At 39.1% G+C, this 60,948-nt stretch overlaps 2 protein-coding genes across 2 annotated transcripts; both read right to left on the bottom strand.

The window, feature by feature from the left end:
* Positions 1–1,863: 1,863 nt before the first annotated feature.
* Positions 1,864–27,659, bottom strand: LOC118808391 (carbohydrate sulfotransferase 11-like). The gene is made up of 3 exons (XM_036571024.1): positions 26,942–27,659; positions 8,641–8,723; positions 1,864–3,077 (listed from the first exon to the last, which is right to left on the bottom strand). Exons 1-3 carry the CDS (start codon positions 27,033–27,035, stop codon positions 2,229–2,231), a joined length of 1,026 nt encoding a protein of 341 aa, XP_036426917.1. The 5' UTR covers positions 27,036–27,659; the 3' UTR covers positions 1,864–2,228.
* Positions 27,660–36,440: 8,781 nt separating this feature from the next.
* Positions 36,441–53,179, bottom strand: txnrd3 (thioredoxin reductase 3). The gene is made up of 16 exons (XM_036571023.1): positions 52,731–53,179; positions 51,350–51,410; positions 48,535–48,644; positions 47,716–47,823; positions 46,393–46,465; positions 46,157–46,276; positions 43,725–43,867; positions 42,184–42,299; positions 41,349–41,574; positions 41,102–41,194; positions 40,727–40,803; positions 39,789–39,945; positions 39,532–39,639; positions 39,342–39,437; positions 38,123–38,257; positions 36,441–37,988 (listed from the first exon to the last, which is right to left on the bottom strand). The coding sequence occupies exons 1-16, from the start codon at positions 52,845–52,847 to the stop codon at positions 37,926–37,928; spliced, it is 1,803 nt and encodes a 600-aa protein (XP_036426916.1). The 5' UTR covers positions 52,848–53,179; the 3' UTR covers positions 36,441–37,925.
* Positions 53,180–60,948: the final 7,769 nt, after the last annotated feature.

Here is a 60,948-nt window from a genome sequence, read left to right as displayed (position 1 = left end):
CCTGTTGTCATTTCAGTAATCCATTCTTTTATGGTTGTTTTCGGTCAGTGTCCCTTTAATTTAATCAGCACTTCCTATGAAAACAAAGCACTGCAATGTAAACACACACACATACACACAGACAGTTATTGCCCAAAAACGGACACACACACAAACCTGCTTTGCCTGGTTTATTTGAGTTGATGTGTAATAATGGAACTGTTGAATGCTAAGTCTACCCTATGAGAACAGCAGTGTTTCTCCAAACTTAAACTTCATAATAAATAACTGTAAGTGTTCCTTGCCCTGGAGTATCATGAATGGGCGTATGATTTTCTGACCCTGTTCTGTCTGACAGTAATAGTTCTGTTCAGTAATTGTTTCTGGTCCTTAAGGCACTGAGAAAAAGCAGATGAAGTGTAAAGAGCACTTGAAGGAATTCTTGAACTTTCCTCTACACAATGTGTGATGGTCAGGACAGTCAGTGTGAGCACTGTAGAATACTGAAGAACATTCTGTTTTTGCCTGAAGAAAGCACTTGATCCAGTTCAGGCAGTGCATTTTGTCCCGGTTCTGAACTCTAGATCTCCACTGTGGACAAAGCAGAGGCCCCGTATCCTTATCTTAGAAAGGAAAGCATTTAAATCTTCATCAAGCAATAAGGGGAAAGTGATGCTCCTAAATTTCCTGATAGAATATCCACATCAACTCATCAGCTGGGAGGTCCAAGTACAACATAACATGTGTTCTGTCAACTGAGACCAAGTGAAAATGAACTTGACTATGAACAACAATCGTATGCTACTCCTAAGTCTGTCTGAAGCAAAGGTACCTCTGGTCTCTTGGCAGTGTTTACTGATAAAGCACTTTTCCCTCATAAGTGTGCATAGTGTGCATAGATAAATAAGAATCCAGAGAACATGAGGATTAATTTCCATCACAAACCACTACTGAAATCCCATAATTGGCAATTACATTACGGAACAATATCATAACAAAGGTTTTCAACAGTTGTTAGAAAATAATCCCTTTATAACTCAAAGTCCAACAGAGAACAGAAAAGGGAGTTTACTGAGAAGCTAATACAGCAAAAGGCTCTCAAAAACAGACGAAAAACGAATAAACAACTTAAAACCTAGTAAGATGTTTCTACTGCTTTTTTCCATTCTGCCACTGACAGTTTTTGGTGAATAGTACTGTTGTTCCATAGCAGTGCAATTACGGTTAATAGTTTGCAGATCAATACTGGCCTACGCCAAATGATACTCATCTCAATGTGGACTATGCTACAGAGTGGACCTCATGTTTTCTCAGTTCTTATTTCTCATGTGGGTGAATTCTAACAATTTTTCAGAATTTCTGCATAATTACACCGTTACGAGGTAATCAGAGTGGTTTAATGTGAAATGTGCTGTTCTACAGAAAGAGTCATAATTGTTCACAGTAGTGATGATAGGAACCAGACGTCTGAAGTGATTAATGCCTTTAAAAGCTCAAAAACACATTCACAGCAGAGAGGTGCATGGAGTGCGTGCTGTCACCATGGATTTGATTCCCAGCTGGGCGTCTAGGGCCCTTTCTGTGTGGAGTTTGCATGTTCTCCCTGTGTCTGCGTGGGTTTCCTCCCACAGTCCAAAAGCATGTGGCAGGCCAATTAGACACGCTAAACTGCCCTTAAATGTGTGTCTTTATATGTCAGTGTGTCTGCCCTGCGATGGACTGATGATCTGTCCAGGGTGCTTCTTGCCTTCCGCAGGCATAGGCTTCAGTGATCCAGAATGATACGTGTGTGTGTGTGTGTGTGTGTGTGTGCACAAACACTCTTTTACCATGAACATTACACATAAAAGCTCAGAAGACATTGTTTGAATAGTAAATAAAAAGGCTATATTTGCACTGGAGACATTGTGACTCCTGGTTCCCATCGTTACCACTGTGAAGAAATTTGAGTGTGTAAGTTTTTCTAAAATTCACATCAGACCTCTCTGATGATCCTGTTAACATGACTGAATCATGCATTCCTGAAATTTTTGAAAAGCAAATGTTTTCTTGAGAAGCAAAATTAGCACAATGTCCACCAAAATAGTGTCTAATAACAGGTTTAAACAGTACAAAACAGCCCCTTATAACTTAAAACCCAGTGGAGGAGACAGTTTCTCCAGAAGCAAAATGAACTTGTGCCATCAAACCATTAAGTCTAAACTAGGTTTTCGTGCCTCGTGAAGCGAGTCAGTGAAAGGCGCCAGGCCTCAGGTGAGCTGCAGGTATGCAGGTGTGGAGTAGTTGAACAGTAGGAAGTCCATACTGTACAGATCGTACAGCTTCTTCTGGAACTCCGGGCTGATGCTCTTGAAGAAGTCTGCGGCCATGTCCCCCGTGGTGCGCGCGCTCCCGGCCGTGCTAGGGAACGTCACGTGATCGTCAACGCCCGCCAGCCGCAGCACATAGGCGGCGTCCTCGTGCAGCGTCTCGTACTTGCCCACCACGTCGTAGCCGATGAGGCACGGGTGACAGAGTGCGTGCGCGCGCTCCCAGTGTTCGTTGAAGGGCTCCTCGCGCCGCGTGCTTGGGTCCACGAGGTATCTCACGAACTCGGCGAAGGACACGTCATCGCCGCGCTCGAGCGCTTCGGGCCGCGGCTCGGGCCGGTGCTTCCGGATGATGCGCGTGCCGTACCGCCGGTGGAAGGCCGTGTTGTAGCTGCGCGTGAACTTGTTGCGGTAGGCCGACACCAGCCGCTCGAAGGGCTCGCGCACGAACAGGAACTTGAGGTAGGCGCGCAGGCGCCGGTTTATCTCCGGCGCAGAGTACTCCGAGAGCGCACGCAGGCGGCCAGGCGCGTGCGCCTCGTTGGCCGGGATTTGCAGAGGGTCGTGCAGGTCCCCCGACTCGCCCGTGAGAACCAGCAGTACGCGCTTCCAATTGGTGCACGCTACTTTGGGCACGTAGCAGTAGAGCAGACCGTGGTGGTCGTCCACGATCACGTGTTTGAGGTCGTCCGGGATCAGCACGCGACGCTTGCGCGTGTGCGAGCGGCAGGCGTCATGCAGGAGCTCGCGCCTGGCCTGGTGCATCAGGTGCAGGGGAGATGGGTCCATCTGAAAGAGAGTGAGAGAGAGTTACACCTCCATCGAGTACCTCTGGGATGAGTTGGAGTGGCATTTGTGATCCAGAACTAATCATCCATCATCAGAACCTGACCTCACCAATGCTCTTGTGGCTGCATTCAAGTCCTCACAGCAGTGTTCCTACATCTAGTGCAGTTGTGTCTCAACTCAACTACCAAAAGGGCCATATTAAAAAATCTCAACAAATCCGTGGGCCAGAGAACATCTATGTTTTATTTCATTTTTAATTAACGGTTTGCTATAAACCGAACTGACTATTGTTCATTCAAAATATGCAAAAACATCAACAGTAAAAAAATTGGTGCTTGTAGTAAACCTTGAAATAATATATGGATACTTGAAATATTCAAAATTTAACTGTCCCCAGGAGCTCAGTCTTTTAAACCTACCTATTGCTTGAACTAGACACCTGGCGTCCTTTCTTTGCTCTCTCTGCTTCATTGAATCTGAGCTGAGGTTAGGTGTTTATATTGGCTGAACTGCAGTTAGTTGTTTGGTGATATGACTGGTGTGGAGCTGTGTAAAACTGTAGAATTGAGGTGTAACCGCTGTCCCACAGATTGCTGTTGGGGTAGGAGCACACATTATGTTGCAGTGAATGCTGGGGACTGTAGTGCAGTGCATTGTGAAACAAGCTATTGTTAGTAGAAAATGAAAATACTTTCGCGGGCCGGATAGGGTTGTGTTTGACACATGGGATCTGGTGTAAAGGGGGAACAAATTCCCTATTAATAACCTGGATGTTGTAAAAAGGTTGGGTGTCTACAAACTTTCAGATATACAGTGTATAAAGATTCATTTCTAGCTTCTCTAGTGGTTGGGTAGTGCTGATGTCCCTGACCTGAATTTCACCTGTTGGTGAGAATAATAATAATAATAATAATAATAAAGAGACTAAAAATCCTTTTGCTCTGTGGTCATTGTTTTATTGTATATTTAAAAACCTATATTGACAATGTTTTCTTAAAACAGCACCAAACTGAGTTAAAGCCACACTGAGTTAAAGCCAATCTCCTGCACTAACAGTGAGCCAACACTGCCTGCATGTGCTTCATTCACGGCATCAGAAACTGGCTTCGCTCCTGCTCCCATTACTTTAGCAGAGCTTTTGAAATGCTGCATAAGTTCTGGCTCTGGCCTCCTGAGAACAGAGCCTCGTTCAGCGCATTTTAATTTCTCTTGCTATTTGTGACTTGTAGCACCTGCTAACTATGTCAAATGAACAACATCCTTAAACAGGAAGTAATTTGTCAAATTATGTGTACAAACTACTTCCTGGAACATCGTAATATGACTTGAAAATAAAAAGCAATTAACTGCCACCGGTATAAAATAAGTTGCAAGTTGTTTTCTTTAGATAAAGCTTACAATTACAATGCATCTATTCTGTATAACGTAGCCTGTTCATATTTCACTACATCCCACAAAATACTACAGCCTACAAAATACAAATAATGTGACAGTGTTACCATGTCTGCAGATCTCTAACTGGTCTAAAAGTGCAAAATCCTGAGATGTGTGAACAGTTGTGTTCACAGAAACACATCACATTTCAGAATTACGGAACATGCATGATGCTGTAAAAATGTTGTGCAAAGTAATCTGAATTCAAACAGACACAGGCTGAATAGTGAGTGTGAAGTGAGATTCAAATAGGCTACTATTTGTTTGCTAGGCTGTTATTATGCCTATGCCTTACAGTAACATTGTTTCACTGTCCTTGCATGAGTAATAAAACCAAAATATAATAGATTTTACAGATGCTTTTTTCCTGGTCAGAGTCCAGATTTAAACTCTATAGAGAATATTTGGTCTCACATTAAACAAAAACTAGCTTGGCAATGTTCAACAGGTTGAAGTCATCAGTGCTGAGTGGAACAATATTGACTCTTCTTTTTGTAAAATGTTGTCTGCATTTTTTACAAAGAGAAAATCTATCCCATACTGAGTTAACAATGTTTTGCCATGTTAGATGAAATGTTAGCTTGTAAATATCATGAAAGCATCATATTAATGCATCATGCCAAACTACAAACTTTGATAAATGTAAATAAATTTAAAGATCAAAACAAAAACCACAATGTCGATTTCTGTATGCACTTCTGGTATAAAACAAGTTTACTGAGATGGGTGACATCTTTTTTAAATGTTTTAGCACGTTATACAATGCAGCACATTCTGTTCTTATTCAAGGAAATCAGTTTTAACCCTCCTGTTAACCTCAAAATTACTAACATCTTTTATCCTTGGGGTCAATTTAAACCCAGCATTTAAACCTCAAGGAAATATGTTTTGCTCTCCCCCCATGTTGTGTGAGCTATCAGTGGTCTCGCAATAGTACAGGTATGGCTTTGTAAGGTCAGGGCTCTAAAGTGAGGGAAGCTTTCTGAAGATTATAAAAGTGCATGTTATAGTGACCTCAATATCATCCAAAACAAATAAAACAAATGTGTGTAAAATGTTGGTATTTTTTATGCTTATACAACTAAAACAGCCTGGGGTCAAACTGATCCCAAAGAAAACTGATATGTACAAAATGTGTACACGACATTGGAAAAAATATCATGTTAGTTTTATGTTTACCCAGTTGTCCCCCTTAAATTAGGAAAAGTCATTAAATGTGAAGCAAAAGCAGTGGAGTCAAGTATTTATTTAGAGACATTAAACACTGAATGGGGTAAAACTGACCCCAAAGATAATAGGAGGGCTAAGTTGATAGAATGTAGGTCACAAGTAAGCTAAAATGTGATGTCCTCAAATGAGGACTACTTCATTACTTTAGCACTGAAGTTAAATCATTCACTGGAGGTCTTTCCTAATGGACGGAATTCAGCTGGGCATCTTCAATAGCAAGACTTTAGTATTCAGGTTGATAATTATAGCGCATGGAACGCTTTTAAGGGCTGATTTATTTGTATCCATGAAATGAACAACGAGTTTAAAACACGTTTTCTGGCTCTGTAGCTGCAATCCCTCACCACAGCGGAGCACTTGGTGTTCATACGTTCTAATATAGTCCAGCGCTGAGTAGTTTTCCATTTACCCACTGAGTCAGACATGTTTTCCTCAATGCCAGTTATACACCGTGAGCTGTTATTTACCTGTCTGTCCTGAATAGAGACAGGAAAATGATACTGAGCCTTTGATCTCTGTCCGGCCATCTGTGTTGCAGTAAACTGAAAGCATTTGGTAAGCTAAACTGTGTCGTGTGGCGACAGCCTTGATTGCCGGTGGTGTTCCTATATTAGTAATAAGCCCATCTTACCCTGTTATACCTCTCAGTGGTGGGGCTGTCCACAAATTATATGGAATAACAGCAACAAAGTGAAAACCACTGCAGTCTGTCATTAGCCCTGAGACATGTTTTGTCTTATGGAGTTTGTGGTTTTCCCTTGAGCCGGAGGGTTTAAGTCAAAACAGGTTGGGCGTGTAGCTGACTCTTCTCTCTCACTGGGTACTTAGAACACACTGCTTACGCATGTTCTTTTTCTAGGATCCTTGTACACATCCACACTTTAACACAAAAACTGTTCTAAGTTTCTCAGCAGAGTGGACTCAAAGTTAAAAGAATGGTTCATTCTGTGTGTGAATACTGGTTAAAAATGTGGACGAGTGGAAAACACGTGTCCCACATGTGCTGTCTGGTCTGAAGGTGCAGATGATGACGCTGGTAAAAGATGTTTATTAGTTATTACCAAAAAAGCTGGGAGCCCAGCACAGCTTCTCTCACACAGGCCTACAGATACAGAAGCAGAGAGATGAGGAGGGGGGCCAGGCACTGAGCTCATGTTCTCCCAGTGTTAGGAATGAGGTAAATTCTCACAAAATCGAAAGTACTGCCAGAGCTTTTCCCTTACAAGTTTAAAATGATTGAGTTTTACAATCTTAGCCTTAATGAAATTACATTAAATTTACATTATATGTCGACTTGAGAGAGAAGAGCATTTGAACACTCTTAAAAAAAAAGCTGATTCTTCAAGAATTCTATAGTAAAGGCAATAGTTTTATTTAGAACCATGAGTTCTATATAGAACCAATGCTTCATGCTTAAATGGTTTTCTGCATGGTGAAATGGTTCTTCAGACTGATGGAGAATGTGTTGTATATGGTTCTATACAGCACCAAATAGCAGCAAAAACAGATCTTCTATTGTTACAAGCTTGACAATCTGAAGGACCACTTCACCATGCAAAGAACCCTTTAAGCATGAAATGATTCTATATAGAACTCATGGTTTTAAATAGAACCACTGTCTTTACTAAAGAACTCTTGAGGAACCATCTTTTTTAAATGTGTACAAAAGGAAGAAGTTCCATTGCTCTTGTTAGATCCAACTAGCTGAAGGTCTTTTTACTTATTATTAGGGCCTGACTGAAATGAAAATTTTGGTGTTGGATACCAGTATTAAGGAGCTAAAAATGCAGATCAATAATATCCAGCAATATCATTTTATGTCTATTTTTTATATTTTGATTGTATACTCCAATTCTTTTACTGAAATGTTGCTATACTGACGGACATTATTGTCAGTTCTCAATACAGTCACAAATAGTCACACTTCTTGAACTCAAATAAACAGCAGAAACTCTTATGGTGAGTTTAGCACTAATCAAGGATTTGTTAATATAGGTTTTATTTTAAACTGAGCTCTGTCGCACCACTTATTTGAAAATATGGATTAACAAAACTGTGATTAATTGTAATCACCCACCATGATGAATTTTTCAGTGTAAGTAATTACTTGTTAATAAACAATGTCAGAGACTCTCTAGACTAAGCATTATTGACAATTCTTTCCTCTCTTTTGAGTGAAAACTAGCACAGGACTACATTAAAGAAGGAAGTTAGACTCCTAACTTCTTGTTAGATCCACACTCGATAAGATTAATTTAATAAACATGAACAAGTCATGCATATCATTATATAGCAGTGTTCAATGCAGAAACGTGAGCACAGAGCTGTATGGTCTACAATCACTTTCCAAATGCAATGTAATACTGCTTCTGCAATATTCACGTCATCTGCATGTTGTATGATTTTCAGTAGTTCTTCTTTGTTTTTTGTCTTTGAAAAACTTGTGTGTGTGTGTGTGTGTGTGTTTGTGTGTGTATATATATAAAATTAAATCACTAATGAAATTATTATTATTATTATTATCATTATTATTTTAATTTAATCTAGGTTTTAGTCTTAAATAATACATTTTAGCCTCACATATTTATTTGTGGTTTTATTCTCTGTTAATTATCTTCTAGTTTTCATACTTTTCACTAGTTCTCTTAATAAAATCATTTTTACAACATATATATAAAACATTATTCTCATGCTAAAGAATATGTTACATGTCTTTGTTATTCAATTAATTTTCAGGTCATTGCGAGTTTTAACCCAGACAATGTGATGACCAAAAAGTCCAAAATTATCTGCAGTAGATTTAGGGGTTTTGTTTTATGACTGTTGGATTAATCTCAGCTCTGTGTAGCAGCTGATTCAGTGTTACATCAGGTGGGTGTGTTGAGTGACAGCTACTCACAGAGTCAGCAGCATAGAGGGTTTGGAGTGGGCTCCTGACAGACTTCCTGGAACCTCTAGCCTGCCCATTGCCCTGAGGAGATGCTGAATAGAGCACAGAAAAATACAAATGTTATAAATTAACAACACTTAGTGGCACAGCACAGACTTAATGACAAACTAGACCAGACAGTGGAAGCATGGAAAGCTACAGTAGAAATGAAAAGACTGAAACACACAAGCAAACTCATCCTCACTCGATAGCCAGCATCCATGAAGTTGAAATGGCTCACAAATATTGAAACACTGAATGTCTAGGTTTGCGTGCTGTATGTGAGCCTACCACAGGTTGACCACAAACTCTGTCTCTCACTGTCTACCTGTGTCTGCTGCTCAGTGGACTGTTTTGGTTTTAGATGGACAAGTACTTCATAACACCTTGACACTGAAGAGAGCGAAGTAGAAGTTTCGGTGCCCATTTGTTGTTTGGTAGTCACAAATACAGCTGTGTGCATTGAGACAAAACTTTTGTTTACAGCTGCAGTCAGTTTACAGCTGGACTTTAATTGGTACCAGGCAGTAAAGAATAGTAAACTAGAATTTTTTTAAACAAGATTGGTGACTCATCATCTCAGTGGCCAAGAAGCTTCCACTTCTTTTGCTGTCTCTTTCTGGCTGCTTGTCTTTGTAAGCCCTCAGTTTTGATTGTTCTGCCAGGGATCAGCCATTGGGTCGTGACAGTTGGGCTGCAGTGTTGAATGTCAGTTCAATACCGTACAACACTTTCTTTGTAGCTAACAGCTACAATTCCCAGAGCGTTCGTCTGTACCCTGTTCCAGATTTAACAATGTTCTCTTTTTCCAAATGAAGGTTTATGAAAAGCAGATGGGCTGAAGTTTCAGGATCAGGCTGCACCCTCTATCTTCAAATATCCTATAGGGGTTCAGCAGGACTTTCTACACAGGAGGAATAAATGCATGAGAGGCATTCATGTGTTTAAATAAGTGGTTAAAAGCTTCTCCCTTCCCAGCCTTAACAGTGCTTTTAGAGTAGAATTGTAATTCTATCATGTACATACAACAGTGTGGAGTCCTATTTCTCAAATTCAGGATCTTCTTTAAGAGCTCTTGACAAACCTTGTTTGGCTGTGAGACATTCAGACAGAATGCCCTCTCACTTAGGCTGAATGTATAGATGACCAAATTGTACAGTATCTACATGATTTGACATGTAGGCAGCTGGATTTGTATTGGTCAGCAGCAGGCTACAACAGATACCTGTGTGTACACTGCGTATGCCCATAGACTAAAAGATTGATTTGTATGCCCAGTGTTTAATAATAATTAATTAATTAATTAATTAATAATCACAGTAATCCTCCAAGGTGAGGAAAGCAGGAGTTACTATGTAAGACTTACTTATAGGCACCTGTTAATAGCCATCGTTCAGCATGTTCAAAACTACATACAAAATGTCTGTAATCAAAGTGATCATTCAGAGCTTTCATTGCCTTGTAAATATCTGCCTATAATCCTTCAGGTTTTTTCTACTGTCTTTAAGAGTCCATTAAGGCAGAATGAAAAAGTGTGGATAGATGGGTAAGGAACATAGGGTCCATATTCATACAGAGGTCCAGCTGAAGCCCAGTGATGACCTAGGATCAGGCTCCTCATAGGTTATACATATATTCAACAGTGTAAAATCCTAATCCTTAAACACCTCTATTCTGAGATGGTGTGTGAAAGCTTTAACTGATCCCTCACTCTGAATCTGCCATTCAGTTCCTTCTCTCTCTTTTACAAAACTAATAAAACGCTGCCTACATTCCTTCTATACCAGCCAGTCTTTGTCTGTTGGCCTGGTACTGCATGCTTACAAGTAGAGGTTTCCAGCAGAGAGAGGGCTGCTTGAATTTTGATGGAGTGTGTCCTGAGGAAATGTATTCTTGTGTTTGCTCTGCACTGGCCCTGTATCCACCACACTCAGGCCAGAACTCCTATGGACTCTACTCCAGCTGAATGTTTTAGACGCTAGGATGTCCTCCAGCACCTGCTGATTAAATCTAGCTGTGTTCCGTCAAGCTGTTTAAAACAACAGAAGAGTGCTGTTAAATGTAGCCTCTGAACTCTTAGAAGCAACAGTTATCACTGGTGACAACAAACTCATTGTAACTGGAAAAACAATTTTGAAAATCAAAATTGTATCACTAACCAGGCTAACTACTCTAGCTAATGTTAGCTAGGTCCAGAGACAATGAAAATACAACCCTGTTTCCAAAAAAGTTGGGATGCTGTATGTAAATAAAATGTTAATAAAAAGAAAAGTAAATAAAACCATCATGCAATGATGAGCAAAAAATTTAAACCCTATATTTAAATAAAAATAGTACCAAGACAACATACAAAATTTTGAAACTGCAAAATTTTGTATGTTTTGAAAATCATATGCTCATTTTGAATTTGATGCTAGCAACATGTTTCAAAAAAGTTGGGATGGGGGCAACATTAGGTTGGTAAAGTTGTGTAATGCTAAAAAAGAGACACCCGGTGGTTAATTAGTTAACATGATTGAATATAAAAACAGCAGCCCTGAGAGGCCTTCTCTGGGCCAAAGCTCATTTAAGATGGTGAAGTGGCAGAGGAAGAGGCAGCCAATGTTGCTCATCCAAAAGGAAAACCTACCAGTGTCCCTCTGCTGTTTTTAAATCATAAAACATGTTTCTCTGTGTTTCTACTGTATTTTTGGGCAACATCAGCGCTGTCACCTAAAAAGGTAACACCACAGCCCTTCGTTATTTTCCTCTAAATTCCATTTTTTGGTGTTGTTTTTCCCTTTCTGTGCTTAACTGAACATCTGTTCATAAACTAACACCAATGGCATCTTTCATGTCAAAGCTTATGGTTGCTCCTGTGGTTTGTTTGCTCGTTTAAATTCTCCGCACTCCACCACCCATACGGCACTGCTGCAGAGCTTCAGGACCTGGGAGTTAGTGATAAACTTATTCAGCAGAATGCGCTGTTGCCCAGTTTCTGTGTCTTTGAGTCCCATTGGCTGAAAGAAAAATGATAACTTAATTGACGTTACTGCTTAATAAATACATTTCTTCTTCCTAGTCTTCTTCCTGCAAGAGTAATTAAAAAGGCCCTTACAGCATTAACCTAAAATTTAGAATGAAAAACACTTTCTGATGGCGTTTTCCGCGTGCAGCAGTGTGCCAGTGTGGCACAACAACTCATTGCTGCATGTGCAAATGAAGTAAAACCAGGAGTAGAGTTTTATATCATGAATCATCGTGCTGAATGCTCATGTAAACAAATGGGAAAGAAAAAAAAGAAACTCAACGTATAGATGTCATGGCAGTTATCAATTATCAACAAAATGAAAAGTGGTCCCAGCCCTGAATGTAATTTTACATTTAAATACTTCTCTCTCCTACCTCAATGAAACAATTCAAAACTGCAGAATTCAAACATTCGATTGATGTCACATTTGCATCAGTAAGTAGAAGAGAAAATATTTTATTATGATTTGAATTTGTTTTTTTATTGTTGCCCATATGGTGCCTAATTCACCATTATCATCCTATTAAGGAGATATTCCTCCTTAAAAGTCTTTGATAAATGAGGCCCATAGTCTTGTTTGTCATTGTTTGACATCACAACAAACAGAAAAAAAATGTCAGAAGTGCAGACATGACCTGAATGTAAATGTGATAAATTAATTATGTAACTAAGTAAATGTCATTATATAGTTACATTTAAAAGCATAGCAAAGCAACAGTAATAGCTCTAAACCACTAAGGGATAAATGTTCAAAAAAAGCTCATCAAATGAAAGCAAACAGTAACACCACAAATGTCCCATACACATTTTCTATCTGTAGCTCTTGTCCTTGGCAGAATTTCTGAATTCTGTTTGGACAAGAAACTGAGACTGGAGAAGATTGCAGCACTGCTTCAGGGTCAAACACGGCATGTCTAAGATTTCTCAATTCTAGTAGCCTAGAAAGTGTAGAGTGACAGCAATATTTGTTTAAATAAAACAACATCGTCATTGACCTAACCCCTCAAATTTTAAAAGTTTTAAAAAATAATCCTATAATAGCTCCACCGGTTTGCATTGAAGTCTCTGTAGTTACTAAGTCTTAGTACGTAATACACCTGGGATTTTAAGCAGTTAAACTATGCAAATAAATAAATAAATACATATAAAATTAATTAAATAAATAAATAAATAAGACAGCAACTGTTAGTTCTACCTATCCCTAATAAACATGAACGGGGCTTCTTAATTTGTCTTATCTTAATCAATCTCAGTAAATCTCTCTAAGTGGCAATACTTATAACACCTTTAAAAAAAACCCTTTGCTATAATTACATACCTTTTCTTAAGCAGTTAAGCTTATCAGAGCTGCTCTTGTGCCAGGCACCCACTTAAGGTGTGAAAACAGACAGATGGTTAAAGAAGTGTACACCAGGACAACCACATTACTGTGCTGATATGTACTAACTGAGCTTAGAAACTAATAGTCCATGTACACTGCACTGTCCAAAAGTTTGTAGAAACCTGCTTGTCCAACTTTTTTCTGAAAACAAATGAATTATTATGGGGTTTGTCCCCCCCTGCTGCAGTAACAGCCTCTGTTCTTCTGGGAAGGCTTTACATTAGATGTTGAAACATTGGAGTCAGGATCTGACTGCAATTCAGACATAGAAATTATGTAAAAATTACTAACTCAAAAAATGCTGTTTGCATAAGTTTACTCAGATGAAAGATACTGCCAAAACGAGGACATAGCCATCTTACAACTGACCTTTTCTGGAAAAAAGACTCCTTAATTCAATTAATATTGGTCAGACTGTGAATCTGAAGGAAAGCTGTGAAAATGAGACCAAAAGAAATTAGAGATAAAGTTGTAGACATGCAACTTAAGAAAGATACGAAAAGTAATATCCAAGTGTTTGGATATCCCAGTGAGCACTGTTGGATCAACAGCGTGGAAGTGGAAGCTGTATCGCATGACCCAGGCACTGCCTAGACAAGGCTGTCCCTCAAAACCCAGCAACAGAACAAGAACGGGACTTCAGAGAGAAGCCACAGACTGTCCAGCAATTACTCTGAAGGAACTCAATGGCTGAGACTGGAGTGAAGACACACCAGTCAACAACATCAAGAGCTCTGCATACCATTGGCCTATATTGGAGGGCGGCTAGAAAGTAGCCATTACTGAAGAAAAAACACATCAAAGCAAGTCTGGACCCAGCTAAATTGTGGGATAAGGTTTTGTGGTCAGACGAGATGAAAATGGAGCTGTTTGGCCAAAATTCAAAATGCTCTGTGTGGCACAAACTTAACACCACTCATTCCTCAAAAAACACCATTCCAACAGTGAAATAAGGGGGTGGCAGAATCATCATGTGTGGGTGTACCTTGTTAAAATTCAAGGACACATGGATGATACGAAATACAGGGATATACTACATGACAACCTGGTTCAGTCTGCTGAAGAATTAAGCTTGGGAGAAACTTCAACTTTCAGGAGGACAGTGATCCCAAGCACAAGGCCAAAGTGGCTGAACAACAACAGGGTCAATGTTCTACAATGACCAAGTCCAGATCAGTTACTGCATCAAAATGTGGTTTTACCAAGTTCTAGTTTGAATTGATTTTAAAGGCATACTGGTTTGCAACAAAAATACTGGACTGGATCTGGGTCATTTGTAATCCAGATGAATTTGATGACTTTTAAAGGTTTTAAGGGACTTTTAAGGCAGAGTTTTGGAACTTTGTTATGGTAATTCATGTAAAACGTGACCTGCCAGACCCTATGTCAGCTGGTGTGACATGACTCATTTCATCTTGTTAACAAAACAAGTAGTAACTTGCCGCAATTTATGTGTGAGAGACAGAATGAAAGAGCCTGGGAGAATATCAGAGTGAGGTAAGTGGAGAGAAAGGGTGTTTTCTCTTTGACTGTGTGTGTGTGAGACTCCACGCTCCAGTGAGACTTGGCACGGAGCAGTACACTGCTGTCTGTGAACAGTGAACCTACTCACACTCTCCATACCAGTACTGGTCTGAGAGAGAGAGAGAGAGAGAGAGAGAGAGAGAGAGAGAGAGAGAGAGATACAAGTTCAACTTGTAAGATTTAATGCATCGGTTTCTCAAACCTTTTTCTACTCCTACTTTCTTTTTAGAAACAAAATTCATAGCCCGTGTTCAGAGCCCCATCGCCTCTGCTTAACGTCTAAATTCCATAGACCAAGTCAGTGCTCCACATCCTCAACCTACTCAGAAAGCATCCTCAACCTACACAGAAAAGCACTTGCACAAAAACAATCACACACAAAGGCTTAGTTCTTCTTTGACAATAGAACATGATGATAATACATCATTGACATGACATACTGAAATGGGTCTTGGTCAATAAGCGGTCTGACATAATATACTGCACCCTAAGGTTCACAAGACCAAACCTTAGATTGTTTTTTAAGCCAAACACAAACCAAGAGCAGAACACTTTCCACTCCACAAAAGCACACAACATAGCTGGTACAAGAGAAAGAGGAGATATTAAGCGTGCAGTGTAAAGGTGTAACAACTTCATTGCTGTATAAAAAAACTGAACTTGAAACGATGTATCTAAATGTAGTGCCGATTCAACTCAAGTTCTCTTCCAAGGAACACCCATTTTCCATCTTTCATAGAAACTAGTGTGAATCACTAAAATTATACATCTGGGTGCATCCTATCAGAGTCAAGTCGGTGGGGAGGGACTGAGCTTATTCTAATGACATACACACATAGACTTGAAAGACTGGGCTTTTTTTAATAGGAGTCTATAAATTCTATGGGTTTTTGGGGTTTATTTAATTTGTGGGCAGAGCAGGGGGCATTAAAAAGTTCTAGTGAAGAAATTTAATTTATCTGGACCAAAATAATCTAGGCTGGGTTTCCAAAAAATATTTTAGCATGAAGAGCTGTTAGAGCGAGCAACACGGTGAACACTCCCTCTGGCAGTTAAGATGATTTTAACTCTCAGATCCTTTAGAGGAAACAAGATATTTTTAATACATAAAATATTGAAAACAGAATCTTGACCTCAGAATCAAAAAAAATTTATCCAACCTGAAAATGTGTGTACTGTTACACCCCCAGCGTACACTGTATCATACATTATGCATTACTCCTGTGGATATTAGCCTACTGTGGGTCAGAATGTCAAAAGCAGAATAATCCACCTTCATGAGTTTTACATTCAACAACAAATGGGCCGCTACTACAAGACGAATCTGAGTCACAGAATGAAAAGAACAAGAGAGAGATGTGACCAATCACAATGCAGTACAGACGCTGCCTACAACATAACATAATGTGAAGGAGTCAAATGTAACTGAGTATAATGTAGATTGCTTTTTCTCACAAATATACTTGAGTAGAAGTAAAAGTCTTTTGAAGATACTCATGAAAGTACAAATTAATGTTTTCTTGATTACATGTAACTAAGTAAATTGAACAAGTTACCAGTAATAAATGTAGCCCATCTCTCTTGTAGGGCCACTATGTGTATTCACAATAGGGATGCAACAGTACATGGTATTTCATCAAACTGTTTGGTATGCCCCCTACGGTTCAATACACACATGAACCGCAGTATTGCCATATGCCTGTTATTTTCCAATAATTTCCATAATTTGCTTACTGCTCTGCAGGCTACACACATGTTGTACATTCAGATCCACAGAACATCTGTGGAGCCTGTCAGAATTTCCCTGGAGCCTATCAGCCCTCTTTATGCAAATACCAGCTGGAGAAGAGAGGAGGAGCTAAAAACAAATAATCCCTCAGTTCCAATGTGACAGAGGTGAGTGCTAGCGAGACAAAAGGAAGTTAAGGCCACCACACACACCAGACCAAAAGCGTCTAAAAATTCAAAACTTTTGATTTTACAGGGCCCTGTGATGGACTGGTGACCTCTCCAGGGTGTATCCTGCCTTCCACATAATGACTGCTGGGATAGTCTCCAGCTCCCCCCGTGACCCAGAAGGATAAGCGGCTTAGGAGATATGTGCAATTTTACTGGAGGTCTACACACTGCCGCCAGCACTCCTAGTCAATGTGCAGCGGTGCTCGACAACTCCGGCAGCCAGTCTTCTATGTAAAAAAAACAAGCCTTTTTAGCTCATATCTTTGAGCTTGAAAACAGGTAAATGGGTAGTATACAGATGCCAAGTGCTTTGTTTCACTCATTTTATATGAGTAGAGTATAAAAATTAACTTGAGCCTGGCTTGTATCGGCTTTCCCTGCTTCCTGCCGGTGTGTGGTGGCCTTTACAATGTCCCCTCCCACACACACTTCACCAGCAAAGTAATTCCCAAACTCTATAAAACATCATGGAGAGAAACTGAAAACGAACTGATGCAGACACCCTATGTAGCTCTCTTTAGTTATTAAAAATAAAGATCACCTTGATTTCATACAGTAGAAACAGAAACCAGGCCTAGTCAGTCATGCTGCCATTCTTCTGAATGGAATGTTGTATTACTTTATAGGCATAAAGAGCTCATTGGTTAAAGTGTGATGATTTTTTTTCTTAAATATAAAGATACCGAAACCACTGTTACCATGGCCCAAAAACATAGCAGTGTGGGCCCACTGTACCATTGCATCCCTAATTCACAACATCTAATGGATCCTATTGGGAGGTCAGTATCTCAGCATGGCTAAAGTATTTCTTTAGCATTTGTGTGCAGCTCCATTTCAACTTTGGAAAGAGCTGGAGAAATACCCATGTCTCTTTCCCGCTCTCTCTGTCTCTCTCTTCAACACCAGACCCAGGTAGTGTCCGTGCTATCTATAAATTCCCTGACTAAGCAGTTATCCAGCACTGCTGCAAAGGAACAAACATACAGGACAAACCCGAGCCTGTGAGGCTGAATAGCAGCACTGTGTATGCGCACGCGTGTGAGCTAACTGCTGCATTATTTCCCAGGTGGGGAAATTTTCCTTGAGCGTTTGGCCTTGACTGAAATATCCCTCCTCCTCTGCATCTGGAAATGTTGTTTTTTTTTACTACAGGATGTTTTTTAGTTTTTTTTATTTGTTTTTTAATCTCATGTCCACCAGACCCCCTGCTTATTCACTGAACCCTGTATTCAGAGATGGCATTCTGGATTCAGTTTCTCTAGAATTAAAGCTATAACATACCCCCTCTCTTTCCTCTTTCTATCCACACTTCTCTCTCTCTGGAGTTCAGAGAGGATAATGCGGGTCCCTGTAGCTGCTATGAAGGGCGCTCTGTATAGAGACCCTTAGGGAGGGAAGGGCACAGCTAGCTGAGGGCTGCTCTTTACACCATAGGCCTCTAGTCCTCCTTTCAGCTTTCTAACTGAAAAGAAGTTTGGCTTCTTCAGGAAGTTGCTTTAGTCTTAGTGGTTACCTCCAGCAAAGCAGAAGAGGAGCCAAAAAACGTTTTTTATTTCCTACTAATTTTGAATGCTTGAGGCATTTAGGGCTGGTTTCCCAGACTCTGATTACAGCTAAGCCTAGACTGAAAAGACTTTTCAGTGCTGAATCATCACTGGCAATGCAGTTTAGTTCAGTACTGAGCTTTAGTCATGTCCATGAAAATCAGCCTATAAAGTTTTAGGGCATTCAGAAGTAAATCTGTTACCACAGATTAAAATTGGGTCTCTACAGATGTTCAAATTGTTAACAAACCATCTAGTAATTTAGTTGAACCAGTTTTAGTGTTAGCGCCAGGGTGACCGTTAAAGGTATCTAAAAAGCATCTGAAGTGTATTGTAAAAATACAGCGTTACTGAAAATTGTAATTAAGAAAGATAATTTTTGTAAAGTAAAATAACCTTTTAGCAACCATCTATTCTGTTCAGTGTGTTAATCACCACATTGCATGCAATCAATGCATGGAATCATAGCCATTATACTGTATCAAAGCATCATTTCTTTTTTGAGACAATAACATATATTCCTTTGGTTTTTATCTCTGTGAGGCCTCTCTGTGATATGCATAAGCTGTTTTTTGTTTTCATAGCACCATGATGTCTGGAAGACAGCTATTCTAATGACATTGTGCGTAGTAGGCCTCTCTCAGTAATGAAATTTTATTTGACGATTAATTGCCATATAAATGATTGTGATGAACAATCTTTTTTGTTCTGTTAAAATACAAACACAGTAGCCAAATTAGCTAATTTTTTAATTAGCAATCTTGTTTCTTTGCTGTTAAGATTTAGTAGCTCCCAACTGACAACAGAAACATCTTAGCCCAGATAAACAAACATTACTCTAAAGGTATTCTAGTCAGAAGTTAGAATTTGTTGATGTATCTCAATAAATGTGTTTTTAAATAAATGCTTTCTTTTATTTACATGTATTTGCTTTCACCAAACGATGAAAACAATCCGATTTCAGCCGACTGCCTGGTCACAAATTTTACTGTTGTTCAATTCAAAATTAAATAGCATGTTTAACCTCTGTTCCTTAGGACATGTAGGCTTTGGCTCTGAATCAAATATCAGTTACAGCTCAGGTTTGCAGCAGCAGTTCAGACTGTTTGACGTAAACAGCCTGGCCACAATCAGGTACTCCAGTAAAATCGGCACGTTCCAGGGAGGTCAGCATGACCCATCTTAACATTCAAAAACAGACCCATGAAAGTCTGGATTCTTTTGCTGTGTGCAGCATGTTGGTCTGAGCTCCTGGCTAACATGTGTTCCATTACCACAGGTACAAACGCATTTGGCTAAATGTTCAGTCAATCAATGTTTGGTCAATTGAGAGCAGCTGTAAGGAACAGAGGCACAGAAGAGCCACATGTGTGTGACGTTACTGGTGAACTTCCAGATAATTCAGTCCATAAGAAATGTCACCATGATTTACCCACACTGAATGAGATTTGCCAACACAGCTGAAGCGCTACAATGCACAAAAAAAAAGAAAAAGAAAAAGAAAAAAAAAGATCACATATCATTATCGTGACGTTAGGCTTTGCAGTACTGATACTGCAGAAATCTGTCATTTCAAATCAAAATAATAGAGGCCAATGTTTTTTTCATAGCATTAAAGGTCATCTATGTCCTTTAAAACTGTATGGGGCAAAAGGCCTCCCTTCATCAAAACTGGCATTATGTTTTCATTTATCAGTGCCAGGAAAAAAAAGAAAACATATTTCATTCCAAAATGCATTACTAGAATGCATTATAATGAGTTTTCTTTTTTAATGATATATGTTGTTGGAAGTGGGCTTTACACACGCAAGAAATATCAATGCAGAATTATGATTAATAGTTCCTTCATTGGAGAAATAAAAATTTGTTGTAAATTATACATCAGCTGTTATTCTTTTCAAAAGCATACTATATCCAAAATTGTCCCAAACTGATGAACAACATTTTGGAATGAAAATATCTGAATGAATATTTTTTTTTCCAGTATTTAGTGTGTACATCTCTTGCTGTTTTTTCAGCTTCATTGCTTTTCAGTTTTTCAAAGAAATCTGCAGGGATATTTTTCCACACCTCCAAAGTTCAGTCTTAGACTGGTTCCATTTTCTGCTTCTTATAATCCAAGTAACCCCAAACACATTCAATGATGTTGAGGTCTGAACTCTACACATCCTTTCAGACCCAGAGAAATGGGTTTTGACATTGGAAGGATAGACAGAAACATCTGTGGATATTTTCAAATCTGAAGCAAAAGTTTAGCTTGATCTTTTCAGTTTTGGTGCTCTGCCAGGTTTTTAAAATCTAGTTTTGGAAATGCCTGTTTTTCCCTCTTTTGCAAGTGGAAGAAGGGTGGTCTATAATTTTTGTTCAGAATATTGAACTGCCGTCTTAATTCTCCATCTAAATGCACCCTTTTCTTTGTCCGAGTGCTTTTTAGTTTAGTTTAGTTTAGTTCAGTTCAGATTAGATTAGATTAGATTAGTTTAGGCTAGGCTAGGCTAGTCTAGTCTAGTCTAGTCTAGGCAAGGCAAGGCAAGTTTATTTATATGGCACCTTTCAAACACTGCTGTCATTCAAAGTGCTTTACAAATGAGAAAAAAAAAACATTTATCTAGATAAAACATTTATCTAAATAAACCTCTCTCCTTTTAATTTTTTAATATTTGTTGCAAAGACCTATATTGCCATGTGACTTTCTCCCAGTGTCATTTTGCCTTGTATTAGACTCTACATAATAGCACTCTCTGCCATAGTGAGCCCCAATTTGGAGACAGATAGAGACTAGAAAGGCAAGTCATGCTGCAACAGGGTTCAGCTGGGAAGCTTCATGGTACAATTATGTAAAGCTCTCTCTAAGCCTGGCCTCTGTGCTTGTACTATAAATAATAAACAGCAGGTGGAGAAATCATTATATGTATGTTTAGTAAACCTTATCAAAGAGGACAGACTCATCCAACTGTCTTAGTTCAACTTAACCAAAAGCCCCTCTGAAAAAAATGGGACAATAACACAATTATTGCCAAAAGATGTAAACTAAAAGACAATGACTGTGCTCATGCTATGTATTCTGTTCATGTGCAACCAACGTACACATGTGAATCAAGTAAACTCAAAGAAAAATGCTGTATGAAAATGTTCCTCTTCTCCCTCATGCGTGTTGTAATTTCAGATCACGTACAGGCAGAAGTATAAATAAACTAAATGGCATGCGTTCGGGAAGAGCCTTGGACAGATTGATGTACTTCACTTTACTGTACTATGGAGAAACTGCTGCAGATCAAGATTAAGTGATAGCCTGTGACTGCTGTCAGGTCAGCTTTGACATCTCCCCAATAAATCTCTGCTCTTATCTTTCCCAACCAAATCCCCTGTAGAGGAAACAGACGTCCTTAAAGACCTCAGGCTCTTCAGGCAGGTTCGAACAGAGGGTGTCGGAGAGTGCAGCACCTGTGCTGGACTCCAGTTCATTATGCCCATCACTCCACTCCCTTTCATAAATCAGTCCCTCCTTTCCAGCCCTGCTGCATTCCAGCCTCAGCTAGTCACAGTGCCATGAAGATGTGCTCAATCAGTAGGCCAAGTTGACCACAACAGTAAGCTAAGCGCAATTTCTAGAGAAGAGCTCAGAGTTAGAAGACACTCACAAACACTGTTCTAGGATACGGAGGTTAATGATACATTACCATTCAAAAGTTTGGAATCACTTATTAATCATATATTAACAGTATATTAGATCTAAATGTTATAAACTAGACATAAGAAGGGAAAGAAATGCTTTATTTAACAACAAGTAATGCAAGAGGAATCCAACCAATGTGTCAAAATACCTGCATAATTCAACCGTTGAGACTAAAACAAAGTCATTCAGAAATTCAAACTTACTGATTCAGATTTCTTTCTAGTGGTGGTGACAGGAACCAGAGGTCAAGATGATTAATCACTTTCTGTGAGGGGGCTTTTAGAAGCATTAAACTCTTTGGACGTCAATCCTGACTCTGTGAATTTCTCTAAAAGAGAGCATTTTACATCAAACCACTATGTATGACTTTGCTTACATCTTAATAATTTAATTGGTGGGATTCCCCTTTAAATTATAAATAATATACTGTAATTATTGTTACTTAATTTTTTGTGCAGATTTCTACCTTTAGATCTGATCAGCCCTTATGAAATACAAGACATTCTGAATATTCTTTTAATTATATCACAACTTCTTTTTCTTTTTTAGCAGTTTCCTAGCTTCCTATTAGTTATTTGAAACATGAAGTTGCACAGGACTTTCAAATTAGAATCCTTTTACATATTTATCTGCAACCAAACTGGTTTATATTATTGAAAACACTGATTCAAAACTTTGGAATGACACACACACACACACACACACACACACATACACATACACATACACATACACATATATATATATATATATATATATATATATATATATATATATATATATATATCTCATAATTACAGGGTACCCATGACAGTCCAAAAAACAAGCCAGTGCCACGTAGGCAAGCTTATGCACATTTTGCTTCTACAATGGATAGCTATTTACTTTCCTTTCCAAAAATATGGCACTGGCTGTCTCAGAGACCACAGACTGCATCCTGGGATGTGTACTGGTCCCGTGTGGTCCATCACCACAACAATGTTCTTCATATTCCTTGTCCTCCTGGGACAAGGCAGCTAAAACAAGCCTACCCAAGTGCAGGGACGGCCCAAGCTCCGTTCCCCGGTTCATGTAGCATGAAGTTTAGGGAGCGCAGTGGCATTATCTTGATCTTGATCCCTGGCTGTGGTAATGACACAGCACATGGATGGATTAGTCTCATTGTCGAGGGTTAGAGTGAGGACAGAGGAAATTCACTGACTGTTTCTGCTGTGCCAAAGCCACTCTTCTGTCACAGTATGAGCTTTGCAAAAACAGCAGGATAGATTCATGAAAGCAAGTGACTGGCACTTGTGGTTTTGCTACCATGACTGGTTCATTGCCAGATGCATCAGAAGTTTAGCACATGCTAAGGAACTGTGCTATAAGGTACTTTATTAAAGGGGAATTCTACTGATTTTGTAATTTCTGAATAAATGAATGGTTAAGATGTAAAGAAAGTCATTCAGATTGTTTTGGTGTGAAATGGTTAATTGTAGAAAAACTGCTGACTCTTTACAGGGGTGCTGATGGGAACTAGGGGTGGCAAAGTTTACCAATATAGCCATTTTGTTTACTGTCTGTAATGACCATTGAACCTAAATGTATTGAGTTTTTATATGTAAATGTTAATGGTGAAATAGTGGTTTTCTTGGGGACTATTTTGCCTTACAATGCCCTGCATGTATCTTTCTGTCATTAATATATATAAAAATACATTTGTCAAAAGTTTTACCTCAAAACCACTGTAAAATAATGTCTCAGTTTCATGTTATAACTTCACGTGAAGGAGATTTTAGGGGAGTTAAACTCTCCAGATGTCTGGTTCCTATCACCAACAATGTGAACAATTATGACTTGGTAAGTTTCTCTAGAACGGAGCATTTCACATCAAACCACTCGGAATGACTTTGTTTACATCTTAGCGATTTAATTATAATTTTTGAAAAATTAGCAGGATCCCCTTTTAACACTTGATTTGACAACATACTAATTAAACTGATCTGCTATAAGGGTGGGAAAAATAATTCTTCAGGGTATCAGGATTCTCTCTTCATAGATTTTGAATCGATTTACAAACTGGCATAAATGAGTTTTTATGCAGGCTTTGCGTTTCTCCTACTGTAAAATAAACCCATGCACACCAGAGACATAAAGTAGGACACAGTGGCACTGTATGGCTTAGAGAGGGGAAAATGCAGGATCTTACACTTGTTTGCAGTCACAAACCGGTCATAATCATCATTAACCCCTTAACAATCCAGGTTTATTTCATACAAAAGCTTATGATTCAGTAACTACAGGGACTTCAAAGCAAACTAGTGGAGCTATTTTAGGTTATAGAAGTGTGTAATGGCTTTTTTAGGGGTTAATTGAGTTGCATCGATAAATGTTTTATAATCGCATCATGTTATATTGTATTCAAATCAAATCATGAGGTGCCTAGAGGTGAGCTGCGTATTCAGCGTAGGTAATTGCGTACCTATTTGCTTATCTCTCTATCCATCTGTCTGGCAGTCCCTACAATGAATTGCATAAAAGCAAAGAAAAGCAAAGAGAACCCCTGTCCTGATCTATATATTAAAAAAGCACATTTTCATTAATCTAAGTATTTATCACAAATTTCATTCATAGTGTATCAAGTCTTTTTATCTAGTATTATCTGCTGTTTTTGTTTCCTAATGTTAAAGTTAAAGGTTTGCACTGGCTTCTATGCTTACTTCTTACTGTGCAAAATCTCACTCAGAGCAGACAAGATAATGTTTAAGTATTAGGGCAATCAATCTCACCCAAGGCAGGTTTCCTGAATAGGATCTGACAGTGAGTCATCACTTAGAGACATGCTCATTAGTTATGCCTTCTGACTGTTTCTATGTGCAAAAACATAGCATACCTGCACTCTTGGCAAGTGCAAATCAGATTTTTTTTTACCCTCATGTTTGAAAGCTCTCATTGTATGAGATGGATCTGACAGCAGGAGGGAGGGAGGGAGTGCGGGAGAGAGAGCAAAGCCAGCACTCAGACAAACCAGTCCGCGTTCAGAAACAGAAGAACTACATGCCAGAGAGTAATGGGTGTAATGGGTAAATTGTTAGTTAGCTCAAAGCCCTCAGTCTCGCAGAGCTTAGCACATATGCCAGAGCAAAAGTAGCTCCAGGCTAATTAAAAAGAGCTCCACCCTCAGCAGTTTCTACATGAGAACTGCTCCTCTGAGTTGTCCTAGTTTTGTTCAAACTGCTGAAAATGGGGAAAACAGGAGCCTAAACAACACATCCAACTTATCCCAATGATGCATCACTCAAGCAAGATAATTTGCCATGAATGATCCCACAGTAGCCTGCTCTTTTGTTGTCCCACTCTCTTATTTGTATTACTTTGCTATACAGTTGCTAACCCTAAGAATGGCAATGCATGGAAGTGAAAGGCAGAGAATCTGGCCAACACAACACAGGTTTAAAGTCCATGAGATAAGTATGTCTTTTTCTTACAAAATGTAGACTATAGCCATTACAGATATACATTTTAAAGGCTGTAGAGATAGCAGCAGGCAATATGTTACTGTTATTACAAAAAAGGCTTTTCTGTGGGCATCTTTGAGTACTTTTGATCAAGTGCATGCATCATCAAAAAGACAGATTTAGACCAATTATAGACACCCTGTAAACAAAAACAACAACCAATGTATGTCACGCTGTCAGAAAAAAATTACCTTTCAGGGTACACTGTGTCACTGTGATGGTACTCTCAAGGTAAGTCTTCAATAGCTTTAGGGAAAATATCTACCATATTCTGTAGCAGTTATTACTCCCCACACCCCATCTTGACTCCCAGCGTTTTATTTTGTTCTTCTACTTGAAGCAAAGTTATAAAGTTATAAAAAGGCTCAGGTTTGCCCCATTCCTCTGGGAAACTCAATACTGTGTACCTTTAAAACTCATTTATGGTTTACAGTTGGACCTTAAAAGACCAAAGTGTACATTTGAGGATGCATTTACATTGTACCCTGGGGGACTAAAATTTACCCTGACACTACCCTTTTTCTAACAGCGCAAGTCCATAAGCTACAAATAGGATGTCATTTTTGGTGCATTTTGTCAGTTCCAACTTGTTCACAAACCTAAACAAAACTAAATATACCATGATACATGTATTGTATTGTGAAAATGTCTTCTTCAGCCACAAATCATAGTGTTACACTTTTGCTACATTTCCCAATATTATGTCATGACACTGAATAACACCAAATAACTGTCTCCATCATAATCTTAATCAAATTGTTCAAGTAAATTTTAGTGCCCCAAAGTACAATGTAAATGTAACCTAAGAAAGCTTCAACATGGTCCGTAGGGTCCAACTGAGTACCTTAAATGAGTTTTAAAGGTACGCTCCATTCACTTCCCCAGAGGTAAGGGTCAAATTTGTACTTTCTTAGCTTATTTAAGTAGAGGGAATTAAATAAAAAGCCTGGAGTAAAACCAGGTTGTTTGAAGTCAATGTAACTTAAAAATATAACTACAGTGGAATGTGGTACATATACGTTATACGTAAGGTACCGCTGCAGTGACAGCATTTGTACCCTGAAAGATACAGGTTTTTTTCTCAGTGTGTGGCATCATCAAAACCATTCAGGATCTCAAGGAACAGGAGGAGGCCGCTGGGCTCTTTTCTCCATGTTTAAACCTATACATTTACAAAAGATGGTTATTTGAGGGCTCCTTAGTAAAGAAAATGGTTCCATGTATTGATTAAAAAGCGTTCTTGAATCATGAAAGAGTTTTGCAGATTGATGGAGAATGTGCTGTAGATGGTTCTATATAGAAACCTTTTGAGAAAAGGGTTCTATATAGAATCAAAAAGGGTTCTTTTACTGTTACAAGCTTGACATTGATACAAAAAAAGAACCTTTTTGGTGCTATATAGGACCCATTTCAAATAGGTTCTATAAAGGACCATCCATCTACAGCATATTCCCCATCTATCTGAAGAACCACTTCACTATGCAAAGAACCATAAGCATAAATGTTTCTATATCGAACTCATTGTTCTAAATAGAGCCATTTCCTTTACTAAAGAAGCCTTGAGGAACCATTTTTAAAGTGTAAGTGACCCTCATAAGCCTACATGAGACAGGATAGAATAGAATAGAATAGAATAGAATAGAATAGAACAGAACACTTGTAGAAACACTGAAAACTCACCTGTTTTCAAATTACTTTGGAAATAGAATATGACCATGACAAAGGAACCCAAACACATGGCAAGAACCATCCGACTGATTTTGGCTTTTCTCATCTTGCCCTCTTTCCCTGGCGGACACTCACTGAAGACATGGGACAGAGCTGCTCTTGGGCCTCGGCCACCTGCAGAGCTTATTTGGTTATTTCACCGGGGACATCTCCGGGAAACGTGCACTAGTCCGGGACACACACTGGATCGTCTCCACTCGAAGTCCAGTCTCTTTGACCACCGTACTCTCCGTCATTGTGTCCAGAGCCGGCTGGAGCTGACGGCGAGAACAAGCCACTCACATCGAATGGACGAGCCGGTCCGGCACAGCTTTGAGCTCATTCCTGTGAAACGGTACGTGTAGCTCACAGCTTCTAACTCTCGAGCCGGGCTGTAGGTTGATGGTCTCAAACAGCCTCGTGTCTGTGTAGCTCTTTCTTCAGCTGTTTGCTCAGAGGTTTAACCCCTCGGTGGCCAAAGAGGAGGAGAAAAGGCAGTTGTTTCATGCTAGGCTACACTGTAGCACCTCCTTCTGTTCCACAGCTCAGCACCGTGACTGAAGGAAAACCCCCACAACCTCACTCTTCACTACACGGTATTACATTTATTAAGAGGTAACCAGCTCTTTAGTGCTCACCTGAAAATGTGCACCCTCAGAAAAGTATATGAACCAACATGTAGGCCGTGTGCAGTTTCTGTACGCTTAGTTAAGCACAACACCAGCGCGAGCAGCTAGTTGGCTTTACTCAGTTACATTTAGCTACTTAAAGGGGAACTCTACCGAATTTTTAAAAATCCTACATAATTGAATGGTTGAGATGTAAACAAAGCCATTCAGAGTGGTTTGGTGTGAAACACTCTGTTCTAGAGAAACTTACATAGTCAGAATCGTTCTGAGTGGTGGTGAGAGGAACCAGACGTCCACCTCTAAAAGCTCCCTCACAGAAAGTCGTTACATGAAGTAGTTAGATATATGCTGCTCGATGTCTGAGACATTATTTTATGATAGTTGTATGATAAAGTTTTACCTTTGAAAGTATTGGAATCCATTTATTTTAATCCATTCATTGCAGAGGGGTACATGCAAGATGTTGTTATGAGGCACAATAGTCCGCAAAGAAAGCCTTTTTTTTCAGATTTATGACTATTGTACCATCATAAACATTACATATAAAACGTAGAAGACACGTGTAGGATCACTGGTGGTTTTGGATAGTAAATAAAATGACTATATTTGTGGTGTAGACATTGTGACCTCTGGTTCCATTCACCACCACTGTAATCAGTCTGTAAGTTTCTCTATAACAAACCATTTCACATCAAACCAGTCTGTTTACATCTCAAAGACAGAATTTTGAAAAATTTGGTGGAATTCCTCATTTAAGGAAACATGTTGATGGACTTTCCTGAGAATTTCAAGTATATTTGTGAGGAAAATTAATGTACTTTTTCCTCATTCACATTTTAGTAATTAACATATATTCTACTGTTTGAAGGTTTGGAATCATGTTATATCAGTAATTTTTTTTTATGTCCAATAATAACTTATAATGAAATATAATGAACAATAAAGATTTAAAGAGTTTATTTTATGATGCTTACTTGGATTTTATGAAGCAGAAAATGGAAGCAACTTTTGAGGTATGGAAAAACATCCCTGTGCACTGTTAGAAATAAAGGTTCTGTGATGTACATTTTTTGTTCATCAAGGTACAAACAATGTAAATGTCCCCTTAAAGGTACAACAGTGGCTTTAAGGTCCAGTTGTGTACCTTAAATATGTTTTTCCAGCTGAAGTACAAGTACATATTTTTACCTTATAATAACCTAATGCTTTAAAACAGAACGATAAAAAAAGCCTGGAGACAAGACGGGGTGTGTGGAGTCAATACAACTTAGAAAATAGAAAATAGAAAAAAATAGAAAATAGAAAAATTTCAACAGATAATGGTGCAATTATGTTCCCTGACTAAAGGTACTGAGATGTACCCTTGAGGGTACCACCCCAGTGACAACAGGGGTACTGTCCCAATTTCATACGTTTTTTTCTGAGAGTGCAGATTTCTTTGAATAACTGAAAAACAAGGAAGCTGTAATTAGAGCAAAAGGTGGACACACTAAATACAGAAAATTTTGATATTCTCATTCCAAAGTGCTGTATATCCATTTGTAACAATTTCAGACATATGAAGTTTTGAAAAGAATTACAGCTGATGTGTAATGGAAAACTTATTTTTATTTCTCTAAAAAAAGTGATATTAATCATAATGTAGCACTGATGTTTCTAGTATGTGTAAAGCCCACTCCCAACAAAGTATATCATGAAACAACAAATATTACTGAAGAAGGTCTGTAATGTGTTCTGGATCAAGACCCTTCATTTTTAGATGTTTTATTCAGTGTTTCAAGTTGGGAAGAACAAGAGGTCATTAAATGATATACTGTCAGTACTTATTTACAGTAGGGGTGGGCAATAGGGTAAAAATATGATACCACAATACTTTAAGACTTTTTCAACATACATCGCACATGTACAATGATATTTATTCATTTTCTGAGTTTAATAAGTTGCACCACACTTAATCCAGTTATACAGACCTGATTATGCTCTTTTTGTAATAATACATGCAGTTGGTCACTGTTCTTTAAGTACTGACAGTCTCCATGATATGCTCAGAAAAGCACATTCGGTTGTAATTTAACACGATAACGGCAAAATACAGTCATATTGCCATAATTTATAATATCAACCTTTGATTACCATTTAAAATACAACACATTTTGCTTGTTCATTTATTAATTAACAACTCTGTTCGTTTTTTTTCCGTCCTACTGATTATTCGAAACCTGTAAAGCTAGCTAGCTAGGTAGCATATTTATCTACAACAAAAGTGGTTTTATATTATTAATAACATTGATTCCAGACATTTCAACAGTAGTGCAGTTAATCATTGCTTTTTGTGTTTTATTCATTATGTTTTTCTGGACATTGACTTATTTTACACTGAGTACATCAAACAGAGTCATCAAATATTAGTTCCTATGCTGATATACGCTGAATATACTAAGAAGCTCCACTGCAGTTCTGTAAGTTATTCAGTACCTAAGTAGTTCTTTGACCAGATACTTTTTTACTTCTACTTAAGGTTTTTCTTTTTTTGAGACCATAAATTGATATAAAGCAGCAATCGCACAATGCTTTACTATCACATGCTTTGTGGTGCTTAAGGTTCTGTTGTGAGACATTTTGCAGTGAGAGAGGAAAAGACGAAAATGGCATGAGAAACTGTGACTGAACTGAGTACTGTATAAAAAGAAGGGGATAAGAAGGACAAAGAAAAGAACAATTCTTTTCAGTACGGAGTGAGTTTTGTGAGCTCAGGCTTTATGGTAAGCTCTATGTCTTTGTGTGTGTGTGTGTGTGTGTGTGTGTGTGTGTGTGTGTGTGTGGTCATAACATTTGGCCGGTTCAGACTCCAGAGAAGATTAGATCACTTAGGGACCCCAGCCCAGCTGCCTCCTCCCTTCCTGTTCATTTCTTCAAACACAGCCTTTCTCTCCCCCTCCCTTTTCTCTCAGACTCTCCTCTCCGGACAATACATCTCATTCCTGATCTCTTTTCTGTCCAGTTCTGGTTAATCACTGTATTTCTTGCTCCTGTAGTCTAACTGTAGACCTTCACACGAGTATGTTTTCTGAGTGTTTTTTTTATAGTTTGCTGCCATCTAGTGACAACACAGAGACATGATGAGAACTCAGGGCAGATCAAATGAACCGAGTTTTGTGGTGTAACAGAGCCATAACTATGAAACCGTGACATACTTTTAGAAGTGCTGAGTTCTTGTGTTAGGAGGGGCTGATTTAGATATAGTGACATTTGCATCTGCCATGCAAATTCCTCATTTCTACTGGAGATGGAATCACACGCTTGTGTCCAGAGTGCTTGTAATTGTTGGCAGTAACTCTCCCAGATGTCCTAAAAATGTGAGTGTTGGGACACAAGACAATTTGATTTTCATTCAGATCTCAAGTTTTATTCATTTTATTCAAACGGAAGCCAATTAAACTGCTGTGCTATGCTAGTGTATTTGAATCCAGAAAAATAAATTGGCCTGGTTGGTTTAAATACTGGAGATATTTCTGCCTGCCAGAAATCAGTCACATTAATAAGGGCTATTTCTGAACTTCTGGGGGCCCTAAGCTAAATCCTTCTTTAGGATCCCCACTCAGCCCAATCATATTAGTTAATATTTTACTAAAAAATACAAACACAATAAAATAATAACTGTGTGTGAGTCACACAGTTTCTTGAAAAAACTACTACAAAAATAAAATAAAAGCATTTAAATGAACGCTAAATAACGTGAAAAGCATTCAAATGAACACAAATCGTGTGCTTATTAAATGTCTTGTAATCTCTTAAGTTTCTATTGTGTATCTTTGTATCTAGGTAAAAGCACTTACTCTTATTTCTGGCAGTATCTTAGCTCAGAATCAGAACCTTTATTCACAAAGTATCAGATGAATAAGGAATTTCTCTTGGTAAAAGAAATCTAGTTTGTGACTGCTAGGTCTGCCCCTGTCAACTGTAAGTGCTATGATTATGAAATGGAAGTGTCTAGGAGCAACAACAGCTCAACCAGGAAGCTTGGAACACTTTGGGTCTGTTAATATCAACCAATCATCTCTTGAATGACACAGCTTTTTTAAGTATTGATGCTGACCATTTGCATCCCTTCATGACCACAGTTTACCTTCTTCTAATGGCTACTTCCAACATGATAATGCACCACATCACAAAGCAAAAGTCATCTCAAACTGGTTTCGTGACCATGACAGTGAGTTCAGTGTTTTCAGCCACTGGTTCTAAATCCAGTAGAACACCTTTGGATTGTGGGAGTGTTGGAATAGGTAGGGTGATGACTGTACTAGCAAGAAGTGGCACTGACATGAATGTCTTTGTATTTCAGACCTAACTGTAAATTATGTCTTTCTTAAGAAAGAACAGGAAATTCTAGATCACACTTAATCAAACCACACTCTCTACTTGCGATGACTCACTCAGCTTAAGTATACAGAATGCATCTGTAGAATGTAGTAGGTATTGTTATAGAATATATGGTGTGCATTTATGTTATGCATTTTTATGTGGAATGTATTTATTTGTGCCCTGGCCTGGATTTAGATGAATTACACATGTATTAGTACTATGAATCTTAAATTAACACAGAGTATACACACACTTCATCATGTTAATAGAAGTTGAATTGACTTTGACTTGTGTGTCTCTAAAAGAGAACACACCTAAAGGAACCACATTTGATGCTTGCACAGGTTCAGCTGTGTTCATTTATACTTAGAAGAAACTTGTAGACATGTTTACGCACAGTATTTTATATACATACACACACACACACACACACACACACACACTTATATATATATATATATTTATGTATACACACACCGATCAGGCATAACATTATGACCCCCTCCTTGTTTCTACGCTCATTGTCCCTTTCATCAACTCCACTTACTATATAGGTGCACTTTGTAGTTCTACCATTACAATTGTTAGCCCCCTTTTACCCTGTTCAGGACCCCCATGGACCCTCACAGAGCAGGTACTATTTGGGTGGTGGATTATTTTCAGCACTGCAGTAACACTGATGTGGTGGTGGTGTGTTAGTGTGTGTTGTGCTGGTACGAGTGGAACAGACACAGCAGTGCTGCTGGAGTTTTTAAACATTGTGTCCACTCACTGTCCACTCTATTAGACACTCCTACCTTGTCAGTCCACCTTGTGTAAAGTCAGAGACGATAGCTCATCTGCTGCTGCACAGTTTGTGTTGGTCATCCTCTAGTCCTTCATCAGTGGTCACAGGACGCTGCCCACAGGACGCTGTTGGCTGGATCTTAGGTTGGTGGACTATTCTCAGTCCAGCAGTGACACTGAGGTGTTTAAAAACTCCAGCAGCAGTGCTGTGTCTGATCCACTCAGACCAGCGCAACACACACTAACACACCACCACCACATCAGTGTTACTGCAGTGCTGAAAATAATCCACCACCCAAATAGTACCTGCTCTGTGAGGGTCCATGGGGGTCCTGACCACTGAAGAACAGGGTAAAAGGGGGCTAACAAAGTAGGCAGAGAAACAGATGGACTACAGTCTGTAATTGTAGAATTACAAAGTGCATGTAAGTGGAGCAAAAGTCGTCCTTTTGGAGATGCGAAGTTTTCTTCTGTCAATAGTGATATATATGCTGATGAGCCCATGCTGTTGAATTGATTGTTGGCTATTCAGACAATCACTGTTGTTTTTTTATACTGTTCATCTTCAAAAGGCACTCCTGTATGCTGCATTCTCTTTTACAGTTTGTCACTCAGCTCCCAGGTCTATAAGCAGTGTTAAACACGCTACTCTTGAGTGTTTCAAATAGGCTTCTTTCTTTCTCAGCTCCACTGAAAAGAAGGGCTTGTCCTTACTGCATTCTGAGACATCAACTTTTCAAATGGCTGTTCTTAAAATACAAAATACATAAAAAAGCACAGACTCCAGGACACTGTTTATTTTATGTAATGTCATGGTTAATTCTTATTTCAAAAGACACTACTAATAAATATCAGCAGGTGGCAATAGAGGAACAGCCATATTAGCCTGGAGCAGGACGAGTGCACAAGAGTGGAATTTAGTGAGCTAACTTATTCTCAGTGAAAAAGGAAGCTGTATACTATTGTATTCCAGGGAAATCTTGGGAAATGCGTCATCATTACCAGTGATCAGTCTTTCACCACACCCTGGTTTTGTACCCTAGTAAAAATTTAAACTGCACTGTCATCCTTCAGTTTCTCACGCTTTCAGTTTATGGACTTAGTCTATCAGGCCTAGATGACTAGTCTATTGTGATGCTCATGGCTTACTCAACTGGCCCAACAGTTGCCTGATGGACATTAAATATCTGTCTCATAATCTCTCGTATGATGATGACTGTATATGTTAGTTAAAAAAATAAGTCTGACATCGTCTTTGCATTGTATTGCAATGTCATTATGATAGATTCATGCACGTAGATAGATTATAAGGCTTATTGTAAATCCTCAATTTTAGAGTGATGACTAGAAACCTGACTGGCCAAAGTGTATTACTCACAATGACCATGCATAAAGTATTCTGTATAGTACGAGGGTGGAGTGGGCAAGGACAAAGAACGCAAAAGGAATGACAAATTGAAAGGTGACTGAATATTATCTCTTTTCCTTTTAGAATTACTAGCACACAAACCTTTGAGCTGATTGCTTGGAAAAAGGCTGTGCATGTTCAGGTCTGGGGTGGAGAGGGAGAGAGAGAGATAAGACGTACAGAATAGGAAATAAGTGACGTTATATGTCACACGAGGCCTATCAGGAGCACTCCTTTAAGCCTCTTGTTCCAGAGATTTGTAAAGTTCAAGTGTAAGTCACCAAATGCCTATCTTTTGAATCACTAGGAATTATTGGGAAGATTAACATACAAAACACAGTCAGCTTCTTGCAGATGTACATTGGTAAATAAAGGTGCCAAAAAGGGTTCTTTTACAGCGATGCCTTAGTACAGGGCCCACCAGTTTTATCCGCAAAGGGCCGGAGCGGCTGCAGGTTTCCACTCAAACCACCTCATATAACTATTCAATTGTTTGTGATCTGAGACCAGGTGAAATCAGGCGTCCTAATGCTTGACTGGAATGAAAAACTGCAGACACACTGACCCGCTCTGGATAAGATTGGCGACTCTTGCCCTTCCTGAAAGAACCGTTTTTGTAAATGAGATGTGCAAGTGTGAACAACCTTTTTTCATGACATATATGGGTTCTGTACCAATTAAAGGTTTCTTCTAGTACTATATATCCAAGTCAGGAGTCTCACATGTACAGATGTGCAAACATGCATTAATACTTATGGTATCCTTGTGTCTAATGTCAGTTTGCAAATCCTAATTTCAGTAACCCAAAAGAAAAAATCAGATTTAGCTCTTCTTTTAAAGGGGGTGAAACCTGTAAAAATACCCCCATAACATCAAGGTTCTGCCATTTACTTGTGCATTTGGGGATACTTAATCCCCACGAAGACAGAAAAACAAGACATTAGACCCACACCCACACAGGAACCAACACAAAAGCTTCACACCAGTAAGGCCTCGTCTGATCTTCAGGCCTGTGATGAGCACCATCACAATTAACCCATTGAATGAAGGCTGATTAAAAGGAGGCGTTATATTATTAGACTGCCAGGTCTCCTCTGATGTATATAAATGAACACAGCTCTACTTCACAGGGACAGGTGTGGGCTGCTTTGTTACTGTCCTGGAATTGAATAAAATGTTTTAAATCTGGTAGTATAATTGGATGTACATCAATATTCATTAATGATCAAGAAAGGCTCTGTTTAGAATGGACACACTTCTCTGAACAAATACTGTAGGCTCTGTTCTCAGGCCTGTCAAAACGAGTCTGTGGTCAAAAAGCATGATTACAGGATTACGCAAGAAATAGTTAATGCATCGTGACTAATACTTATCAGTCACAGATAGTCTGCAGTTTCAGGAACAGTCAGAATCAGATTTAACCATTGTCGACTTCTGCTTCCTCTCTGGGGCAAAAGCAGAAATATTTCATCACTAAACAGACTGCTTCTGCTGTGGGCTAAAACCCAAATTTCATCATAATCATGCCTTTGACTTTTTCCCCTCCTCTTGCTAAGCAAACCTGAGCAATTTCTTCAGCTTTGAACTTTTATGACTGTAGTCCAAAAGTTGAAGTCCAAAGTTGGAATACCCCTGGTCAAATTACGTTTTGTTGATTTTCTAAGTGAAGATAAGTTTACACGTCCTTTACAGGGAACAAACAAACAAACAAGGCATTTTCTGCAAATTTTTAGTGCACTTTTTTAATTTGCTGAAATTAACAGAAGGAAAAATAAGTAAATAAATAAAATGTGCCATACTTTGCACAGGCCACATTTTTGTGTGTTAAATTCAGCAAACACAGTAAATGTGCGTTAAACTGTGCACAAGTGTTCTCTGTAGAGCGCATGTGTCAGGCTCCAGTCCTCATGGACCAAAACACTGCAGACTTCAGCACACTGCCTCATTAAACACACCTGATTCAGCTCTTCAGCTAATTAGCAAGGCCGTCATGAACTGAATTCAGAGCGGCAGATGAAGGTGAACACTTGTCTCCGCAGCCCTTTGGCCTGGAAGGTCTCCAGTTTGACATGCCTGCTGTAGAGGATGTTAACTTATTTTCACTTAATCAACAAAACATAATTTGACCAGGGGTGCCCAAACTTTTGCATACAACTGTATACAATCTCTAAGACACCGCATTTTACCAGTTAGTTATTGAACCATGTCATTTTTAGACTGTGCATGCGGCATGCACAGCAAACAGATGTCAACTGTAAAGTATGTCATACAATCACACTGCAAAAGATAAGGTTGTGTATACAGCTTTATTAAAGTTTGTTTAATTACTCAGAAATCAATGATACCATAGAAACCCTGGTTTGTACATTTGCCAGGCATCAAACAGATACAAGTATTTATTTATGACTCATTTTTAAATAGTAACATTCATGTTATGACAAATTTGGAAATAAGTGCACTGAAAGGCTTCACAAACCGGGCAGCTTAAAATACATGAATACTTGTCATTTATATTGTTGATTATCTTTTGGGGACATCATTTGATATTTTTACAAGCTCATATCTACATGCAACTTTTGGTTTGAACTTTGGTAGAAAGAGGAGTCATGAATGTTATTGTACATAGACTGGCTGTTCAGTTAAATGGCTTCCAACTAGATATTCAACTGACAAACAGGAGAAAAACAAACCAACTCATTCTGAAAACAATTCAAGGCTGGAATGTTGGTAATGAGAAACGAGCTAAAAAAGTAAAGGTAATGCAAACCCAGAGAAAAATATACTATCATTACATTCTAAAGTAATATATATAAAAGTCTGGCCCGATCTCCCAAAAATATTGTAGCTCAGAGATTGTAATGTAGCATACATGGCGTTTAATTTTAAAAAGTGAAAGGGTGGTTTATCTGTACACAGAGGATGCCAGTCCTGGACTAATAAGTATATTTGATAGAAAACCACCATCACTTGACTCAAACTACAATATTCCTGGGAAAACGCTGGGCTCTGATAAGGCCCTGGTTGTGAGCCTGCAGTTGAGTATGCTGGACTAGAGTTTGTGTGGACGATGGACAGTGTTTACCTCTTAAGTCTAAGCAGAGAACATCAGTCTTAGCCCACCTCAGCATTTAGGTTAAGGGCTAAAACATCACATAGCACTAGGAGTAAGAATGCTTGTGTAAGTGTGTGTGCGCGAGAGAAACATCCACTCTTAGTGCATTTCTGACTCAGACTCAGAGGATTTGGAGCAGCAGAGTAACCCCGCTGTTTAACAGACTGTTCCTCGAGTATTCAGCGTCTCCTACTCTCCTCTACAGCAGGGCCAAGCCTGGTCCTAGAGAGTCTCATTCTGATGTGTCTCCTACACTCAGCCATTAAAACCACTTGCTCCAAAACAGGAAGTGTCAAGTGGTATTTAGCAGTTTAATATAGGAAAGTTACAGAAATGAGCTGACCCAGGCTACTTTATAGCAAATGGATTTGTGACTATGCAGTAATTCTAATTGTTCGAATTTCAGCTCTTATCAGTTTCAGTCAGTTTGCTTTGTGGTTAATTTAGTTTCACTGAAGACGCAGCTGAAGTGAACTGGAGGGTCTACTGGCTAGAGAGCTAGAGAAAGTTTTTTTAGTGTGTCCAATACAGAAGAAGAGAGTGCGAGTGCACGCTGAAGGACTGGTCAAAAGATGGTTGAGACCAGTATGGCCAATATAAACTAGTGTTAACCAGTGTATATGGTCTTAGGACAGTCTGTTAAACGTGCAGGGTTTAACCTCAGCAGCCAGCCTGAGTAATGTCACCACCTGACCGCTTGGTGACCTCCATCGTCGTGAAGATCTGAGAAAAGAGATAAGAGAGACTGAAGTTGCTATTTGCATCAAATTTATTCTCAGACACATCACATCTGTCAGCCAGTAAAATATGCCAAGATTACAGTTTTGATCTTTATTATCAACCGCACACAAACTCACCTCAGCGCAGGTGGGATGTATGCCAATGGTATTATCCAGCTGCTCCTTGGTTACCCCACACTTCATGGCAGCACCAAAGCCCTGAGTGACCTCTCCAGCATTCGGGCCCAGGTAATGGAACCCAATCACACGGTCCTACACACAAACATATAACCATTACTACTGCTGGTGCCTCACGGGTTACAGTGCTACATTTGCCTTGATCAAAACAGCCTTGATCAACTGTCAAAAAGCAATAACAGTGACAAAACATGTAATATCAGAAGACCATTGAGCTAATCTGGTGGTATTTAAGAGCTTGCAACAACTGACATTTTGAAGTATAACCTCAGTTTTTATTGTTTTGTTTTTATTAGAGACACTACACATGCGAATAAACTAGTGTCGTGCAAAGATTATTGACCACTATAACATATGTTTGGAATCCCATTCCCAGCTGATAAAGGACGGACTTTATAAATAAATAAATAACTTAATTAATTAATAAAATAAAAGCCTGATTTTTTTCCCCTCCTCCTCCACTTCTGGCAGCACTATAATCCAAACTCACTTTGCTGAGATAATGACTTATTATCTTGTAATAATGACTTGTCAAGATGATGACTTTTTTTGCCTCCTGAAAATATCAACTTACTCTCTCAATACAAGGAATTATCCCAAAATAATTAGTTAACTTCTTAAATTTTAAAACACTATTTTAAAGCAGTATCCCAACAAAAATGTATTTTCTTGAGATACCAAGTCAACATTTTGAACAGAGAAGAAAGGGGCAACCCACCCACACCACACATGACTCTTTACCCCCTCTACCTGGTGGGAATAGGCTTCCATAGATTTGTGCATGGTTTTAGGAGGTAAAACGCATGACCACTAGAATGATTTATTTATTTATTTTTTTTTAAACACATCTTTCTGTCTGAGTATTTGAAGAGAAATACAAATAGTAATGGTGATGTACACAGTTTTAAAAACGTATCTAAGCCCTACCAAGCCACCCAGAGAAGGAAACAAATTTGTCTTTTAAAACTGAACACAGATGTGGTTTTCAGAGTATTTACCTGTCAGCAGGGCCCATTTTTAGCACTGCGCCCTGGGGCAACCACAGACATATTGCTTACTTTGATGCTGGGTATGTCTCGACTGGTTAGTTTTTCCACTAATTACTTGCAAAGAACTACAATTAGAAACAGATAGATAAAAAGTAAATGGGATGACTTACGTTGTCTAACTTGTTGCAAATAATCTTGGCATAGCATCTGTTGTTGTCCCTATTGGGCACGGTGTATTCCAGAGGCCAAAACAGACTGTGATAAACCTAAACACATACATCACAGAATATATCCTTACGTTAAAGAAAACAATCAACATGAAATACCTTAAGGACAGAGAGGGAAATTTAACATACACACCTCCAGGTTTTCCTGTCCATAGAGCTCTACAGCCCTTTCCTCAGGGAGACCACAGCTGCCATACTCCAGTGGTGTGAACACAGTAGTCGGAACATTTACATAGTCACACTGAAAATGTAAAATTCAAAACACACAAACATGTTAAATAATCCCAAGAGTAGCCTTCTAGGGCTCATGTAAAAAGCACTGGGGAAACATTAACCATTAGTTGCATGTTTAAATAGATGTTGAAGATTTATGCTATAATGTATAACCACCTTCACAGTGGAGCCGGCAAACAGCCTGCGAGCCAGCAACTTCCCAGCCTGAATGGCCACAGGTGTCAGCTCCCACTTGCCCTCCAGGATGTCCCCAATGGCGTAGATGTGCGGAATGTTGGTCTGCTCCTCATCATTTACAGGGATCTTCCCATTCCTCAAAAAACCATAGAAGAAAATTAAGCAATATGAACTGACACACATATGGCCACACAAATCAAACAAAACAATCTCAACTCCTAACAGAACATGTGGGTTTGGGTTGTTGCCATTTCTCTCTCAGTTGTGACTAAGCTGACATTACTCACTGATCACAAACATTACTACACTGCCAAAGTAGGATTAAAGAAAACTACTTAAACGAAGCCTCTAGAACAGGTGAGTGGTTGTAAGTACTATACCACGCACGGGTGTACGAGGTGGTGGCCAGCCTGAGGAGTCATATGGAGTCATATGACTGCCTGAGTGGGGCCTTAAGCCTCATGTGCTAGGCAAATCTCCACGCTATGAAGCCACAGAGGGCTGCCTGCAGATGTCTGAGTCATACACCTAAATACTCCTGGGCAACTGTACACGCACACACAAACTTTACAACCCAAGAACCCAACTGAACTCACTGACTTGCACAAGTGTGTTTTTGGTGGTATTTTTCAGGAAAACAGTCATTTCCTGCCATCTATCTCTACTCAACTTAATTCAGTCAAAAACCTTCCACCCCCTCTTTTACTGATGCAACTCCCCTAACAATACTGCTGAATCATGGTGACTATGTTGTGCCAAGTGCCCCACTTTGAGTTTTTCCACATCCCCTTTGCAAATAACCACAGCAACAAAATCCTTTTGAATGAACAGAGGGAATGAGGGGCTATAAAAACTGTGGCCAGTAAGGAGGCAGAACAAGATCAAGAAAACATGATGAAGAAAACAAAGGGACATACTTTGAGTTGACCTTCACTCCAGCCTTATCCAGACCGATATTTCCCGTGCAGGCATCACGACCCACAGCTATCAGCACCTAACGGAGAGGGGCTTGTAAATATTCTGGACACATACATATGCTTGTTGTGCATATTGTCAGTATTTAAAAACACTAACAAACTGTGTAAGTGTATTTAGTGCAGCATGGTGTGTGAAACATTAAATAAAAAATATTTCATGCATAGCTTTAGTATTTTAAATCTGGCACCACTGGTTCTTTTTTGTCTGTTCCAATTTATCAAAAATCAGAAAAAGCAAATAACATGACATATTGGGTATCGTGAAAACAAGTAAGAGACAATGGTTAAATCTCTGGTGCACCTGCTCATACTCACAGTGTTGTATTCTCCTTCAAAGACCTCATCAGTTTCTGTAGATTTCGCAGTCACTTTCAATCTGCCTGGAGTACCCGCCTCAAGCTCCTCCACCTGTAACAAATAACCCTTATTTAATTAAAAAATAAATAAATAAAAAATCAGCACTGAACTTTTTATGACATAACTGCAGTGGCGATAATTGCAGACTTCATAAAGTAAAGACTTCCAAAGTTAATCTCTCTTGTGAACTCACACACACACACACCTTAACAGGAACAAACTTCTTGAGGAATTTGACCCCGTGCGCCTCCATATAGTCCCCTGCACGGTTGGCCATGTCTTGGTCAAAGCCTCTCAGCAGAATGGAGCGTACCATTACGGTCACATCCAGCCCCAGACCAGCAAGGAACCCCCCACATTCGAGAGCAACGTAGGATGCCCCGACCACTAGGGTCTTACCAGGACAGTAGGATAAATAGAACAAGTCATCACTGCAGCAAGAGAAAGAGGGACATAGATTAGCACACAAAAAGCAAGCAATGGAATGTGCACACAAGCTAAGTACACATGCATTCAATCATTTTTGTTCCTTTTCTTTACTGAAGAAACAAAATTATTTCTAGTATTTCCAAAGAAGCCCGACTGCGGCTGGACTTCCTGGTTTGAGAGATTATATTAGGTGAACTTGAAACTTGTGCTACATGATAGCACACATTCATTTTTCAGGTGACTTGCTGGTCAATGTCACCGCAAGGGAAAATTTTGTCTCAGCCACAAAACTCCATCCATTTCATCATTGCAAGTAGGTTCTGAAAGTGCATTTTGAAATTGTGTTAAACCATTTACCTTGTATTTACCTGAACTGCTCTGAACATTATGTATATAAAACCAGCACTAAGAGTGTATGAGCTAAGCCCATCCACAAATCACCTGTAGGGCCTGGGGCTCTCATAGCCATTGTCCCCAGGGTTAGTGCAGTTTAACTAAGCTCTGGGCCATGATGTTGTGTGTTAAGCTAGGTTCTCCCGAGACAGCAGTTTATCTCTGCATGTGTTATCAGAGCCCTCCTCAGTCTCTGCTCTTTATAGAGAATCACTCACCTGGTGATGCAGTACTCTTTATCTCCAGGGATGCCAAGATACCGTGGCCGCTCTCCCGTTGCCAGCACAAACTTGGCTGCTGTGTAGAATGTCTCCTTGCCGCGTTTGTTTGTGGCCTATTTTTTGGGTGGGGGGGTAGAAGTTAATAAACAAAGAAATTACAAACATTCACAAAATCATTAGCACCTTTGCATTTTCAAATTATATTAATAAGGCAGCAAATAGTAAAAGTGGAAGTCCTAGCATGAACTAGGCAATATCAAAATAATAATTGGCATGGTATTTTCTAATTAAAAAAGAAAAAAAAATACCGAGATATATATATATATATATATATATATATATATATATATATATATATATATATATATATATATATATATATATAGCCTGTTTTAATGAAAATCTTCAATAAAACCGACAATTTTAAATAATATGATACACAGGAACCCTTATTTTTTACATTATTTGAGAACTATTACACCTGTTATAATAAATGTCACTGCAAATATGCGAGTTCATAAGCTTTAGGCTTGGGCAGTATCTTTTTTTAATACCTTAATACTTTCCTTACATTTCACAGGGGTATACAATATATGACTGTATTTGTGTTAAATAAATAAATAAATAAATAAATAAATAAAAGCCCTAGTGGTGATGAGTTTCTTTTGCGTCTCGTCTAGTGTTATTTCAAAGTCAGTAGATCACTGCACGGTTTCAAATAAGTGAACAAATAAGCACAATTTCAAGCAATCATTCAATAAAACATCTAACCGTCTGCAGAACAACTGATTAATATTAAACAGTGCTGCTAGAGAGGAGCATATTTGCAATAATCATTAAATTTACTGAGCTTTGGTCAGGCTCAATAAAGTTTGTTTTTACAAAGCTGAAGTTGGCTTCCTATTTGCCAGCTTCTTGTTCACATTTTCCCATTCCATCTTAAATGGTGTAGCAGTTATTCCGAAGCCTGAGACACTGGAGGGTAACTGCTACACCACTTAAGGTGGAACAGGAAAACTCTAAGAAGTTGATTCCAGCTCCTCTCATTTTCTGTGTGAGTGAAAGTGAAATGTGTTCTGTGGTGTGTGCAGAGAATGTGTGGGACTGACAGGTTTGGGCAATATGGCCAAAAATTTTATCATGATAAAATACTTCATCAGTGTATATCGATAAATGTCAAATCATTAATTCATTTACGTTTAAAGGCTGCTTTTCACTCTTGAGTGGGTTAACTGTGGTTTTAAACTATCCTTTACGGTCAGAACATGACAAACATTTGCGACACATTTCAAATCTGTCATGGGATAATGGAAGAAAGTTTCCCAGGTTAGCTGTTATTATTGCCTTTTACTCACTGCCATCAAGTTACTTGTCCATCATCAACGATCTCATTACACTGATCTACTGCTCATGCCTAAAATGAACCATATTTGTTCCAGTGTACAAGTTTGAGTTTTCATGCTTGACGAATTTTAATGGCTGTTTGAAAAGTACTGGTCTTTGTGTGTTCAGTAAAGGTAGAAGACTAAGATACTTACCTTGATTTTGTGAGGCTCCACAAACTCTGCGTAGGCGTTGACGTAGTTGACATTCTTGTCTCGCAGAGACACTCTGTAGCCCCAGTTCAAAGAACCAATATAGTTATTCACTGCTGTCTTCATTGTCTCCCAGTTATGAGTTACTAAAAGGGTGAAATGGGCAGGTTTATTAATAAGTAAAGGGTTTAAAACCCTGATGAACTACAAAGCAACAACACACTGAACAATGTTCGAAGTGACGCTACATAAATAAATAAATAAATAAATAAATTCATGGTTCTCAGACATTTTAATGATATCCATGATGATATTTAATACTGCCACAATGCACAAGCAGTACCACATTTAAAAACCTCCATCAAATATTCTGGGCACAATTATTTTTAAACATTAAACATTCAGATTTAAGAACTTTCCTGGAGCTCCTAAACTGAGTATAAGATGCGTGTTCAAGAGACTGTTTGGAATCTATTAGAGGCTATTACAACAAAAGCCACACAAATACTGTTCATCATAAGGCACCAAACTGAAAACTATAGTTGAACATTTGACTTTAAATGATCTTCAATTGGCAAGTAATTCTTAAGCAGCTTAAAACAGACATTTCAGTCTTTAAACTAAGAGCAGAATACAATATACATGTACCTCTACAATTCTGTTCTTTAAAACAAAAAGTACTTTATGAAACAATATCTAAATTTGTTTGCACACCACCAGTGATAAAAGCATTCAAGCAGCTAGAAGTCATTTAATTTCAATAAGAGGCATTGACTCTAAAAGCGCCGAGCAGCCTAGCAACCACTGGCAGCACCTTGCAAGACATCTGAACAATGCAATGACATTGAGCTCAACGCAGGGACCCTGGGCGGCAATATCCACTCAGAAATGGTGTTCTCACATCAACCTGCTGCACTGACCTTGGTTCCTATAAAAGATTTGTTCTGTTGCATTTGAAAGAAAATGAAAAGAAACCCAATTACAGCCATAACAGTGTTGTCTAGGTTTACCGTGTTAAATTAAGTATTTGTGTATATACAGAGATCTTAATAAACAGGTGTGATACAGGAAAGTAATTTCTAATTTTGTAATGATGACCATAGCAAATAAATAGGAAGTGATATCAAGGCTGTCCAAGCGATTTTATCACCAGTGGTGTGCCCTAGTTTTCTTGTTCCCAAAGCTTCACCTCATCTTTGTTTTTGGTCACACAGCTACCTGATATGCAAAATACAATCACTGTTAAGCCACAGTCACACTAGATTTTCATCTCACAATTTTCTTTTTTGATTGACGGCCCTGGCGTGACATGATTTTGCAGGGAAGGCACCTGGCTAGGTGCTCATGTTGACTACAGACCAGTTTTTCCTTTTTAGAAAGCAGAGCACACAGCCCTTTTCTATTGGCTCATGCTTTGAAGGTCCACAAATTTTCAGTTCACGTTCACCTAGATGTACTAGCTGGGAAACAAAATTAACTGCGACCAGAATTCCTGCATAATTTCCCCTTCAGAAAAATTGGCTTTATTGGCCAGAAAAATTTAATTTGTGTTTGGTCTAAGTGCAGCTTTGAGCACAGAGTGACTAAGAAGATGACAAAGAAGAGTGCAGTCATATAATGCTCAGAATTATAACTAAGGCTATGTTCACACAGCAAATGAAAGTGGCCCAAAACCCATCTTTTTCTTTCTATGTGAGACTGCCACAACACATCTGCATTAACAATAAAAGAGTGAATGATTAATTTTGATATTTTCAAATCCGATATGGGACACACCTCATATGTGGTACCGAAATCCGATACATATCAGACATGCGGCAACGTAACTCAGTCTGAACAGCCAGATTAGAATTCATGCGACTTTTACATCAATCCAATTCAACATTCATCATAATTTCACGCTGATGAGACCCCAAACATTTGGGGTGAAGTTTCTCTACAAACAAAATTAGAAGACACTGTGTTTGAAGAGATTTATAAAGAAATGACCTAACACTGCTGTAAGAGAACGAGGCTGCAGTGTCAAAGAAAAGTTAAAAGTCTAAGAGTCTACAAAGTTTACAGAAACCAAGGATGTGAACCAAAGTGGCGGCCGTGGCCGAATAACGTGCCCTTTATCACAGTAAGCTTTAAGGCATTCTGGGTGGTAAGCCCAAGTGTCAGCCATCTGAACTTATTAGCTCCCGTGATGCTGGCAAAGATAAAACTGAAACCTCTGGGAGCAGCTGTTACTGTTGAGTCCATTTTGATTGTTCACCTTTGGATGACCGTGCCACGTGAAGCACTGTTCTTTTGCACACACAAGTAATCAGTTCAAACTAATGTTGCACATAGGTCACATTTAAGATTTTGTGAACAGCCCATCAAAAAAAGAAAAATCAGATTTGGGCCACTTTTACCTGCTGTGTGAACATAGTCTGAGCATCCCATCTCACCTTGCTCACTGAACTCCCAGCCAAACTTGCGGGCATCCTCCATGGCTGTGCCCAGCAGAGCAGTCTGATGCATCAGCTTCTTTGGGATACAGCCTACGTTCACACACGTGCCACCCAGACCTAGAAACAATAGTTGGGCACTGTTATTCTCAAAGAATAAAAAGGCAAAAAAGTGGGGGAAAAAGTCTGCTGTGCTATCTGCTAAGCTTTGACCACCTCTGGCCATCACCACTTACCCCAAGAAGTGCCCTTTGGTGTGGGGACGACATAATCCAGGACCATGACTTTCTTGCCCAAATTAGCTGCCTCCTATTGAACATATCAGGAGCATTCTTAATGCATGCCTTTTAAATAAAGTAAAATCAGCAACATTAATCAGATTCATGAGGAAGTGTGACAATGAGAGCATTTGAAAAAGATATCCAAGATCTCTCTAAGATATCTTAGAGAGACATATGGAAGATAAAGGCTAAACCAAGGCTAACATTAACATAGCAGTCCGCTAGCCAGGAAACAATTGGTGTCCAGTTGCACTGCTTACGGTGCACTTCTGTCAGTCAGCAGCATCACGCAGTGGCATAGTCTGGCCTTTTGCTTAAACAAGGCCGAGAAATGGCTGCGTAAATGACTAATAGTTACCGAATTCCAGTCCAATCTGACACTCCAACGTGTAAGCGTGAGTTAATGGGACACACATGAAACAAATGACTTGAAATTCTGATGTGAAACAACATTCAGTACTGTTTGACAAACTAGAAAAGCTGCTGTGTGCTTACATGTGCAGACCACAGGTTTATCTATGTATTGTTCAGTTCAGCTTTTAACTGCTATGCACAATAAAACATTCAAAAATATTTAATTCATTAAATATGGTTCTTATTACAAATTATATTATAGTAAATACTAATAACAAAAATAGGGAAATACTATTCATTCAAGCTTGATTTTTTTATTTATTTTTAAATGAACCCAATTTAGTCATCTCCAATTCCACCTACTGCTTAGGACTCCCCCAATTACACAATACCACCAGCGCTAGGAGGGCAAAGGCAAACACAAGCTTCCTCCGAGACCTGTGAAGCCAGCCACCGCATCTTTTCGAACTGCCGCTCACGCACCGTCATTGGACAGCCGAACGCGCTCGGAGGAAAGTTTCTGTTACGTCAGCTAACAGACGTATGCACTGACTAGCATCGCGTTGAGTGACTGGGGGAGGGGGGGCATCCTACCCACCCAGAGAGCGAGGCCAATTGTGCTCTCTTGGACTCCCGGCTACGGATGGCTGTAGCATCACCAGGGATCAAACTCGCGATCTCCTGATGATAGGGCCAACGCTTAGACAGTTGTGCCACTCGGTGACACAACACTTATACCAAGCTTTTACCATAATAAAATATTTAAAAAGCGGAACTCTATAACTATCAGGACTTACAAGCCAGTTTGGTTAGATAGTTAGTATTAGCCGATACTCAAAGATCAAGTATCGGTATCAGAATGGAAAAGAATGTACCGGTGCATCTCTAACTGTAAGCACTTGGGTGCTGGGCAGATTTTCTTACCTTTGAGCAGGCCAGGCCCCCTGAGCCACCTCCTATGACAATCAGGTCATAATCATACACCTCGCTCTCCGCTCCCAGCAGCTGCTGGAGGAGGCCATCTTTATGCGCCTGTAACCAAGACAACCGGGAAAATAATTATCATAGACACAAAAAGCACAGCGATAAGAGGTAATCATAATAAGGGTTCTCATGTATCATTCATTCCAATTACAAAGGTCTTTCCTCCCCATCACTACATAAAGTGGCATTTTGAAAGGGCACATATCTGCACTGCAGGCTGGTAAAGCTGTAGGACAGGAGACGGGGATGAAAGGGGGGACAACAAAAGTGTCTCTAAAACAGAGTATTGTCCAGACAAATTTGTAGACATTAACATGTTGGCCACGCAGAATGGAAATATATTTTACTGTCTACTGGCTATTTTAGAACCTTTTCTTTTATGAAAATTTATTATCATCAATCACAGATCATATACAGAGCATACAAGAATAGGAGAGTTGTTACAGGATCGGGTTCACTTTTCAGGTGTACCGCAACCAAAGCCATTAAAACGTAGGACTGCAAACACACTTGTGAAGCATTTTAGCTTATGGTTTTCTGGATGCCCTGCTAACCGAAATCACTGAAAGTGTCATCTCTGTCGATGAGATGTTGACAAGATTTCTAGACATCACATTGTTTTCCAGACAGGACATCATTATTTCAAAAAGCTGGATGTTTCAACATCAAGCAGAAATTCAAAACATCTTAAATAACAGCACGGAGTAGGAGTTCAAGTCACACAAAGGTTAACATTCATATTTCAGCATGAATTACTACCTGCATGGTCTTATCGCAGCCTCCAACGTGGGTCTTGTTGATGAAGACATTGGGGACGGTTTTCTGTCCCGTCATCTCCATCAGTAGATCCTGGTAGTTGGACCCATTTTCTAGAACAGATGCCAGACAAATGCAGTGTGATACGGCCACTCATGTTACTGCGCTTTGTTCAGTGTGTCGGAAACACCGCTATTGTAACGTGCCAAATGTGAGGCAGGACACCGGTTATGGCATTGCCAGACACATTCAGTCAAAGCCCAGACACTGTGTACCAATACAGTGTCAAAGAACATCTTATCTGACCTATTGTTACCCTTGAATGAAAGGCGTTTTTGCTGGAGTTGTTCCTTTTAGACAATAATAACTTAATTTGTACACCCACAGAAGTGGAAAAAAAGGAGAAAGAGGTTAGAATATGCAAAAGATAAACAGCTGCACTATTAAATTACTTTAATCAGCACTGTATTATTGTATGCAGGTATAACTACACAAAAACCATTTACTTACTTCTGCAAAGCTCAGCTAAAAGGCTTAGAAAACCTCAACGATACATCGTACACTAATGTGAAAGACAGAGTTTTACTTAGTGTTTATATATGGCTGGCCCAAAAAAGAATCTTACCACCTTCAAATACTCAGTGCCATTTCTGAACAAGCATTTGAATCCTCACTCTCAAAACAAAACACTCTGAAAAACAATAACATTCAAAGCGTTTTTGTCCACTCAGGAACAGAAATGCTTCCATTTTAATCCACATTTCAACAGCTGCACTAGACACAAGTCTTAAGTCCCTCAAAACGTGAGCCAATGTCCTCACACCGCCGCTATCTATAGTAGTCTGAACTATATTTAAAACGGTAGGTTACTAAAACATGATGTCGTTGGTGTGGTGGTTTCAGAGCTCCTCTAGTGCTGTACAAATGGTGTGTGGAGGAGACTTTGATTATAATTCCTGTGATTGTGATTTGGTCAAAATATCTGCTGTTTGCGCAGTCATGTTTTACACCTGCTGTACAGCTGTTTGACTATGCAGTGTGATTTAAACACATGGCTAAACTCAGATAAGGACCAGTATGATTACATTTTTAAGATGATTCATCAAACTTGTGATCCTTCAGTGTATTCCAAGCTTTAAGCTGGGGTGGGCAAAATGATATTTTATTGTTGTGATAAATTGTCAAAATACATTTTTCTGAGTTTAGGCTAATGTTAAGCTTCCAAACACCAAATTAAAAAATGTATACAAATGTAAACATTTATTATTCGAGCCAGTCCTATTAATGAAACACATTCTGCAAATATGGCACTGCTTGATTGCATTACTTCACCAGTCTACTCTACAGAGACCGATCTGCAATAGTATGCGTCATGCTATTTGCACTCCAGCAACCAGCAAGTACATGTATGCAGAGAGATAAAGGAGAGACAAGAACAAACAAGAAGCAAGGGGCGGGAGTAGCAACAGAGGGAAAGACGAGAGACCGATACAGAGACACATGGAGTGGGTGGAGTAGGGGAAGAGAGAGGGAATAATTAATGATTTGAGATCATTTGAGAGTCACAGGGTAAAGTGTAGCGAGAGAGACAGAAAGGGATATGGCGCACTGCCAAGCAGAAAGCCGGAGAATGACTCAGCGTTTTGTATGGACAACTACAGTAACTGTACTCAGGACTGACACTTCTGACCTGTTAAACATTAGCACACAGGTCCAACACACAAGATACATGCACAGGTAATTTAAGCAAAGGCCTAATTTCTACAGGCTGTACAGGCTTCTACAATGTGAATTTAAAAATAAGTTCTCAAACAAACACACCAAATACATTACATAACATATGAGTGAAGAAACTAAACAAGTCCTGCTGTCATGCGTATTGTGTCATGCACAAAGCTTAACATGGGTAAGCACTGTTTAACAAAAACTGCTGCAGCACAGATCTTATCAAATAAAATGCAAAACCAAAGCTGACTGACGGAAAAAAGTGAAGAAACAGACTGATCACAATAAGGACAGCATCATTTTCTCAACAGGAGTGACTGCACATCCAAAACCCCACTACAGCTAAAGAAGATTAGGAGGAGCCAACAACATAAGGCTTATACCAGTAACATCCTCAGAAACTTTCTGAAGCCACACAAGCATATTTAGCAAACTTGTTAATCATACGTCACATATGAGTCCTACTGGTAAAGCTTGCAATTTACCGACACTTTAAAGAGCACATATTCACACAGTCATATATGCGTTATATATTTTGATATTATTAACCAGAGCTTACCCGTGATTCCTATTCTGCATTTTACAGGTAATATATAAGGTTCATCATGACAGGACATCTGTCATCACATTTTTTGTTCTGGAATGATTAACTTAGATCTGGAATTCTGACTCCAACTGGTTTCCTACAAAGGCAGTAAATCTCACCTTGTCATACCTATTGTGGGCCAGTTATTTGATTTGTATTCGAAATGTGCTCGCAAACTGCACTGCAGCATTTCTGTAAAGACTAAACAAGTTAAGGCAAGTCTATTTGAAAAAGCCTGCTTGTAACCTAGCAATTTAGTGTCATTACCTTGAATTTTGTGAAAACTGCTGTTACAACAAAAGTTCTCCAATATCCAAATCTTATAAGATGATGCTTAGACCAATCATTAAAACACAGCAGTCATTGTTTAATGTTTCACATCATTAGCCACCATTCATCACAGCTAATTTGCCAGCACACATGCTCACATTTACAAAAATAAAAAAATAAAAAAGATGTAACAGACAAATGAATAAGGCAATTGTGTGCCACTGAAGTCATGCTTACCCATCAAATCTAGTTCTATGACGTTGCATTTCACATTCAACTCCTGAAAGAGATCTTTTACCTAAAAGAAGACAAAAAACAATTAGCAAGACTTCGTCACATGATTAATGTTGTAATAAGTTCAGTTATCATCAAGTTCTACATTCTGCAAAAAGAAAGAACATAAGTGAACAAGTTCATTTTTAAAGGTCAGACATGTTAACACTAATTGAACTTTGAGCACTGAGATGGCTCAATCAGCAAAGTGATATGTAGACCATTCTGTAAGATAAGCTGAAGTGACTATAGAGGTCAACATAGTCCAGTCTTGGTTCTGGAGATCTACCATTCTAGCTACAGAGTTTAGCTCCAGCTCTAATCTAATGCACCTGATCCAGGTAATGGAGATCTTCAGAAGCGTCTGGATATTAGAGCCAGGTATGCTGGATCTGAAATCTCCAGGGTAGTAGATCCTCAGGATGAGGGCTAGACACTCCTGAACTAAGATAACCCTTTAATCATAGTTTGACTTATTTTAAGGGTCTTTAGGCTAGAAATTCTTAACTGCTGTCTGGGAGACACACTGCTATAGAGTTTTGTTCTCCTTGTCCTATACCTGTGTTTCCCAACCTAGTCCTAAGGGACCACATCAGTTCATAGTCCACATCTCTGCTCCATCCCATCACCCAATACAACTGTGTCAGGTGTCCACTGTTCTTTATTGCTTGATTTAGAAGTACTGGAGGTGGGTAACTACAAAAAGAAAACATGGACCTCGAAGTCCCCAAGCACCAGGAAGGGAAACCCTGTTCTCAGGCTGTTCTCAGCCCATTGACCTGGAGTATTCTGCCCTGCATGATGCATTCCCCACTCCAACACACCTGCTCCAGAGCAAAGAGTAACCAATGACAGGATTGGGACTCAATCTTATAATTTAAAAACCTGCACCGAGGTGGATCAAGCGTATTAAAGCATGCAAATGCTCGCGCTTGGAATAAAGGTAAACGAGGAGACAGTAAGCAACCCTTTAGAAATAAAACCGCAACCGCTATCGGTTGAAATCCAGGTCATGAGTTCTGCTGAACTGAAGTACAGATACTCAGCACCTGCGGTGTCAGCTACGCTCAACACAATTTAGTCTACTCTGAATTACACAATGTTCGGGCAATATAACTTCCTATAATTCCTTACTGCTGTTTTTAGCATATTTACACACAGAACATCGTAAAACCTTCTTCCATAACATTGCACAATCTACATCATAACTTTGTGTCTCGACACACAGCACAAACTGTATGGCGCCATTTCTTGCGAGCTAACTACTAAGTTAGCTAGCTAAGCTAGCTAGCTGGTTGAGCTAGCCAGAAAAAGAGCAGTACTTAAATCAGACTCGCCTACTTACCTTCTTACAGAAGGGACAGTAGCTTTTACTGAAAACCACGACGGAGTTGGTGTCGATAAGCTCTTGTATTCGGGCTTTAATGTGATCCCGACCGGCGTCGTTCTCTATCGGCGGCATGATCTCACCGATAAACAGCAGCTAACGTTAGTAGTGCAGAATCGGCGGATTCTTCTGTTAACTGAGCTAAAGAGCTAGCACATTAGCCAGCCAGCTATCTGTCTAGCAAAGTTCCGAGAAACTCCCTGCAATTAGAAAAGGGCCTCACTCCCTCCTAATATAAACGCTGTTGTGATAAAAGAATAAAAACACAACAGTGTAGGACAAAAATTAGAAGTGAGCGACGCTGAAGTGTAAACCGTTATCGCCCGCATATCTCCGTGCCCGTCTTCATCGCCGCGCCGGTATAAGAACCCCGCGGAATGTCTTGCGCGGTGACGTCCGACTCTTTAATGACTCGGCTGTTTTGAATCAGCTCTTTTCAATATTATGCGTCGAACCGATTCAGGAGTCAAACTGAATCAGACCTTTTCTGTAATGTTTCCAAACATTGGAGCCTCGCGTAGTAACAGTAAACTCGCTTTCCCCCTGAGGGAGAACTCATACAATATGCATTTAAAGAACACAAAGCATTTATAACACCATAAAGGGCACCACTTGCATGTAAGCAGTTTTGTTCCGTGTTGTTGATTATTCTGAGGAGTTTTTCCGTCGCTTGACGGAGAAAGTGGTGCCTAGAGACTGTTGCTAAGCAGAGTTTGGTTGAAAGTCAGTTATTGTTTTGCAAGGTTTCCGTCCATATTAAAGGCTGATTTTTTGAATACTGTTATAATAATAATATTTTACCATTTAACTTCTCTAAAATCACAACATAAAATACACTGTGACATATTTTGAACCCCTTTTCTCTGCTGGCTTCCTCTTACTGTTACGCGCTACATTCATTAAAGACCCAGGGAAATTAAACCCGTGTTTTCTTTTAAATTAAGTTAATCTTGTTCTTGCAGGCGAACACTAAGTACACCCTCTGAATAATGTTCAAACAAATGGTAAACGGCTGATTATTTCTCTCGATGTAAACTGCCCAGGAAACACAGTTACGTTGTGACAACCTATTATTTTGGTGCCCACAACATTGTCACAATGTTGAAATGTAATTCCTCAGAAAGTTGTGACGACGTTATCTAACAACATTGTGACAACATAGTGGCAACATTGTCACAACCTTCTATAAGTTCCATTATAGTTCCATTATATTTTGCACAGAACTCCATGGAATTTTGCCAGCAGGTAGCCATAACACCGTATGGTAACGTTACTTAATAATAAGGTTGTGACAACACTGTGGAAAACTCGTTTAGACACCATAAACAGCAGCACCTTTTGACAACATTGTAGCAACATTGTAAGAAAGTATACAAGAGCTGTGTACCAATTCAGGGGCTGCGTCCTTCAGAGGCTGCATTTGAAGGCTAATTGCATCACAGCGGCGCGACTAGGCTGTCCCATTTCGAAGCCGCTTTCATATGCAGCCAAGAAATATGTCCGTCTTTTCCATGGCAACGAAGGATCCAATGGGTGGATCCTTCGCCAGCCAACATATCCCGAGGTTCACTGCATTCCAGCGAGGATTCGAGAACATGGCAGCGTCAGCAGAGGAGCGAACGGTGGTTGAGGAGTACATTATTGAATGTAAGTATTGGGTTTAAACTGAGTTGAATGGCTGACAAATACAAATGTTAAAAAAGCCATTGTGGTCTGAAGCAAAACGTACGCTAACATTTCATTTTGTTTTAGGGAGCAAAGAGCAGACGGAGAGATTTACAAGCATGTGGGGGGCTCTCCAGAAAAAATGAAAAATGAAAAAATGAAAAAATGAAAAACTAGTATAAAAGTTTCTGGCCCCATCTTTAAAGAACTTGACAAGAGCGGCGTTTCATGACGCAGCCGTAAGGGCAGGAACAGTTGGTGCTGTGACGCAAACAGGAAATCTGCCCAAGAGCAGACCGTCTCATTTCGGTTCAGCCTTTGCGGGTCTGCGTAGCCTTCGAAGACACAGCTTCATAGACCGCGCCCTTCAAAGGATGCAGCCCCTGAATTCGGACACCGCTAAGGTTGTGACAGTGTTGTGTGTTTACTGGGTGTGCGGTTCTAATCTTGGGTATCACTGCCGTTAGCATTCCCCTAACCAATCACAAGGCTGAAGTCTCTGACCCCGCCCACACAAAACAGTGTCGGAGAAACTTATCGAGCTAAAGCTAACCCAATATAGCCAAAAGCTAGTAAGCTAGACCACCTGTATATATAGCAACCTGTCGCCCGTTCGTTCATTTATTCATACACAAACATTGTTCTCCCATTCCTTTGTGCGTTGCTTCGTCTGTCCGTCAGTCTGGACATCTATTTGTGCCTTTTTATGTCCAGTTATCGTCACATGAAAGCTGGATAATGATGTTATGTCTGTATGAGTGGGAGCAGGCTAGGAGTGTTGGACCGAGAGCTGTCAGTCAAGCTGCTCGTTAGCCACGCCCACACAGTTTAAGGTGTGATTAGTTGTTTTTAAGCCGTGTTTAATCATATATATTTTTTTTTTTCAAGCATTGCTGGATGTTTAATATAACATTCAAATTTAGTATCAAACAACATTTTTATCATACAAACACATTTTACTCTGTTCCCTGGCACTGTAAGTGTGCATTACATCAGATTCACTGACTGAATTAAACGTCACCGTATATGGAAAACATGAGAATAAAGCTGACTTATAATCGCATGGCGAAATAAAAATAAACCTGACTTGCACAGTCATTGTGGGGAGGAGAATAAAGTTGGCGGGTGGAGTCATTCTGCCCGCCCACGGAACGAAAATGAATCGCTGAATTGGACTCTTGATTCATTGAGCAGCACAGTTCAAAGAATCGGTTCAGTTAACTGATTCGAACTTCATTCGTCTTGCGCAGAAACTTTGAGCTTCCAAATTAAGCTATGAACATCACGTCACACGGACAGCCCGACCGTATTTCACAATTAGCCGGGGTGAGGCACGAAACGTTTATTAGGGATTTACACAAGGTTTGACTGCATTTACAATATTTCTTTATAATACTGAATTTAAGATTAACTCAAAAGGACCAACAGGCAAAGCGTCGAGACAACTAAATATCTTTTTTTCTAGCGCAACAGTGCCACCTGGTGGATAGAGGAGACGCTACACTGAGTCGGATTATTTATGAAATGCCTGTTAACAAATTTTGTGGCAAAATAATTCACCTGTTGCTAGATTAAAAAAAACAAACAAACATATAATTAAAATGCTTTAAAGTAAAGTCAGTTATATTTTTTAAAAGAGACTACAAGAGATATCATTGCTCTGGTGAAATTTACTAGGCCTTTTTAAATGTTTTCCAACATTATAATGAATTTATAAATGTTTTTAAATAATAATAGTCCCTTTCTTAGTTCCTCACCGATTACTTTAATTTTAATTTAATTTCATTTATTCTGTTCTGTATACAACACCTGGACTGTTTTGCTTCTCACTTTTGAGCTTTAAGCATTTATTTCAAACCCAAAAGATCCCAAAAAGTGAAGAATAGGACAATTTTAGTTCCTGTGCTGATCGGTGCTGAATGTAAGAAGTTCCACTGCTGTTTAACTGCTGTTTGATAGCTACTTTTACTTTTTGAGTCATTATTTCACTGAAGTAACATCACTTTTACTTGAGGATTTTTTTACTTGATTTCACTCAATCATTAAACGAATTAGGAGAATAAATAATTATCAAGAAACACTCATATAATCTTTGAAAGGGTGAACCATCAGAGGCTAAAAGCATTGGTTAATGAAAGCTTAAATTAAATAAAATCTTAAAAAAAAAAGTCAAAACTGACATTCTGTCTCTTTACCAGCATATGTATTATTTATCTTCACTCAAAAAAACTTCATCACAGTTTCAAATCAACAGAAATATCCTCTACAGTTTGGCTCATTCGGATTGTTGCCCCCATTCTAATATATAAAGACATCTAATTCTCAGAGAAACGCTGTTAATGAAAGAGAAAAAAAAGACATCACTGTCAGGCCCTTGTTGTTGTATTCTCCCGTTTCTGTGTCTCTGTGCTGAATGTAACTGTGTGGTCGTTTATGTGGGCTGTGTCACAGTGAAAGGATTAAGTCTTTTATTGTGCTCAGGCAGCGTTTGATATTTTCCTCTGTGTGAATGGATGGTGTTTTGCTTTTGAACTGTTGCCTACTGTCCAGCTTTGTTTAGCAGGACACACATTGAATAATGCAGCAGGGTTTCATGACCTGCAAAGAAACACAGCAAAAGAAAGTTCTCAACTTTGTGTTCAGGAGTGTTTGAGACTCTTTAGTGGTTTATGTTCAAGCTTTTTTAAGTTATCACCTAACATTCTCAAATATGTGCTGATGATTGTGATTTTTTAAGACAAGTTCAGTATTAAAATAGCATCTCAACTAGTATTTCTCAGTATTTACACTAATATGAAGGCTAGGTTATGATCACACTGCAAAAAAAGATCTGTTGGGAAGTAAATGCATGCAGCCAATACATCTAATATTTCTTACTGTGACATTACTGCAAGATTTTCAAGACATTTTTACTTATTTCAAGTAATCATCTCAGGCCGAATGCCTGGCAGATTATTTAATTTCTTTCTTGCATTACTTTTTGTGAGGAATAAAACAATCTGCCAGTGCAGTGAGATCATTCGACCCGAGATGATTACTTGAAATAAGACAAAATGTCTAGAAATAATTGAATAATTTTTGAATTGAATTTCACTAATCTAATAATAAAATTATTATATTGCACCAAATACATTCAGGATGTTTCCACATTTTCACTTGTCAATATACATTCACTACCCACTTTATTAGGTACACATACCTTGATTCTACATTCACTATTTATCAGCTCCACTTACCATATGTGTGCACTTTGTAGCTCTACAATTACAGACTGTAGTCCATCTGTTTCACTGCATACTTCTTTAGCCCCCTTTCACCCTGTTAATTAATGGTCGGGACCCCCACAGGACCACCACAGAGCGTTTGGGTAGTGGATCATCCTCAGCCCTGCAGTGACACTGATGTGGTGGTGTGTTATTGTGTGTTGTGCTGGTACGAGTGGATCAGACACAGCAGTGCTGCTGAAGTTTTTAAGTACTGTGTCCACTCACTGTCCACTCTATTAGACGCACCTACGTTGTTGGTCCACCTAGAAGATGTAAAGTCAGAGACGATCACTCATCTGTTGCTGCACAGTTTGTGTTGGTCATCCTCTAATCCTTCATCAGTGGTCACAGGAAGCTGCCCACCGGACGCTGTTGGCTGGATATTTTTGGTTGATGGACTATTCTCAGTCCAGCAGTGACACTGAGGTGTTTTAAACTCCAGTAACACTGTTGATTCACTCTGAGCAGCTACCATGTGTCACAGAATGATTCACTACCCAAATCATACCTGCTCAGTGGTGGTCCTCTGGGGTCGTGACCCATTAATGAACAGGGTCAAGAGGGTGGGAGAGGCGGGGTCTAACACATTATGTAGAGACAGAGATGGACAGTTTGTAATTGTAGAACTACAAGGTGCACCTGCTGTACTGTACCAAAGACCAACCTTTAGTTTATTTAATTTCCAGTTAAAACAGCCTTTAAGTTATCAATTTTCACTGTTAAAAGAAAAGCAGGAAACTTTAACAGAAAATGACACCAAAGACTCCAACAATACGTGTAATATGATATCTATCAGCATTTAAATCCACTCCTCGCTTTGCATTCTCCTAACAAAAGCTGTTCCCAAAGGACTCATTAACATTCACACTAACAACTACCCAAATACACCTTAGCTGGCTTGCAAATTTATGTCATGTGCATCTAAAATGGCAAAAGGAGATATTTATGGAGAGATGAGATGTAGGATAATGCAAAAATATTTCTGATGGTGACCATTTTGGTATAAACTATTTTAAGTATATGCAGTACTTTGAGAGAGAGGAGAAAATCAAGCTTCACTCTTACTTCAGATCTGAAAAAATCCACAGGTGTTTCTGTCCATCCTTCCACTGTGAGAAGACAACTCAACACTATGGGTCTGAAAGGATGTGTAGCTGTCAAGAAACTGTTACTGACAAAAGCATATAGCCAAAATAGAAGAACACTTACAGGAGAACACCAAAACTAGATATCTGAGATGTGGAGTAAGGTTATATGGATTGAGTCTTTAGAGGTGAGGAAGAATATTGCTGCAGATTTCTTTGAAACACTGAAAGCCAGTCTCCTGAAAATAAGAGAAGCTGTAGAAAGATGGATGGTCCATTCCAGACTCCAGACCTCAGCATCACTGAATGTGTTTGGGAGTACTTGGATTATACGAAGCAGGAAATGCAACCAACTTCTAAGACTGAACTTTGGGAGTGAGGAAAAATATCGTTTCAGATTTCTTTGAAAAACTAAAAGCAAGTCTCCTGAAAAGAATAGAAGCTGTAATAAAGACAAAGGTGGACACAGTAAATACTGACTACTACAACTATACTATTTAGTTGTTGAGGCTGCTATAATTTTCTGTTAAATGTACATGTTTTCTGCTTCTTCCTCGCACTGGAAAATGAATAACTAAACTTAATGGCCATTTTGACTTGAATTTCAAGAAATAAAAGGGTGGTCTCTAAGATTTTCACTGTACTGTATATCTGATATGAATGTAGAGGCAAGGTAGGTGTGTGTAATAAAGTGGACAGTGAGTGTATTATATTGAATAAGGCTGGTGTTAAATAATGAAAGGGGCTTTTGTCCTCTTCACACTGTACTACACATTCAAATCCAAGTGGAGCCGCAGGCCGGGGGATGATATTTCTAACTGAAGGCAGTGCAGACAATTGTATTGATTCCTTTTGGAAGGAGCAAAATCTTTAATGCAATTGGGTCCATTGTGGCCGGCTGTGTCGCTCAGCCCTTTTTGGCTGAGTGGCCACTCTATGAAGCCTGTAATTAAGAATAAAGAGCCCGAGCTGCTGATCAGCCACACAATTCAAGTGCCGAGTGTGAAATAAATAATGGAATGCAACACTTAGACAACACAAAAGCCTAAGCAGTGTTACAAATTAAGCGATTTTCTATAGTCACAAAAGGAAGATAAGAAATCTGTCAGAAGTACTGGACTCTCAGTGATTATGCTAATTCTTGAGCACATATGCAGTGAATAGTACAAGAGGAATGATATTGTAGAGTCCAGCCTGAGTCTACTTAATCAGCCCTTTTCCTCAAAAGAGTTCATTTTACTCATTCAGTCCTGAGGAGTCGGACTGCTTATATGCAAAAGTTTGGGCGCCCCTGTGAACAGTGTGAAGTGTTTCATTCCAAAATGCTGCATAGTTTTATAACAGTAACAGGTATAATAGAAAAAAAACACATTTAATGCATTTTGCAAAGAAACTCTTCATGTTTTATTGATTTTCTAAGTGAAAGTAAGTTACACATCCTCTACAGAGAACACACTTCTGCACATTTTAACACACAATTACTGTTTACTTGCTGAATTTAACATATTGAGAAAAAAAAAAAAAACATAAAATCTATTTTTTCAGTATGTTACATTCAAATGAATAGAAATTGTGGAAGAAATGTGTATATTTACGTTTGTTTCCTGTAGAGGATGTGCTTATTTTCACTTAGAAAATCAACAAAACATGGAATTTGAGCATGGGTGTCCAGAGGTTCCTGTACGACTGTACATTGTGTGCCCACAAGAGCAAGATTAACCTAAGTAGAAAGATCCTTAGGGCTGTAACTCAGCCATTCAGAGAGAAGATTTTATTAATTAATTCTATGAGGGAGGGGTTATAAGATCATTGTAGAAGGGTTTTGACCTTCACACAGCTGCATATGGGTGTAGTCTGTGATTTCTTGTTATCTGAATCATGTGGCCTGTGCGAAAGATATGGCACATTTATGTTTTTTTCCAATCTGTTAAACTCAACTAATAAATAGAAATTGTGCAGTAAAATGAACAAAAAATGCCATTTTCATTCCCTGTAGAGGACGTGTAAACTTATTTTCATTTTGATTTGACTGGGGATGTTCAAAGTTTTGCATCTGACTGTCACATGACTAAAAACAATAATAGCCGCCATGTTGAAGCCTGTTTTTTTCTGTGCCCATTTTAAGTTTGACATGAAAAGAAGCATCATTTAGATACTTAT

The sequence above is a fragment of the Colossoma macropomum genome, unplaced genomic scaffold (assembly GCF_904425465.1).
Source record: "Colossoma macropomum unplaced genomic scaffold, Colossoma_macropomum, whole genome shotgun sequence".
In the NCBI taxonomy this organism is placed as follows: Eukaryota; Metazoa; Chordata; class Actinopteri; order Characiformes; family Serrasalmidae; genus Colossoma; species Colossoma macropomum.
This window is presented reverse-complemented; position numbering and strand designations above follow the sequence as displayed.

Bases quoted from the DNA above. Each gene is read 5' to 3' on its own strand.
- LOC118808391 (XM_036571024.1), bottom strand. From the start codon at position 27,035: ATGAGAAAAGCCAAAATCAGTCGGATGGTTCTTGCCATGTGTTTGGGT. The intron at 8,724-26,941 runs GTGAGTTTTCAG...TGCTCTATTCAG, and splicing joins CCAAAGTAATTTGAAAACAG to CATCTCCTCAGGGCAATGGG. The intron at 3,078-8,640 runs GTGAGTAGCTGT...ACTCTCTTTCAG, and splicing joins CCCTCTATGCTGCTGACTCT to ATGGACCCATCTCCCCTGCA.
- txnrd3 (XM_036571023.1), bottom strand. From the start codon at position 52,847: ATGCCGCCGATAGAGAACGACGCCGGTCGGGATCACATTAAAGCCCGA. The intron at 40,804-41,101 runs GTGAGTATGAGC...CCTCTCCGTTAG, and splicing joins TTGAAGGAGAATACAACACT to GTGCTGATAGCTGTGGGTCG. The intron at 39,640-39,788 runs GTGGTTATACAT...TTACATTTTCAG, and splicing joins TTGCCGGCTCCACTGTGAAG to TGTGACTATGTAAATGTTCC.